The sequence below is a fragment of the Haematobia irritans genome, chromosome 1 (genome assembly GCF_050003625.1).
Source record: "Haematobia irritans isolate KBUSLIRL chromosome 1, ASM5000362v1, whole genome shotgun sequence".
Classification (NCBI taxonomy): Eukaryota; Metazoa; Arthropoda; class Insecta; order Diptera; family Muscidae; genus Haematobia; species Haematobia irritans.
Window position 1 is genome coordinate 62,924,275 of NC_134397.1, and position 72,089 is coordinate 62,996,363.

At 33.9% G+C, this 72,089-nt stretch overlaps 1 protein-coding gene and 1 long non-coding RNA gene across 2 annotated transcripts; one reads left to right on the forward strand and one right to left on the reverse strand.

Annotated features, from left to right (window-relative positions):
• Window positions 1-26,413: 26,413 nt before the first annotated feature.
• On the reverse strand, window positions 26,414-27,203 carry LOC142238808 (uncharacterized). Its single transcript, XR_012722824.1, has 2 exons — window positions 26,675-27,203; window positions 26,414-26,612 (listed from the first exon to the last, which is right to left on the reverse strand). It is a non-coding gene; the product is annotated as an uncharacterized LOC142238808 (long non-coding RNA).
• A 27,865-nt stretch (window positions 27,204-55,068) lies between these two features.
• Window positions 55,069-65,357, forward strand: LOC142221061 (odorant receptor 67d-like). Its single transcript, XM_075290579.1, has 4 exons — window positions 55,069-55,313; window positions 55,391-55,914; window positions 63,459-63,648; window positions 63,743-65,357. Exons 1-4 carry the CDS (start codon window positions 55,116-55,118, stop codon window positions 63,953-63,955), a joined length of 1,125 nt encoding a protein of 374 aa, XP_075146694.1. The 5' UTR covers window positions 55,069-55,115; the 3' UTR covers window positions 63,956-65,357.
• The last annotated feature ends 6,732 nt before the right edge of the window (window positions 65,358-72,089 follow it).

Consider the following 72,089-nt stretch of genomic DNA (forward strand, 5'->3'; position numbering starts at 1 on the left):
TTTTTGGTAGAATTCTACCAACTGTGGCAAACGTGGTCACGTTGCGTTTTTTATGAACCGATCGTCGTCAAATTTAGCACAATGTTATCTTTTCCATCATTCTTCAGTGTGCGAAATTTCATTGAAATCGATTCAGTTTTAGATATAGCTCCCATATATATGTATGGCCCGATTTTCCCAAATTTAGCCATAAAACCCTTATTTATTACTCGATCTTACTCAAAGTTGGTTAGATCTTGTATTCTTTAGTACTTACTACACTGAAAAAAATATTGTCGTGTGGTTAAAGATTTCATGTCTTTAAAATACGAATACAAGTTTTGCTTAGCATTGAAGACGAATTTCTCTAAAATAAAGTTATTTTCCTTGCCAAAAGTCGATAAACTTTTCAATGAAGTCGTATTGTCCTTATAATTAAGTGATTTGACTTAAAAATGGGTATCTTAACATGAAAGAAAAAATTTATAGGCTAAGGTCAACTTGACTTTAATAATTCAGAAAAATTCTTTAAATTTAATGAAATTGTCTTTAAATTTGTTGTCTTTTTGCATCTTGACTACAAAGCAAAAAATCGTTCAAATATAGGACATGTTTTTCAAAACTTTATTTTAAAGAAGTTTTTTACTTCAAATATAGCATAATTTCTACTGGAAATCGAGTCCTCATTTGGAAAATAAAGTTGCCGTTAACTCGTTTTTAAAGGACCTTGATAGCATAAAAAGAAAAAAAGCAGAGAAAGCGAAAAATTAAAATTTGCTTCCTAGAAGCAAGTACACAAAACCTAAATTTAAAAGAGATTTGTGTCTTAAAAGTATCCTTACTTGTATTATCCGCTTCTTTGGCTCGGAATCAATACCAAATTTTTTAAAGTAAAGACAAAATCTTTGGAACCGAGTATGCTTTTTTTTCAGTGTAGATATGCTAAAAATCATGGAAATCGGTTCACATTTAGATATAGCTTCCATCCTCAAGAAAAAGCTTCTGTAACATAAACCCCAAACACATTTTTCTTCAAGCATATATATTTTCAGGATTGGTCCAAACAAAATATTGTTTGTATTGTTCAAACATATTATGTTTCATCTTAGGGCATACACTGATAGTAAAAAATTTTAATAAAAGTTTCTTTGTGTGGATATATTTTTAAGGCGCCAATTGGTTACTTCCATTATTTTACTTGCAGCATACTCTCTAGGTCTCTCTTTCTAAATACATATATGTTTATAGGCTATTTCCAAATTAATATATGTTTGCATCTAAGCATATTGTATGTACAAAGCTACTAATATCAGGAATTTCTGTGCAGATTGAGATAACGGACTCATAAACATGTACTCCTTTATGTTCTTAAATATGGAATTACGGCCCCGCCCGAATTTCTACTTTAATTATTTTTTTGTGTTTATTAAAGATATATATTTTTATACCCACCACCATAGAATGGGGAGGGGGGTATAATAAGTTTGTCATTCCGTTTGTAACACATCGAAATATCGATTTCCGACTATATAAAGTATATATATTCTTGATCAGGGAGAAATTCTAAGACGATATAACCATATCCGTCTGCCTGTCTGTCTGTCTGTTGTAATCACGCTACAGTCTTCAATAATGGCGGTATCGTCCTGAAATGTGACACAGATTCGTCTTTTGTTTGCAGGCAGGTCAAGTTCGAAATTTTGATATAGTCCCCACATAAACCGACCTCCCGATTTGGGGTCTTGGGCTTATACAAACTGTAATTTTTTTTTTGTTCAATTTGCCTGAAATTGGAAATAAAGGGTGATACGGTCAAAATTTGGTCAATATAAACTTGACGTATTTCTTTCAATTTTGCATTTAAAAAACCTGAACACCCCTCATTTTGAAGATGTGTGTGTAGAATGTTGCTCCTATTTTGATTTTGGAATTCACTCTTCAGTTGTCAAAATGCCGTCCAAGCAAGAAGAGCAGCGTATCATCGCGAAAATCCGAGCTACTCGCACGCAAAGCTGGCAAAATCGCTAAAAGTTGCCAAATCAACCGTTACAAATGTAATTAAAGTGTTTGGGGAACGTTTGTCGACAGCCAGGAAGTCTGGATCGTGGGGAAATCGAAAACCGGAAGCCGCTTAGATGACAAAGAGAGTTGCCGGTAGTTTCAAGCGAAACCCTAACCTCTCTTTCCGAGATGCCGCAAATAAGCTGGGTGTATCGTCTACAACCGTGCATCGAGCCAAAAAACGAGCCGGACTATCGACTTACAAGAAGGTAGTGACTCCAAATCTCGATGATAAACAAAATACGACGGCCAAAGCGCGATCCCGGAGGCTGTACACGACGATGCTGACGAAGTTTGACTGCGTGGTAATGGACGACGAAATCTACGTCAAAGCCGACTACAAGCAGCTTCCGTGACAGGAGTTTTATACGGCAAAAGGAAGGGGAAAGGTAGCAGATATTTTCAAGCACATAAAACTGTCAAAGTTCGCAAAGAAATATCTGGTTTGGCAAGCCATCTGTACCTGTGGCTTGAAAAGCAGCATTTACATAGCTTCCGGGACTGTCAACCAAGAAATTTACGTGAAATAGTGTTTGAATAAACGTCTGCTGCCTTTCCTGAAGAAACACGGTTGTTCCGTACTGTTTTGGCCGGATTTGGCATCTTGCCATTACGGTAAAAAGGCCATGGAGTGGTACGCAGCCAACAACGTGCAGTTGGTTCCCAAGGACAAGAACCCTCCCAACACGCCAGAGCTCCGCCCAATTGAGAAATACTGGGCTATTGTCAAGCGGAACCTAAAGAAGACCAAAAAAACTGCTAAGGACGAGCAGCAGTTCAAGGCAAACTGGCTTTCTGCGGCGAAGAAGGTAGACAAGGTGGCTGTACAAAATCTGATGGCAGGTGTCAAGCGTGAGGCCCGGCAATTCGGATTTGGAAAAGCGAAAGCCTAACTGCATATTTTTCCTGAATTTTATACTAATCGAACTTGAAAAAGAAATTTAATTTGATTTTTTAAATAAACGATTTCACCGATTTACACGCGTTTTCCCTTGACCAAATTTTGACCGTATCACCCTTTATAGAGGTATTTTAGGACCATCAAAAAGTGTACCGAAAATGGTGCCTATCGGTCCATGTTTTGGTATAGCCCCCATATGGACCGATTTCCCGATATTGCTTCTTGGGCGTCTAGAAAGTGTATTTTCTATCCGATTTGCCTGAAATTGGAAATCTAGAGGTACTCTAGCAGCTTAAAGACGTGTGCCGAAAATGGTGAGTACCGGTCCATGTTTTGATATAGCCCACATATAGACCGATCTCCCGGTTTTTCTTTTTGGGCTTCTAGAAACCGCAGTTTTTATCCAATTTGCCTGAAATTGGAAATGTAGAGGTATTCTAGGAAAATAAAGAGATGTGCCGAAATGGCGATTATCGGTCTATGTTTTGATATAGCTCCCACATAGGCCGATCTCCCGATTTTATGTTCTTGGGCTTATAGAATCCGTAGCTTTTACCCAATTTGCCTGAAATTGAAAATCTAGAGGTATTCGAGGAAAATAAAGAGATGTGCCGAAAATGGTGATTATCGGACCATATTTCGATATAGCCCCCATATAGACCGATCTCCCGATTTTACTTCTTGGGCTTCTAGAATCCGTAGTTGTCATCCAATTTGCCTGAAATTGGAAATCTAGAGGTATTCTAGGACCATAAACGGGGGTGTCGAATGTATTGAGTATCGGTACAGTTTTTGATATAGCCCCCTTATAAACCGGCCCTCCGATTTGGGGTCTAGATTCTAGAACTACAATTAAATGTGCTGAATACTGTGTGTATTTTTCTTTCGTATAGCCCCCATTACATCGAACTCCCGATTTAACTCCTAGGGTTTCTAGAAATTGTAGTTTTTATCCGATTTGCCACAAATTGAATGTATACTGGCATTTTAGACCCATAGCAAAGTGTATATGATTTAGTTTTATCGGTCCATTTGGTAAGGCCTCCATATAGACAGAGTTTACTTATTGAGGGTATAGAAGGCGCACTGATCATGAAAATGGCTTGAAACTGAATGCAAAATTTCCAGATTTTACTTCTCGTACTCATTTAAATAATTGGGATGAAAATCTACAGATTATAGATTTCAAATCAAGGCGTTATTTCATCATTTTCTGGCACACTTACAAGAGATGTTTATGATTCCTCGAAAACTCAAACAAAAAATGGTTCTTATAAATTCAGAATCTGATCTAGTCTTCATAGGTAAAATCTTTACATTTATCTGTGGGCTGCGTACTGATCTGCTTGGGAAAATATCTGTTATCAAACCTCCCTGAAATTTTCAAAGGGAACTATTATATTTGATTCATGGTGGTGGATATTTAAGATTCGGGCCGGCCGAACTTACAAAAATTCTACTCGGTCTGATCGGAGCGTTGACTAGAATTCTACTACGTAGAAATTCTGATTCAATTCTTGCATGTTTAATATTCATAAAAAAAAAACAAGTAAGAAAAGTCTAAAGTCGGGCGGGGCCGACTATATTATACCCTACACCACTTTGTAGATCTAAATTTTTTGATACCATATCACATCCGTCAAATGTGTTGGGGGATATATATAAAGGTTTGTCCCAAATACATACATTTAAATATCACTCGATCTGTACAGAATTTGATAGACTTCTACAAAATCTATAAACTCAAAATTTAAGTCGGCTAATGCACTAGGGAGGAACACGATGTTAGTAAAAAAAATATACGAAACATTTAAATCTGAAGCAATTTGAAGGAAACTTCGCAAAAGTTTATTTATGATTTATCGCTCGATATATATGTATTAGAAGTTTAGGAAAATTAGAGTCATTTTTACAACTTTTCGACTAAGCAGTGGCGATTTTACAAGGAAAATGTTGGTATTTTGACCATTTTTGTCGAAATCAGAAAAACATATATATGGGAGCTATATCTAAATCTGAACCGATTTCAACCAACTTTGGCACGCATAGCTCCAATGCTAATTCTACTCCCTGTGCAAAATTTCAGCTAAATCGGAGTAACAAATTGGCCTCTGTGGTCATATGAGTGTAAATCGGGCGAAAGCTATATATGGGAGCTATATCTAAATCTGAACCGATTTCAACCAAATTTGGCACGCATAGCTGCAATGCTAATTCTACTCCCTGTGAAAATTTTCAACTAAATCGGAGTTAAAAATTGGCCTCTGTGGTCATATGAGTGTAAATCGGGCGAAAGCTATATATGGGAGATATATCTAAATCTGAACCGATTTCAACCAAATTTGGCACGTATAGCTACAATACTAATTCTAATCCCTGTGCAAAATTTCAACTAAATCGGAGTTAAAAATTGGCCTCTGTGGTCATATGAGTGTAAATCGGGCGAAAGCTATATATGGGAGCTATATCTAAATCTGGTTGAAATCAAATTTGGCACGCATAGCTACAATGCTAATTCTACTCCCTGTGAAAATTTTCAACTAAATCGGAGTTAAAAATTGGCCTCTGTGGTCATATGAGTGTAAATCGGGCGAAAGCTATATATGGGAGATATATCTAAATCTGAACCGATTTCAACCAAATTTGGCACGTATAGCTACAATAGAGGTGTGCGCGTGACACGAAATTTTCGTGACACGCGTGATTCACGCGTGAGTCACGTGATTCGTGAATGAAATTTTGACCAAATCACGTGAATGTGCGTGAATGGGACTGAACAAAAATGTGTCGTGCGTGATCGTGCGTGAACATCAAATTCTGTTCGTGAATGTGCGTGAGTAAATTTTTTTCAAAATCACGCTCACTACAAAATTCACGTTCACGAAAAAATTCACATTCACGAACAATTCACGCTCACGACAAAATTCACGCTCACGAAGAAATTCACGTTCACGAAGAAATTCACATTCACGAAAACTTCACACTCACGATGACATTCACGTTCACGAAAAAATTCACGTTCACGAAAAATTCACGCTCACGAGAAAATTCACGCTCACGAAAAAACTCACATTCACGAAAAATTCACGCTCACGATGAAATTCACGTTCTTCTTGTGCAAAATGTTAAGCAAAGTGGGGTAAAACTCTGGCTTCTGGGGCCATATAAGTTCATATCGGGCGAAAGCTATATATGGGAGCTATATCTAAATCTGAACCGATTTCAACCAAATTTGGCACGCATAGTTACAATGCTAATTCTACTCCCTATGCAAAATTTCAACTAAATCGGAGCAAAAAATTGGCCTCTGTGGGAAAATAAGTGTAAATCGGGCGAAAGCTATATATGGGAGCTATATCTAAATCTGAACCGATTTGGCTGATATTTGGCAAGTTTTTCGAGACTCATAAAATATTCGGATGTACGGAATTTGAGGAAGATCGGTTGATATACACGCCAATTATGACCAGATCGGTGAAAAATATATATGGCAGCTATATCTAAATCTGAACCGATTTTTTCCAAAATCAATAGGGATCGTCTTTGAGCCGAAACAGGACCCTATACCAAATTTTAGGATAATCGGACTGCGAGCTGTACTTTGCACACAAAAATACACCAACAGACAGACAGACAGACGGACATCGCTAAATCGACTCAGAATTTAATTCTAAGACGATCGGTATACTAAACGATGGGTCTCAGACTTTTCCTTCTTGGCGTTACGTACAAATGCACAAACTTATTATACCCTGTACCACAGTAGTGGTGAAGGGTATAATAATGATTGAACATTTTTACATTTTTAAATTGAAAACATACTTCCAAATAAAAAATTAATAATTTTCGGAAATAATTGGTTTCATTGGTTCATTAAATTTTGGCTTAGATGGAAAAAAAAAAATAATTCTATATAGTATAATTATAATATATGTAATTATAATATAATAAAAAATAAAATAAGTAAACAATAACACTATAAATCATTGATTGCCTCAATTAAAAATTAATTAAGTTTTTCGGCCAAAATCAATCCAAATTTTAATTGAATTTATATTTTGATTTGATTAAAATGTTAATTGTATCTGTTAATTTTTTAAATGAGTACGTTTTCAACTTCAGATTTTTAATTAGAAATATTTTGGCGAATTTGTGTGGGTAGCTCATTTGTATCACGAGCGAGAGTGAGTAAGTTTTTAAGTTCGTACTCATTCGTGAATTACATTTTTCGTTTGTTTTGTAAGTATAATAGTCGTGAACGTGCGTGAGTTGCATTTTACATCGTGAGCGTGCGTGAATAGTTTTTTTATGAATCGTGAGTGTGTGGAAGTACGTTTCATTGTACGTGAAAGTGCGTGAGTAGTTTTTTTTCGAATCGTGAGTGTGCGTGAATAAGTTTGTTGTTCGTGAACGTGCGTGAGTTGATATATCCCGTCGTGAGTGTGCGGTAGTCACTATTCTGCAATCGTGAGTGTTTATCTTTGCAGGATTTTGGTTCGTGAACGTGAGTGAGCGTGAATCAATAAAAACCTTCGTGCGTGAATGTTACGAATTCATTCGTGAGCGTGCGTGAGTGTGAGCAATTCCAAAACGGGCGTGCGTGATCGTGCGTGAATGTTACGAATTCATTCGTGAGCGTGCGTGATCGTGCGTGAATGTTACGAATTCATTCGTGAGCGTGCGTGAGTGTGAGCAATTCTAAAACAGGCGTGCGTGATTGTGCGTGAATGACATTTTGAATTTGTGAGCGTGCGTGAGCGTGCGTGAAAACTCCCTCACGCGCACACCTCTAAGCTACAATGCTAATTCTACTCCCTGTGCAAAATTTCAACTAAATCGGAGTTAAAAATTGGCCTCTGTGGGCAAATGAGTGTAAATCGGGCGAAAGCTATATATGGGAGCTATATCTAAATCTGAACCGATTTGGCTGATATTTTGCAAGTTTTTCGAGACTTATAAAATATTCGGATGTACAGAATTTGAGGAAGATCGGTTGATATACACGCCAATTATGACCAGATCGGTGAAAAATATATATGGCAGCTATATCTAAATCTGAACCGATTTTTTCCAAAATCAATAGGGATCGTCTTTGAGCCGAAACAGGACCCTATACCAAATTTTAGGACAATCGGACTAAAACTGCGAGCTGTACTTTGCACACAAAAATACATCAACAGACAGACAGACGGACAGACAGACAGACGGACATCGCTAAATCGACTCAGAATTTAATTCTAAGACGATCGGTATACTAAACGATGGGTCTCAGACTTTTCCTTCTTGGCGTTACATACAAATGCACAAACTTATTATACCCTGTGCCACAGTAGTGGTGAAGGGTATAATTACGTTTAACATAGTAATTTTATAATATTTAGTCTAAATTGCTGTGGTTCCACCCAATTCTGCGAAGACAATATAGAAGGAATTGCTATTGAAAAGATTCAAGCACATTCCTAAAAATGGCATACTAGCGGGCCCAACCTACGGAAGCGTGTTCCAGCTTGGATCTTACTAATGAAGTGTATAAAGTTTTCGCGCCTAAGGCATCAATGAATTCTTTGCCCCACCTTTAGTGATAGTGGCTAACTTAGACTATTGAGACCATTGTTCTCCACCGATTTTTGTTTCATTTTCTTTTACCCAGACACACCTTATGGAAGATATAGCTTAAATCAGATGACGTCAATCCTCTACATAAAAAAATATAATTCTTTCCTCCGAAACGAAATTCTAGACCAAATAATTTAGAATTTTAGAATATATTTTTTTTTTTTATCCCATAAGAACAATAAGAAGGTATTTCCCTTTTAGTGCAATGTATACATCATAAAGAAAGTCATTAATTAGTTTTCTTTTCCTGTTTATCTTTAAGGCAAATAAACTTTAATTTACACAAATCTTTACACAACTTTAATAAAATCCAACGTTGATCTAAAATTTCGTTTCCGATAAAAGAAATTAATTTATTGCTTGCATATTCGATAAGGGTGTACAAATTTTCGAGCTTTGCTAAATTTGTTTGTTTTTACTGCAAAATTTAGTCATTTGAAACTTATTTTTCGTCCCTCCTATAAAACTTCATAGCCATGTGGATTTATCAAGCTTGTTTCCTGGTATTTTAACCCATGGGGAAAAGTGTGTTTTTTGCTCACCACGAACTCACACGTTCACAGTTGCACATAAGCAGCCTATCACATAACCACCAAACTTGCACTATCAGCGCTACCATTTCGCACACGCATTTCGACATGTATGCGTTAAACTGGCTTTACTTTCGCTCTTTAACATATAAATATACGCATATCCATTGAATGATATACTCAGACATACTTACATCGAATGCTTACAGAATTTCAAACACACACACACACAAATTCTTATCCATTTATCAACGTGACTTTGGTAAACTTTGTGGATTTCACAAGTTTTTCGGGTAAGCGTGTGAATGAGTTAACAGAGTGCTAGAGTACACAGAAAAAAAAGGGTTTTCTGTGTCAATCACGTTAATAAACGAAGATAATATGTTTGAACAATACAAACAATATTTTGTTTGGACCTATCCTGAAAATATATATGTTTGAAGCTGAATGTGTTTGGGAGTATATGTTACAAGAAAGATATATAGATATATAGATATCACGAAATTTTTATGAATTTAGCCACATTACCAATTTTATTGCAGACATAAAGGGTGATACGGTCAAAATTTGGTCAAGGGAAAACGCGTGTAAATCGTTGAAATCGTTTATTTAAACAATCAAATTAAATTTCTTTTTGAAGTTCAATTAGTATAAAATTCAGGAAAAATATTCAGTTAGGCTTTCGCTTTTCCAAATCCGAATTGCCGGGCTTCACGCTTGACACCTGCCATCAAATTTTGTACAGCCACCTTGTCCACCTTCTTCGCCGCAGAAAGCCAGTTTGCCTTGAACTGCTGCTCGTCCTTAGTAGTTTTTTTGGTCTTCTTTATGTTCCGCTTGACAATAGCCCAGTATTTCTCAATTGGGCGGTGCTCTGGCGTGTTGGGAGGGTTCTTGTCCTTTCGGAACCACCTGCACGTTGTTGGCGGCGTACCACTCCATGGCCTTTTTACCGTAATGGCAAGATGCCAAATCCGGCCAAAACAGTACGGAACAACCGTGTTTCTTCAAGAAAGGCAGCAAACGTTTATTCAAACACTCTTTCACGTAAATTTCTTGGTTGACAGTCCCGGAAGCTATGTAAATGCTGCTTTTCAAGCCACAGGTACAGATGGCTTGCCAAACCAGATATTTCTTTGCGAACTTTGACAGTTTTATGTGCTTGAAAATATCTGCTACCTTTCCCCTTCCTTTTGCCGTATAAAACTCCTGTCCCGGAAGCTGCTTGTAGTCGGCTTTGACGTAGGTTTCGTCGTCCATTACCATGCAGTCAAACTTCGTCAGCATCGTCGTGTACAGCCTCCGGGATCGCGCTTTGGCCGTCGTATTTTGTTTATCATCGCGATTTGGAGCCACTACCTTCTTGTAAGTCGATAGTCCGGCTCGTTTTTTTGGCTCGATGCATGGTTGTAGACGATACACCCAGCTTATTTGCGGCATCTTGGAGAGAGAGGTTAGGGTTTCGCTTGAAACTACCGGCAACTCTCTTTGTCGTCTCAGCGGCTTCCTGTTTTCGATTTCCCCCCGATCCAGACTTCCTGGCTGTCGACAAACGTTCCCCAAACACTTTAATTACATTTGTAACGGTTGATTTGGCAACTTTTAGCGACTTTGCCAGCTTTGCGTGCGAGTGGCTCGGATTTTCGCGATGCGCGAGCAAAATTTTGATACGCTGCTCTTCTTGCTTGGACGGCATTTTGACAACTGAAGAGTGAATTCCAAAATCAAAATAGGAGCAACATTCTACACACACAAAATGAGGGGTGTTCAGGTTTTTTAAATGCAAAATTGAAAGAAATACGTCAATTTTATATTGACCAAATTTTGACCGTATCACCCTTTATCAATCATACCTGCAAAATATTATACCAATTGGTTCAGATTTAGATATAGGTCCCATATATATGCATCGCTCGATTTTGTCATATTTGGCCATAATACTCTTATTTATTAACCTATGTTATTCAAATTTCAAATTTTGATGTACTAGCCGATCGTATTTAGACTTACATGTAGCTCTTACATACATCTATTGCCCTATTTGCAGAAATTTGGATTTATTACCCACAACTAATTGACCGATTTCCTTTTTTTTTAATAATGGACTTAATATTAGTGGCATACTAACTCTTTTGGTGCAAAATACACTATAGCTCCTAATATTAGACATCTCTGCTCAGATTGTGACAAGACACCCATAAACATGTACCCTCCTTTATGTTCTCCAAAACCTATACCAATGAAACCCCACAAATGCTTATGTTTACTAATTCAGTAGGGGTGGTTTAGGGTATGATATAGTCGGCCCGCCCGACTTTCTACTTTACTCATTTGTTTTGATTTAATATATACCACCTATGGGGGTTTTAAGATACCTTGCCATCGGCAAGCGTTACCGCAACTTAAGTAATTCGATTGTGGATGGCAGTGTTTAGAAGAAGTTTCTACGCAATCCATGATGGAGGGTACATAAGCTTACGGCCGTATATACTTGTTTTTGTCTAATATATACCACGTATGGACTAACTTACAATTTCGAAGACGATGTCAAGAAGAATTAAAATAACTTGACATCGGTAAATATTACCACAACCCAAGTAATTCGATTGTGGATGACAGTCTTTCGTAGAAGGTTCTACGCAATCCATGGTGGAGGGTACATAAGATTCAGCCTGGCCGAAATTACGGCCGTACATAATAATAAAAAAAAATATTTATTGAATAATTGTTTTTTAATTCATTTTGAAGTTTTCAACTTTTTAATTGGAAATATTTTGGTGATATTTTTGTCGGTGTATATGTGGTTATGTGCCTATATAATGGGTATGGAAAACCCCAACAAGTTTCGTGTTTTGTTTTGTATTTTTTTTTTGTTTTGTTTTGACGGGGAGGCTTTTCTTGTGTTACATTCCACACTGAACTGTTCTCTTTTACGTTAAAAGCGAAGAGTTTTTCAAAATATTCACTACACCTATGATTAATGCAATAAAGTTTTGTGCTAAACGAGTTGTATGGAAATCATGTGACGGGAATACATGTATCACTTTTAACATGGCAGCACGTAGTACCTCTTCCAAACCTCCAATGCCTTCATCATCAAGATTTTTACATAAGCTATGTTCAACAACACCTTCAACTTTCCGTTTCCGGCTGAGGAACTTTACGAAACTTGTTATGACAAACCTCTTTAAAGTAGGGCATAGTATTATTTACATGCATCGATTATATTTATGCAAATTATTTTGTATATTACTATAAATTTACGTGATTGAGTTATTGAAAATTTTCTTGTAAATTGCAACAATATATTATGCCAGAATTATGCATACGAAAAATTGAAAATATTTGTTATGAATCCATGTAAAAACATTGCATCAAAGTGAATTTTATTGTAATTATTCAGCAAAAACAAATTGGCAGTACTTCCTAAAGTACATCTAAAAATGCTCTTCTAGAGATGGACTTAATATTCTCTTCACAAAAAATTCATTTGAAGCGATAACAGGTTGGCTGATAAATCCCCGGTCTAACAAAGAAAAACACATTTTGTTGTCAAAATTCGTTTTTATTATTAGTTCCCTTCAAGAGTGATACAACGATTATAACGACCTTCCAATATTTTGATACCATTTTGGTAGCACTCCTTTGGTTTTGCCTCAAAATTGGCCTCAGTTTCGGTGATCACCTCTTCATTGCAGCCAAATTTCTTCCCTGCGAGCAACCTTTTAAGGTCTGAGACCAAGAAAAAGTCGAAGCCCAATTCATGAATTTTTGCCATCGTTCTCAATGACTTGTGGCACGGTGCGTTTTCTTGGTGGAACAACACTTTTTTCTTCTTCATATGGGGACGTTTTGCCGCGATTTCGACCTTCAAACGCTCCAATAACGGCATATAATAGTCACTGTTGATGGTTTTTCCCTTCTCGAGATAATCGATAAAAATTATTCCACGCGCATCCCAAAAAACAGAGGCCATTACTTTGCCAGCGGACTTTTGAGTCTTTCCACGCTTCGGAGACGGTTCACCGGTCGCTGTCCACTCAGCCGACTGTCGATTGGACTCAGAAGTGTAGTGATGGAGCCATGTTTCATCCATTGTCACATATCGACGGAAAAACTCGGGTGTATTACGAGTTAACAGCTGCAAACACCGCTTAGAATCATCAATGTGAGCTCGTGCGGCACCCATTTTGCAGAGAGCTTCCGCCTATCCAAATATTGATGAATGATATGACCAACACGTTCCTTTGATATCTTTAAGGCCTCTGCTATCTCGATCTACTTTATTTTACAGTCATTCAAAATCATTTTGTGGATTTTTTTGATGTTTTCGTCGGTAACCAACTCTTTCGGGCGTTCACTGCGTTCACGGTCCTCCTTGCTCATTTCACCACGCTTGAATTTTGCATACCAATAAGTTATTATTGATTTCCCTGGGGTAGAGTTCGGAAACTCATTATCAAGCCAAGTTTTTGCCCACCCTCCGTATTTTTTTCCTTCAGAAAACAGTATTTTATCAAAACACGAAATTCCTTTTTTTTCCATTTTTGTTTTTCACAATAACAAAAGTTGATTCACAAAAGACGCTCTATCTCACAAACTAAATGACTTACAGACGTCAAATTTTGACACGAATCATTTGAAGGTTGGTACTATATAAAAATAATATGCATTTAATATTAGCGATGCCATCTATGTGTCAGACCGGGGACTTATCGGCCAACCTGTTATGTAAATATCCTTTGTTTCACGCTATTTCACGAATTAATTCAAATTTTCTGGATTTTACTGTGTATAAAACACAGCGAGGACAAATAAAATAATAAAAATTTCCAAAAAAAAAAAAAATTGAAAAGTGTAACGTTACATTAGAATTTGTTATCAAATATTGGCTAGTATTATTAAAAAAAATGTTTTCGTAGCGATAAATGTCGAAAAAGTTAAGAAAAATTTAATTTTTGTAAGGTTTTTCTTAAGTTTTTTTTTGAAATGAAATCTGAAATATCATCACATCGGAAGAAATAATGCAAAATCAATGCAGTAGATGCTTAAAAATATAACTTTCGCCTTATGACAAATCCATATATACCAAGTAAGGAAAGCCTAAAGTCGGTCGGGGCCGACTATATTATACCCTTCACCAAAATGTGTTAGGAACTATATAAAGGTTTATATTCCCATATACAAATATTTAACTATGAACCGATTTGGACAAAATTTATTAAACTTTCACAAAATGTCTAAACTTAAAATTTAAATTGGTTGATGACCGGGACGTACCTCAATGTTAGTAAAAAAATATTGAAAATATTTAAAGTGCATTATATTTGGCAAATCTTCATTTATGATTTATAGGTCGATATATACTAATTAGAGTATAGGTAAATTTGCATAATTTTTGCGAGTTTTCGCCTTAACAGTGACGATTTTACAAGGAACATTTGGGTATTTTGCCCATATTTGCTAAAATCGGAAGAACATGTATATGGGGCTTTGTCTAATTCTGAGCCGACTTTGATAAAATTTGGCACACATTCCTAAAATTTTAATTGAACGCTCAGTGCAAAACTTCAAAATCTCCGAAATGAAACTTTGGCCTCCGTGGTCATATGAATCTAAATCGGGCGAAAGATATATATGGGAGTTATATCTAAATCTGAACAGATTTCAACCAAATTTGGAATGTGTTGCAAGAATGTTAGTCCTACTCTCTGTGCAAAACTTTAAGTAAATCGGAGTGAAAATTTTAACCTCTGGGCCATACAAGTTCGTATCGGACGAAAGATATATATGAGAGCTATATCTAAATCTGCACCAATTTCAACTAAATTTGGCATGCATAGTAAAAATGTTATTTCCATTTCCTGTGTACAATTTTAAGTAAATCGGAGGAAAATTTTGATCTACGGTGGTCATATCTGTAGAGCGGACGACAGATATATGTTATATGGGAGCCATATCTAAATCTGAAACGATTTCAACCAAATTCGGTACGCATATTTATAATGTTAATTCTATTCCTTGTGCAAAATTTCACGTAACTCGGAGTAAACATTTGAGTGTAAATCGGGCGAGAGCTATATATGGCAGCTATATCTAAATCTGAACCGATTTCAACCAAATTCGGTGTGGATATTTATAATGTTAATTCTACTCCCTGTGCAAAATTTCACGTAAATTGGAACAAAAGATTGGCCTCTGAGGCCATAGGAGAGTAAATCGGACGAAAGCTATATATGAGAGCTATATCTGAATCTCAACCGATTTGACTGATATTTTGCAAAATTTACGAGACTCACAAAATATTCGATTATACGAAATTGGAAGAAGATCGGTTGATAAATACGTCATTTCTGACCAGATCGGTTATAAATATATATGCCAGCTATATCTAAATCTCAACCGATTTATCGTATAGGGATCGTCTTTGAGCCGAAAAAGGACCCTATGACAAATTTGAGGACGATCGGACTTAAACTGCGACCTGTACTTTGCACACAAAATTACATATACAGACAGACGGACATCGGTAAATCGACTCAGAAAGATGAGTCTATGACGACACCTACTCAGCGTTACATACAAATTCACAAACTTATTATACCCTGTACCCATTAGCGTAGCTAGACAATTTTCCTAGGGGGGCTATAGCCCCCCTAGCTAAAAATTTATAGACTGAACTTATAGGTTCAATTAATGTTTTATTTCATAAAATTGAATAAAAAATTGGACATCAAAATAACTCGACAATTAATTTATAATAAAGCAACTAAAAGTAGTTACACACTTTTCCCAGCAAGAAAATTGTGAGTTGTCCTCAATTATTTTAACTACTTCATTTTTTTTACATATTTTAATGTGTAATTTTTTGTTTTCTTTTTTTTTCAAATAGTTTAAAAAAAGAGTAAGAATAAATAAATTGGTACAAATTATTCAAATTTTGCCACAAAACTGCTAAATCCATTATAGAAAAATCTATAAGTTTGGAAATTATTCGAGGAAAAACGTTTCAAATAAGCGTCAGAAAGCATTAAAAATCATAAAATCTATATAAAAATTATTTATTTGGGAAAATATCATAAAATTTTTTAATTCACATTCAAAACACTGAATTCGGATCTCACCTTAAGAAGTGATGCAAATTCATTGCAACGGCTGTTGAAACGGTGAACATTTGTCCTATGACAAGCTCATATTACATTCATTGCTTCTCCGCCAATTTTGCACCACTTCTAGACCCAAAAAGAACATTTTCACTACTTTTTAGGCAACGCTTTTTCGCAGCATTATTAAGATATTAATTTATGAAAGAATGTTTTAATATCAATTACTATTTTTTAAATTAAATTGACTAAACTAAATCAATCATAAGTTCAACCACAGCTTTATTTCATAAATATCTGACTTCAAACATTGCCATCGGCAACTGCTACCACAACCCAAGTAATTCGATTGTTCATGAAAGTCATTAGCGGAACTTTGTGCAATTGTATATACTTGTTTTATTTTTCTAAAAATTAAAAAAACTATTGACATTTATTGAAAAATGGAAAATCATAAATAGAGTTTCAAATTCTGGGGGGGGCTAAAATTTTTCTGGGGGGTCTAAGCCCCCTCCCCAGAGGCCTTCCTACGCTTATGCCTGTACCACAGTAGTGGTGAAGGGTATACAAATTCATCGCTTACATTTCTATTCACTGCCATCTTTTTTAATGGCATTTTATTTTTTTTTATTGGAAAAAATTATTTGGTTATAGATAAATAATATAGTATTTTTGGGAAATTTCCAAATAACATAGCCAAATAAAATTTTCCTATCTCCAAGTATGTCACAAAAATTGCGTGTCCTAAACGTGGGTATAAAATTCAACGGCCGTTCATATAAATTCAAAGTAAACCATTGGCATAGCTAGAGGGGTGGGGGGATTTTCAGAGAACGCAAAGGGTGATCATGTGTTAAAAATAGGGTACCTCTATTTGTGATATCTGGTCAGGGAGAGGGGCCTCCCCCTTTTTGAAATTCGCACTTAATATCTCCGATTTGCTTGAAATTTTTCGGGAACGTTGGGGGTGATCTCTCGCCAAAGATCGGCTACTTTATTTTTTGATATTTTGACAGGGAGGTTGGCCTCACACTCTCTCGACTTTTGAAAATTGGGATTAAGTTCTCTGATTTGGTTCAACTCGAAACGGCTGATTTACATGAAATTCTCAGAGAAAGTAGAGAATGATCATGTCTATGTCTAGTCAGGGAGGGGACTTTGTACTTGGCCGATTTTTGGAAAATTGTATTTATGTTCTCCGATTTGCTTGAAATTTTCAGGAAAGTTTGGGTATGGCCTTAAGATAAAGAATTTTGGTCAGTGAGGGGACCTCCCCTTTGGCCGGCGTTTTTTTTAATTTCAGTGAAAAACTACACTACTCCGATTTATTTGAAATTTACAGAGGAAGTGTGGGTAGGTTATGAAATTAATATGGGGTATAAAACGCAGTACATAACAAATATGCGTTCATCCAAAACTCCAAAATCCCTTCGCTGTTATAAAAAAGGGGTTTTTACCAAAAATATACTCCAAAAGTAAAAATATTGTAAAAACATTTCTAAACAAATATGGTTAGGTTAGGTTAGGTTATGGAGGATGACACGAATCCGAACTAGCGGATTTGTATCCACTTAGACCATAGTTGGTCCATTGCGATTCCTCAAACTACTTTCCATCTTCCTCCTCGTGTCCGTCTACTTCCGGCCGGGGTTTTACCAAAAATATACTCCAAAATTAAAAATATTGTAAAAACATTTCTAAACAAATATGGTTAGTTTAGGTTAGGTTATGGAGGATAACACGAATCAAAACTAGCGGATTTGTGTCCACTTAGACCATAGTTGGTCCATTGCGATTCCTCAAACTTCTTTCCATGTTCCTCCTCGTGTCCGTCTATTTTCGGCCGGAATGAGACCATTGTATGACAATGTATCCTTCGGACGCTCCTAGTTCCTCCACCCCGAAGCTTTGATGAAGACGAAAATATTCCTCAGGCTGCATTCTTGCAAATCGGTCATAGTCTGAAAGAAATAAGAGCCCAGTATCTTGTTTCTTCTGAAAAATAGTGCTGGACACTGGCACAGGAAGCGAAAAAAATCTTCCATAGCCTCGGGGTCCAGATACCACCTACAAATATCATCATTCGCTAGGCCTATCCTTACCATGTGTATTCCCAAGGTGTTGTGTCCCGTTATGATGCCTATCATAGACCTCACATCCTCTCTCTGAAATGACATCAAGACTTCAGAGTTCCTAATACTATTGTCGTCCCATATCAGTTTGGTTTGTTCACAGCCAATAGAAGAAGCCCATCGTCTCTTCCATAAGTCTTCATATTTGCTATTGATCTTGTAAATAAACAAGGAGAGCGGAGGAAAAACGTCCGTACCACCTGCGCCTTCCTTAGCCAGTATATCTGCCTCTTCATTCCCAGCTATGCCATAATGTCCAGGTACCCAGCACAGAGTTACATTATGCTGTTCAGTGACAACCGTAAGCTCTCTACGATAGCGGCTGACCACCTTCGACCTTATGTTCGTATTGCACAGGGCCTTTATAGCTGCCTGACTATCGATGAAAATGCTGATATCGCATCTAAATAACGGCCTCATCGATAGAAGTTCTGCAGCTTTTGCAATAGCAAATATCTCGGCCTGAAAAATGCTGCATTGCTCGTCCAACTTAAAGGACTCCTTAAGTTCCAACTCCTTGCAGTATATTCCGCTGCCTACACCAAAATATAGCAGAATTTTATTTTTTATTTAATAATATATACTGCACTGAAAAAAAATATTGTCGTGAGTTCAAAGATTTCATGTCTGAATGCAAATTTTGCTTAGCATAGATGACGCATTCTCTAATATAAAGTTTTTTTTTCGTTGTCCAAAAGTCGATAAACTTTTCAATGAAGTCGTATTGCCCTTATAATTAAGTGATTTTACTGAAAAATGTGTATCATAACATGCCTTTATAATTCAAAAAAATTCTTTAAATTTAAAGAAATTGTCTTTAAATTTGTTGTCTTTTTCATTTTGACTACAAAGCAAAAATTAGTTCAAATATAGGACATGTTTTTCAACACTTTATTTTAAAGACGTTTTTTACTTGAAACATAGCACAATTTCTACTGGAAGTCGAGTCTTAAAAATCTGAAAAAGCGAAAAATTAAAATTTGCTTCCTAGAAACAAGTACACAAAACCCAAATTTAAAAGAGAATTGTGTCTTAAAAGTATCCTTACTTGTATTCTCCGCTTCTTCGACTCGAAATCAATACCAAAATTTTTAAAGTAAAGGTAAAATCTTTGGAACCGGGCATGCCTTTTTTGGTGTATAATCAACACATAGGGGTGAAAACAACATTAAACATTAAATTGTGATGTATGGATTAAAAAATGTCATAACTTTAACAAATTGTAAAAATTTTAATTTGCTGAAATTTATTTATTATGTTTCTCTTCAAGAACCATCACCATTAATACTTAAACCAAACATTTAACTTGGCTACACCCGAAAAAAAGTGAACCCACCATGGAAGAAAATGTAGGTTTATTTTAGAAAAATTTAACTAAAATAGTTTTCTAATTGCAACATGTTACAAATAAGTTTAAAATTTTTGTCAAATTGAAGAAAATTTATTCAAAATATTTTTTTTTCTGGTATGTAAGAAAATTTCATATGTTGAAGGAAAAAATTGGAAAAATGTCTTTAGCGCTGTACGAAGTTCAGGACAGGTACAATTTTAGTAAAATTTACTCATTTGAGAGAATTACGAACTCAATTTAAGCAAACTTCTGCCATTTTAGGACAATATGAACTAATTTATTTTTTAGTAAAATTGTGCACTATATTTGTATACAACTTTTTTTCTTATTTTTAGTTAACATCATTAAAGTTATCAAAAAATTATTCAAATAAGGAACATTTGCTCATATTGTGCAAAATCTAACTAAAATCAACTAATCTTCATGAACTAAAATAAAGTTTAGTTTGCATTAGAGCCCCTTTTTTCTGGGTGTAAGCGCGGACCACTCGTACACCAGCCAAGCAACTTAAAACTTAAAATTCAAATATTAAAAAAAAAAAAACAAGTAAGGAAAGTCTAAAGTCGGACGGGGCCGACTATATTATACCCTGCACCACTCTGCAGATCTAAATTTTCCATACCATATCACATCCGTCAAATGTACATACATTTAAATATCACTCGATCTGGACAGAATTTGATAGACTTCTACAGAATCTATAGACTCAAAATTTAAGTCGGCTAATGCATTAGGGTGGAACACAATGTTAGTAAAAAAATATGGGAAACGTTTAAATCTGAAGCAATTTTAAGGAAACTTCGCAAAAGTTTATTTATGATTTATCGCTCGATATATATGTATTAGACGTTTAGGAAAATTAGAGCCATTTTTACAACTTTTCGACTAAGCAGTGGCGATTTTACAAGGAAAATGTTGGTATTTTGACCATTTTTGTCGAAATCAGAAAAACATATATATGGGAGCTATATCTAAATCTGAACCGATTTCAACCAAATTTGGCACGCATAGCAACAATGCTAATTCTACTCCCTGTGCAAAATTTCAACTAAATCGGAGTTAAAAATTGGCCTCTGTGGTCATATGAGTGTAAATCGGGCGAAAGCTATATATGGGAGCTATATTTAAATCTGAACCGATTTCAACCAAATTTGGCACGCATAGCTACAATGCTAATTCTACTCCCTGTGCAAAATTTCACCCAAATTGGGGTAAAACTCTGGCTTCTGAGACCGTATTAATCCATATCGGGCGAAAGATGTATATGGGAGCTATATCTAAATCTGAACCGATTTCAATAAAATTTTGCACACTTGACTATAGTACTAATTGTTCTTCTTGTGCAAATTTTTAAGTAAATTAGTGTAAAACTCTGGCTTCTGGGGCCATATAAGTCCATATCGGGCGAAATATATATATGGGAGCTATATCTAAATCTGAACCGATTTCTTCCAAAATCAATAGGGATCTATTCTGAGCCAAAACACATACTTGTGCCAAATTTGAAGTCGATTGGACTAAAACTGCGACCTAGACTTTGATTACAAAAATGTGTTTACGGACAGACGGACATCGCTATATCGACTCAAGAGCCCACCCTGAGCATTTTGCCAAAGACACCATGCGTCTATCTCGTCTCCTTCTGGGTGTTGCAAAGATATGCACTAACTTATAATACCCTGTTCCACAGTGTGGAGCAGGGTATAAAATGTTCTAGTCAAAAAATGCAAAATTTTATTTTTGTATTCGAAGCTAAGAATCGTATATAATTAGAATAAAATCGTTAGAATAAAAGGAATAAAAATCGGAGCACATATTTTTTTGTTGTTTTCGAAGGACTGTGCAACGGCGCTTTCAGAGAATAGTCTTCGCTTCATTTCTACCAATCAATGAAATATATAATAAATATAAATAATTAAATATGATAAAGTCGTATATAAACAAATCTATTAAAGGTTTCTACACTGAAAAAAATATTGCCTTGAGGCCAAAGATTTCGTGTCCTTAAAATACAAAAGCGTTTTTTGCTTAGAAAAGAAGACGCATTTCTCTTATATAAAGTTTTTTCCTTGTCCAAAAGACGTTCAACTTTTCAATAAAGTCTTTTTTTTCCTGATTATTAAGTGATTCGACATATAAATTGGTATCTTAAAATGAAAGAAAATTTTATTTGACTACGGCCAAACTGTCTTTAATAATTTTGAAAAATTCTTTAAAATTAATGAAATTGTCTTTAAATTGGTTGACTTTTTGCATCTTGACAACAAAGAAAATTTTTTTTCGAAATCGGGACATGTTTTTCCCAACTTTATTTTAAAGACGATTTTTACTTCAATTATAGCATAATTTCTACTTGAAGTCGAGTCTGAATTTGGAAATTTAATTTTTCGTTAGCATGTTTTTAAAGAATTTTGACAGCAAATGAAGAAAAAAGCTAAACAAATTTATAAATTAAAATTTGTTTCCTAGAATCAAGTACGCAAAACTCTAATTTAAACGAGAATTGTGCCTTAAATTTGCCTTTACTTCAATTCTCCGGTTCTTTGGCTCGGATTCAATACCAAAATCATTAGTGCAAAGACAAAAATGTTTGGAACTGGGCACGCTTTCTTTCAGTGTATTAAAGGTGTCTATATGGCAGGCCGGGAACTTTTAAATTTACCTATTTTTATCACACAGACCTATATGAAGTACACTACATCTTTAGTTTAGGGCAACAGTTTTCAGCGTTAACTTCTCTGTCGATAACAAATGACAGAGCAAACTTCTCTAATTTTAGCCTTATGAAATTAGCAAGAAATGAATTCCAAAAGTAAAACCACACAGAAACTTTAATACCTCACCAAGCATCATCAAGAATGTTTGACCACAAACATACTTTGATACCTAAATTTTTAGTCGTCCCAGCACTAGACCACTTGTGGCCAATTACAGAGATGAAGGTAAAAAATTTTGAAAATATTTGTGAAATAAAAGACCATTTATATTCATGAACTAATTAGATAAATATGTGACAATTCTGATTATATGAGCATACACTCTATTATTCTATGAAAATGCCAAGAAGAGTTTGATTTGGAAGGATTTGTTGATGATTTTTATGAAGAAGTTTGTTATGAATTTAAAGGTATTTTACGAAGTAGTCTATGTTAAAAATACGAAACTTTAATTTTCAAAACAACAACAACAAAAAAACTTAAGAACAAGTGAGGACATTAGAAAGTTGGGATGGGCTGACTATATCATGCCCTAAACCGTACCTACTGAATTAGGAAACCTAAGAATTAAAATAAGAGTGCACCCAGAACCATTAGGAAATTTTAATTAAAATATTTTAGTAATTGCAACATTCTTCATATAACATTGTAATTTTTGTCAAGTTGAAGAAAATTTATTACAAATAATAACTTTTTTGCTCTTATTTAATCAAACTGCATATTTTGAAAGAAAAAATTGGAATTACAAATTGTTAAAATTTCTTTATCTCAATATGAAGTTCTAGACAGACACAATTTAAGAAAAATTACTCATTTCAGAAACTTATGAACACTGAAAAAAAGCATGCACGGTACCAAAGATTTTGTCTTAACTTGATTGATTCCGAGCCAAAGAAGCGGAGAATAAAGGGTGATACGGTCAAAATTTGGTCAAGGGAAAACGCGTGTAAATCGGTGAAATCGTTTATTTAAAAACTCAAATTAAATTTCTTTTTCAAGTTCAATTAGTATAAAATTCAGGAAAAATATTCAGTTAGGCTTTCGCTTTTTCAAATCCGAATTTCCGGGCCTCACGCTTGACACCTGCCATCAGATTTTGTACAGCCACCTTGTCCACCTTCTTCGCCACAGAAAGCCAGTTTGCCTTGAACTGCTGCTCGTCCTTAGCAGGTTCCGCTTGACAATAGCCCAGTATTTCTCAATTGGGTGGAGCTCTGGCGTGTTGGGAGGGTTCTTGTCCTTGGGAACCACGTGCACGTTGTTGGCGGCGTACCACTCCATGGCCTTTTTAGCGTAATGGCAAAATGCCAAATCCGACCAAAACAGTACGGAACAACCGTGTTTCTTCAGGAAAGGCAGCAGACGTTTATTCAAACACTCTTAAAAGGAAAATTTCTTGGTTGACAGTCCCGGAAGCTATGAAAATGCTGCTTTTCAAGCCACAGGTACAGATGGCTTGCCAAACCAGATATTTCTTTGCGAACTTTGACAGTTTTATGTGCTTAAAAATATCTGCTACCTTTCCCCTTCCTTTTGCCGTATAAAACTCCTGTCCCGGAAGCGGCTTGTAGTCGGCTTTGACGTAGGTTTCGTCGTCCATTACCACGCAGTCAAACTTCGTCAGCATCGTCGTGTACAGCCTCCGGGATCGCGCTTTGGCCGTCGTATTTTGTTTATCATCGCGATTTGGAGTCACTATCTTCATGTAAGTCGATAGTCCGGCTTGTTTTTTGGTTCGATGCACGGTTGTAGACGATACACCCAGCTTATTTGCGGCATCTCGGAAAGAGAGGTTAGGGTTTCGCTTGAAACTACCGGCAACTCTCTTTGTCGTCTCAGCGGCTTCCGGTTTTCGATTTCCCCCCGATCCAGACTTCCTGGCTGTCGACAAACGTTCCCCAAACTCGGATTTTCGCGATGCGCGAGCAAAATTTTGATACGCTGCTCTTCTTGCTTGGACGGCATTTTGACAACTGAAGAGTGAATTCCAAAATCAAAATAGGAGCAACATTCTACACACACATCTTCAAAATGAGGGGTGTTCAGGTTTTTTAAATGCAAAATTGAAAGAAATACGTCAAGTTTATATTTGACCGTGTCACCCTTTACAAGTAAGGATACTTTTAAGACACAATGCTCTTTTAAATTTGGGTTTTGTGTACTTGCTTCTAGGAAGCAAATTTTAATTTTTCGCTTTTTCAGCTTTGTTTCTTCATATGCTATCAACGTCCTTTAAAAAACAAGTTAACGACAACTTTATTTTCCAAATTCAGGCTCGACTTCCACTAGAAATTTTGCCATGTTCAATTAAAAAACATCTTTAAAATAAAGTGTTGAAAAACATATCCTATGTTTGAACGATTTTTTGCTTTGTAGTCAAGATGCAAAAAGACAACAAAAATTTAAAGACAATTTCATTAATTTTAAAGAATTTTTCTGAATTATTAAATTCAAGTTGACCTTAGCCCAAACATTTTTTCTTTCATGTTATGATACCCATTTTTAAGTAAAATCACTTATAAGGACAGTACGACTCCATTGAAAAGTTTATCGACTTTTGGACAAGGAAAACAACTTTATATTAGAGAAATACGTCTTCTATGCCAAGCTAAATTTGCATTCGTATTTTAAAGACATGCAATCTTTGGCCTCACGACAATATTTTTTCAGTGAACTCAATTTAAGCAAACTGCACCCATTTTAGGAATATTTCCATATTTAGAAAAATGTTGTACTTCATTTGTATAAAACTTCTTTTCTCATTATACCCACCACCATAGAATGGTGATGGGGGTATAATAAGTTTGTCATTCCGTTTGTAACACATCGAAATATAGATTTCCGACTCTATAAAGTATATATTCTTGATCAGGGAGAAATTCTAAGACGCTATAACCATGTCCGTCTGTCTGTCTGTTGTAATCACGCTACAGCTTTAAATAATGGCGCTATAGTCCTGAAATTTGGCACACATTGGAGTTTTGTTTGCAGGCAGGTCAAGTTCGAAGATGAGCTATATCGGCCCAAGTTTTGATATAGTCCCCATATAAACCGACCTCCCGATTTGGGGTCTTGAGCCTTTAAAAACCGTAGCTTATCCAATTTGCCTGAAATTGGAAATCTAGAGGTGTTTTAGGTCTATGTTTTGGTATAGCCCCCAAAATAGACCGATTTCCGGATTATGTTTCTTGGGCGTCTAAAAACTGTATTTTTTATCCGATTTACCTGAAATTGAAACTCTAGAGGTATTTTAGGACCAAAAATTGGTGTGTCGAAAATGGGGTGTATCAGTCCATATTTTAGTATAGACCCCATATAGACCGATCTCCCGATTTTATTTCTTGAACGTTAAGAAACTGTATTAATAACCCGATTTGCCTGAAATTTGAAATCTAAAGGTATTTTGGGACCACAAAGAGATGTGTCGAAAATGGTACGTATCGGTCCATGTTTTCGTACAGCCCCCATATAGACCGATCTCCAGATTTTATTTCTTGGGCTTCTAGTAACTGTACTTACTATCCGATTTGCCTGGAATTTGAAATCTAGAGGTATTTTATGACCAGAAATATGTGTGCAGAAAATGGGATGTATCCGTCCATGTTTTGATATAGCTCCCATATAAACCGATCCCCCGATTTAGGGCCTGAGCTACACCCAGAAAAAAGTGACCACTTCTTTAAGTTAAAATGAACTCATTGTGAAGAAAGTTGAACTTCGTATAGCGCCACAGACATTTTTAATTGTTTGAACGATGTGATTTTCGTAGAAATTAGGTATAATGCATTCCATATATTAGTTTACATTTTCCTATATTTATGTACCACTATACTACAGAATGAAAAAATTTAACTGATTTGAATTCATATATGGAATGATTTTATTGAAATTTTTTCATTCATTTGGACAAATCTTACATATTTGTGGTAAAACTTTTACTTCATAATTAGAACTGCTTGTCTTCGTTTTTAAATACAATTTTATTTATTTATATAAGCAATTTTATCTTCAATAAAATACATGTTTTATTAATATATTGAATATATTTATTAAGAATCAACAGCATCGACTGTCCTTGAAATATTAGTTTATTATTCCACTATTTCCAATTTCCATGTGATATTATCAACTGTAAAACGCACTTTTTCATCTTCTTCTTGTACTTTTCACTTTTAATAAGCTGCTTCCTAACGATTTTGTCCTCCTTTCACAATTTCAATACCTACAAATATAAAAAATGATAAAACATTTTTGTTACAAAAGGTTAGCGTCACTGAATATTACCTGATATTTGAAGATTCCAAAATGAAGACAAATGAAAGGGTTGTTATTCTGCTGGTGTTTTCTTCCTTTATACACCGTCACGACATTGATAGATTTATTTTCAAAAAACAAAAAATTTTCTCACTAATTTAAAATAACAAATATTGTATATTTTATTTGCTATTTATTATATTATTTTACCATATTATTTTTTAACAATCTCTCCGTATACCACAACAACGCGATTCCAACTAAAAAAACAAACCACGCGCAAACATATCGATTACACCCACGCGCAAACACATCGATTACGATGACAGGTATCGATTACAGGTAGACAATAGAAATATAGGAAAATTTCCTATATTCTAACAAGTTTGTTTCCTTAAGTTTTGAAAGGATTGCATACTCCTTAGTACGAATGAACTAAAATATTTTTCTAAGCCAAGTGTTGTTCGTATATATGAAAAAGTTTCTATTATAAAGGAAGTCGCAATTATCATTTTATAAGAAATTTTACTAATTTTGAGGAAACTTGGTTTTAGTTCGTTTTTTGTTTATTTTTACGAATGCTTTGTTATCGGTGAATAAAACTTTCTTGTTCAGTAGGAAATTCTTATAGCCAGCGAAGAAAACAGTATGAGTAACATTCCATGCCTTATTCTAGTTAGTGAACTATTCCTAACTGCTTACAGTTTAGTATTTTTTTACTGAAACGAGTAAATTTTATTATTTCTCACAAAAATTTACCTTAATGTAAATAAAATGGATAAACTATGTTGATGAAAAATGTTTCCTTTAGTTTCGAAGGCACTTTTTTCTGGGTGTACTAGAAACCGTAGTTTTCATAGGATTTGCCTAAAATTGGAAATCTAGATGTTTTCTAGGACCACAAATAGGTGTGCAGAAAATAGGCTGTATAGGTCCATGTTTTGGTGTAGCCCCATATAGACCGATCTCCCAAATTTATTTCATGGGCTTCTAGAATCCGTAGTTTTTATCCAATTTGCCAGAAATTAGAAATCTAGAGATATTTTAGGACCAAAAATTGGTGTGTCGAAAATGGGGTGTATCGGCCCATGTTTTGGTATAGACCCCATATAGACCGATCTCCCGATATTATTTCTTGAGCGTCTAGAAACTGTATTTATAACCCGATTTGCCTGAAATTGGAAATCTAGATGTATTTTAGGACAACAAATAGGCGTGTCGAAAATGGTCCGTATCGGTCCAAGTTTTGGTATAGCCCCTTTAAATACTGATCGCCCGATTTTACTTCTTGGGCTTCTAGAATTCGTAGTTTTTACCCAATTCGTCTGCAATTGTAAATCTAGAGGTACTTGAGGAACATTAAGAGGTGTATTGAGTATTGGTCCATGTTTTGGTATAGCCCCCATATAGACCTACTTCCTGGATTTATTTCTTGGGCTGCTAGAATCTGTAGTTTTTATCCACTTTGCCTGAAAATGTAAATATATTGGTATTTTAGACCATCAAAAATTTGTATCGCATTCATTTCTACAGGTCCATTATGTAAGACATCGATCGATTTCACTTCTTGAGGATATAACAGGAACACTGATCATAAAAATTGCTTGAAACTAAAAGTTAAATTTCCAGATTTTACTCCTCATTCTCATTTAAATAATGGCAGTAAAAATCTACAGATTTAAGATTTCAAATTATCATTTACACGATATGTTTATCATTACTCTAAAATTCAAAAAATTCTTATAAATCCAAAATCTGATCTAGTCTTCATACACACAAAAAATTATCACCAACATTTTGTCAATTAAACACTTAATTGAATTTGGAAACGGATTCAATTAATATGTTAATTGATTCAATTAATTATTTAATCAAATCCGAATAAAAACCAATTAAAAAATGATTGATATTTGTTACGTTTCCAATTAAAATATTAATTGATTCAATTAATTTGTTAATCAATTCGGAAATAATTTTCAATTACAAACGTGATTGATTGATTTTTCCGTTTCCAATTACACGTGTGATTGATCCAATCACCTTTGTGATTGAAATTGAATAATTTTGAGCGATGGAAAGAGCGAAAGAGAACAAGAGAATGGGTATTTATTCAACAATGTATGATGGAGAAGCCAGTCTGTGGAAGTAACTCGTAACGAACGGTTGGGTTTTTGTTTTTCGCGTAAATTGAAAAACATGATTGGAGACATTCTGTCTGCTGCATTCAAAATGTGTGCATAAATATTTTGAACGCAACAATAAATCATAGCAAAGGGTTGAAATAAATAAAGTGTGCAACAACAAATGGCCACGTGGTAAAGGTTTGAAAAAATATATGAGAGAACTCATTTGAAATTACCTGTGTTTGTATTTCGTGGTATTGTAAAAATGGAAAACAATCTACGTTTATTGAAGGTAGGAAATTGTGAAATGTGAATACCGTTTTCCATATATTTTTTATTTATTCCTTTTAGTGAGCAATTTCATTTCGTGAAATTGGCCCATCAATGTTTTAAAAAAAAATTGAAACTAAGAATTGAACTTGATATTCTATGCAGGTAATGTTTAACAAAATTAACTTTTAATTGAACATAATTAAATTCGAATTATTCTGTTTACTTTCAAAAAAAAAAAAAATAAATAAATAATTTAGCTTACAAGCTGCTGATTTATTGAAAATCTAGGCGCATCTACATATTAGAAGGAACATGCTGACATGGTTCACAGAAAAAAAATTCACGAAAATTTTTCCAATTAAAATTTTAATTGGGTTTTAAAAAATATTCTATTAAAAATTTAATTGATTCAACAAATTTTTTAATTGAAACAAAAATCAATCACAAAAATTAATAGTATCAATTAATTTTTTAATTGACCTTCAATTCAATTAATTGATACTATCATTTCTGTGATTGAAGACATTTCAATTAAAAAACAAGTATATACGGCCGTAAGTTCGGCCAGGCCGAAGCTTATGTACCCTCCATCATGGATTGCGTAGAAACTTCTTCTAAACACTGCCATCCACAATCGAATTACTTAAGTTGCGGTAACGCTTGCCGATGGCAAGGTATCTTAAAACCTCCTAACACCATCTTCTAAATTGTATGTAAGTCCATACGTGGTATATATTAAATCAAAAAAGATCGATCCAATACGTATATAATTCAGTTTGACAAAATAGACATAAAATTTTTACAAAATTTTCTACAGAAATAAAATTTTAACAAAATTTTCTATAGAAATAAAATTTTCACAAAATTTTCTATAGAAATAAAAATTTTGACAAAATTTTCTATAGAAAGAAAATTTTGACAAAATTTTCTATAGAAATAAAATTTTAACAAAATTTTCTATAGAAATAAACTTTTGACAAAATTTTCTATAGAAATAAAATCGTGGTAGATTAGGTTTGGCTCGAGTGGCAACCATGATTATGAACCGAATAAAATTTGAACAAAATTTTCTATAGAAATAAAATTTTGACAAAATTTTCTATAGAAATAAAATTCTGACAATGATGAAAATTTTATTATAAACCGAATAAAATTTTAACAAAATTTTCTCTAGAAATAAAATTTTGACAAAATTTTCTATAGAAATAAAATTTTGGTAGATTATTTTTGGCTCTAGTGGCAACCATGATTATGAACCGATATGGACCAATTTTTGTGTGATTGGACCAATTTTGGTATGGTTGTTAGCGACCATATACTAACACCACGTTCTTAATTTGAACCGGATCGGATGAATTTTGCTCCACCAAGAGGCTCCGGAGGTCAAATCTGGAGAACGTTTTATATGGGGGCTATATATAATTATGGACCGATATGGACCAATTCTGCCACGGTTGTTAAAGATCATATACTAACACCATGTTCCAAATTACAACAGGATTGGATGAAATTTGCTTCTCTTGGAGACTTCGCAAGTCAAATATGGATATCGGTTTATATGGGCGCTATATATAATTATGGACCGATGTGGACCAATTTTTGCACGGTTGTTAAAGATCATATACCAATACCATGTACCAAATTTCAGCCGGATCGGATGCAATTTGCTTCTCTTTGAGGTTTCGCAAGCCAAATCTGGAGATCGGTTTATATGGGGTCTATATATAATTATGGACCGATGTGGACCAATTTTTGCATGGTTGTTAGAGACCATATACCAACATCATGTACCAAATTTCAGCCGGATCGGATGAAATTTGCTTCTCTTTGAGGCTCCGCAAGCCAAATCTGGGGATCGGTTTATATGGGGGCTATATATAATTATGGACCGATGTGGACCAATTTTTGCATGGTTGTTAGAGACCATATACCAACACCATGTACCAAATTTCAGCCGGATCCGATGAAATATGCTTCTCTTAGAGGCTCCACAAGCCAAATCTGGGGATCGGTTTATATGGGGACTATATATAATAAGGACCGATATGGACCAATTTTTGCATGGTTGTTAGAGACCATATACCAACATCATGTACCAAATTTCAGCCGGATCGGATGAAATTTTCTTCTCTTTGAGGCTCGGCAAGCCAAATCTGGGGATCGGTTTATATGGGGGCTATATATAATTATGGACCGATGTGAACCAATTTTTGCACGGTTGTTAGAGACCATATACTAACACCATGAATCAAATTTCAGCCGGATCGGATGAAATTTGCTTCTCTTTAAGGCTCCGCAAGCCAAATCTGGGGATCGGTTTATATGGGGGCTATATATAAGTATGGACCGATGTGGACCAATTTTTGCATGGTTGTTAGAGACCATATACCAACACCACATACCAAATTTCAGCCGGATCGGATGAAATATGCTTCTGTTAGAGGCTCCACAAGCCAAATCTGAGGGTCCCTTTATATGGGGGCTATACGTAAAAGTGGACCGATATGGCCCATTTTCAATACCATCCGACCTACATCGATAACAACTACTTGTGCCAAGTTTCAAGTCGATAGCTTGTTTCGTTCGGAAGTTAGCGTGATTTCAACAGACGGACGGACGGACATGCTTAGATCGACTCAGAATTTCACCACGACCCAGAATATATATACTTTATGGGGTCTTAGAGCAATATTTCGATGTGTTACAAACGGAATGACAAAGTTAATATACCCCCATCCTATGATGGAGGGTATAATAATTGGATCAATTAATTTCGTGAATGAACCAGAAAAAAAATTTTTTGTGTGTTATTATTATAAGGAAGATAATGATTTATATAGTTTATTTTTATACCCTTCATCACTACTGTGGTATAGGGTATAATAACTTTGTGCATTTGCATGTAACGCCAAGAAATATTGGTCATAAACCCATCTTTTAGTATACCGATCGGCTTAGAATTAAATTCTGACAGACGTCCGTCTGTCTGTATATGTAATTTTGTGCACAAAGTACAGCTCGCAATTTACGTCCGATCGTCCTCAAATTTGGCATAGGGCCGTTTCTTGGGACAGAGACAATCGCTATTGGTTTTGGAAAAAATCGGTTCAGATTTAGATATAGCTGTCATATATATTTATCGCCGATTTGGTCATAGCTAGCGTGTTTATCAACCGATTGTCTTGAAATATCGTATATCCAAATATTTTATGAGTCTCCAAAATCTTGCAAAATATCAGCCAAATCGGTTCAGATTTAGATATAGCTCCCATATATATCTTTCGTCCGATTTAGACTCATATGACCACAGAGGCCAAAGTTTACTACCGATCTTCGTGAAATTTTGCACAGAGGGTAGAATTGATATTTTACCAATGCTTGGTAAATTTGATTGAAATCGGTTCAAATTTAGATATAGCTCCCATATATATCTTTCGTCCGATTTTAACTTATTTGGCCACAAAAGCCAGAGTTTTGCCGTGATTTGCTTCAAATTTTGCACATGGGGTACGTTTAATACTATCGTTAAGTGTGTCAAATTTTGTTAAAATCGGTTCAGATTTAGATATAGCCCACATATATATCTTTCGCCCGATTTGGACTTATATGGTCTCAAAAGCCAGAGTTTTGCCCTGACTTCCTTCAAATTTTGCACAAGCGGTACTTTTAACGATACTATTGTATGTGCTAAATATGGTCAAAATCGATTCAGATTTAGATATAGCTCTCTTATATATCTTTCGTCCGATTTTAACTTATATGGCCTCAATATCCAGGGTTTTGTCGTGATTTGCTTCAAATTTCGCACAAGGAGTACGTTTAGTAGTATTGTTAATTGTGCCAAATTTGGTTGAAATCGGTTAGATATGGCTCCCATATATATCTTCCGTCCGATTTAAATTTTAATTCTAGAGATTTTGTAGAAGTAAAAAAATTGTCTCCTTTATATAGCTTCCAACAAATGTGAAGTAGTTGAGATGGTAACACAAATTTTGGCCTACATAGGGGTGAATGGTATAATACAGTCGGCCCCGCCCGACTTTAGACTTTACTTACTTGTTTCACCCTATAGTTGTTATTGATAGTAATTGTATGTGTAAGTTATGTTAGAACAAAACACATATGACAAGAACCAAATTTATTTGTCTATTGCATAATTCAAAGAATAATAACATATTAAATATGTTTTATAAGAAACGCATATTTTCTTTTATTTCAAATAAAACTAAATGCGATTTTGGGGGCGCAATATATAAATTTTTTGATTGAAATTTATAGCCAATTTTAATTTATTATTTAATTGAATGAATCAAATAGTTGATTGATTTTTATCGCGAAATTAATTAAAATTTTAATTGATTCAATAAAAACTGTGATTGAATTTTATGTTAAAAATCCATCACATTTTTAATTGATACAATCACACAATTAATTGATTCCGTGACAAAAGTCAATTACATTTTTAATTGAAAATCGTGTTGGTTTTCAATCAAAATGGGTGATTTATACTATCATTTTCGTGATTGAAGATATTTCAATTAAAAAAAAATGATTGAATCCGCGTGCTTGAAATCAAAAAAATATTTTTTGTGTGTAGGTAGAATCTCTAAATTTATCTGCGGGAAGTGTACTGGTTGAACTGATCTGCTTGGAAGAATATCTGTCATCAAACCCCCTGAAATCCTACATATGTTATCAAGATACCCGCACCGACGAAGAGTTTTCAAAGGAAACTATTATATTTGATTCCTGGTGGTGGGTATTTCAGATTCGGCCCAGGCCGAACTTACTACTGTATATACTTGTTTTTAATTCACGTCATTACACTCAAAAAAAAAATTTACTTGTATTCAAATTTTGAGTCCAAATTTTGACCTTCCCTTAAGGATTTTGGTATTGATTCCGAACCAAATGCGTCTTTTTTAAAATAAATCTAGGATCAATAAAATTCAAATTACGATAGAGATTCCATTTATCCAATCTTCATTCTCTTTTCGCGGTATATTCATAAAGCTATTCACGTACAAACAAATGACGCTTTAAAAATCCGATACATACTAACTCTGTAGGTGTAAAATCGAGTATAGCACTTACATTTTTATGTAGCTCCGTTAGGCTTTAACTGCCAGCTAACAGAAAATAAAGTATCAATATCTTCTCTCCGGTTAACTTTAACTGAGAAAATGTAAGCAGTTAAGTTCTTAACTGACATAGGGAATATATCCAAGGTGACAGATATGCCCATGAAAATGGGGGTTAATATCAGGAATTTCTGTTCAGATTGAGCTTCAATTTTTCAATTAGACCCCACAAATGCTTATGTTTACTAATTCAGTTGTGGTGGTTTAGGGTATGATATAGTCGACTTTCTCATAATGGACTGAATTTTACACACAGATAAAGAGCATCTCAAATATGTTCTCCGTCCAAAAATAACATTTTGCTCTTGAAACATCTCTGGGAGTATAGGCTTACTAAGTATGGTATCTTCTACTTGTACATATGAATATATCACCAGGTTTTTAGCAATATTGCTATATTACCGATCTTATTTCTGACATACACGAACAGGGCATACAAATTTATATTTTTATATTGAATCGCTCATATTTTTGTGTTTTATTATAGTAAGCAGATGACATTCTTAAAACCACATTTAAATTTAAATTTTCTGGTATGTTCTGGTATTACCTTATTCTCCCATCGAAGTTGTACCAAAAAGATTATATTTTTAAGAGAATCCATTAGACCCTCTAAAGACAATAGGTTTCGCATCTAAAGCTCTTTACTGAACGAATGTTCAAAAGAAAATGACTGACATTTTTCGTGGTTTGACTTTCATTTTTCATGCTTGACCCATTTTATGGTCATTTTCCAAAATACATTAACGTAAAATTTAATCTCTTAAATGTTGACCGCAAAAGCGAAAACAAAAGGTAATAATCTTTTTGGGTAGATAACAATAACATTATAAACCACATAAAAATGAATTTCTTTGAAAATTTCATACTATTCTCACCAATTTTTTTAACGAAATTTTTACACCCAGAAAAAAGTGGCATCGAAACTTAAGGTAAAACTGTAGCATAAAAGGCGCATTTCTCTGATATAACGATTTTTTCCTTGTCCAATTTGATAAACGATTCAACGAAGTCGCTTTGTCCTTATGCACAAAAACGTTTATATCGCTTACAACACTTTAGTTTAAAGACGTTTTTTACTTGAAATATAGCAAAAATTCTACTAGAGGTCTAGTCCGAGTTCGGAAATTTAAATTGTCGTTAATATGATTTTAGAGACTCCGATAGCACATGAAAAATAAAGCCAAAATAAACGAATAAATTAAACTTCGTTTCCTAGAATCAAGAACGCAAACTTAAATTTAAAAGAGAATTATGTCTTAAATTTTTTTTTACTTCAATTCTCCACTTCCTTGGCTGGGAATCAACACCAAAAACAATAGTGTAAACACAAAGTCTTTGAAATCGGGCATGCTTTTGTTTCAATGTAATAACAATTTAATATAGTAGTATGTACTGCAAAGCAACTATTCGAAATCTTGCAGACAAATGAAAACATTTCATAAAGGGTTTGTTTGTGTTATATAAAGTTTCTTTACATCGGTACGTGGGCGCCCGAAACTATGTTATATAAATATAACTGTGTACGTTATATGGGTATAGCGATAATTGTCTGTTGATTACGCGTAGTCCAGTGGATATTGTGTTGGCATCATGGTTGCACTCGAGCCAAAAAAAAATCTACCAAAATTTGGACAAGATGTTACCACAAAACTACTAAACAAAAAAAAAAAATATTTTGCAAAATTGTATTTCTATAGAAAATTTTGTCAAAATTTTATTACTATAGAAAATTTTGTAAAAATTTTATTTCTACAGAAAATGTTATCAAAATTTTATTTCTATTGAAAAGGTTTTCAAAATTTTACTTCTATAGAAAATTTTGTCAAAATTTTATTTCTACACAAAATTTTGCTAAAATTTTATTTCTGTAGAAAATCTTGTCAAAATTTTATTTCTGAAAATGTAAAAATTTTATTTCTATAGAAAATTTTCTCAAAATTTTATTCCTATAGAAAATTTTGTCAAAATTTTATTTCTATAGAAAATTTTGCTAAAATTCCATTACTTAGAAAATTTTTGTCAAAATTTTATTTCTATATATGTTTCTATATTGTGAAAATTTCATTACTTAGAAAATTTGACAAAATCTTATTTCTACAGAAAATGTTGTCAAAATTTTATTGCTATAGAAAATTTTATCAACACTTTATTTCTATAGAAAAATATGTCAAAATCTAAGTTCTATAGAAAATTTTGTCAACATTTTATTTCTATAGAAAAATTTGACAACATTTTATTTCTATAGAAAATATTGTTAAAATTTTTTTCTATAGAAAATTTTGTCAAAAAATTTTTTTTATAGAAAATGTTGTCAAAATTTTATTTCTATAGAAAATTTTGTCAAAATTTTATTTCTGAAGAAAATTTTGTTTAAATTTTATTTCTATAGAAAATTTTGTAAAAATTTTATTTCTATAGAAAATTTTGTCAACATTTTATTTCTAAAGAAAATTTTGTCAAAATGTTATTTCTATAGAAAATGTTATCAAAATTTTATTGCTATAGAAAATTTTATCAACACTTTATTTCCATAGAAAAATATGTCAAAATCTAAGTTCTACAGAAAATTTTGTCAACATATTATTGTCAAAATTTTTTTCTATAGAAAATTTTGTCAAAATTTTTTTTTATAGAAAATGTTGTCAAAATTTTATTTCTATAGAAAATTTTGTCAAAATTTTATTTCTGAAGAAAATTTTGTTTAAATTTTATTTCTATAGAAAATTTTGTAAAAATTTTATTTCTATAGAAAATTTTGTCAACATTTTATTTCTAAAGAAAATTTTGTCAAAATCTTATTTCTATAGAAAATTTTGTCAAAATTTTATTTCTATACAACATTTTGTCAACACTTTATTTCTATAGAAAAATTTGTCAACATTTTATTTTTGTTAATTTTTTTTTTTTTTTGTAGAAATTTTTGCCCAAGTATTATTTCTATAGAATTTTTTGTGAAAATTTTATATCTATAAAAATTTGTAAAGTATCTCTTAGTGGAGGAGGAATATTTTGCAAAATCTACCAAAATATCAAGAATTCTACCAATGTACACACAAAAAAATTTCTGATTCTGATTCAATCACGAAATTAATTGATCCAATTAATTTTTTAATTGAAATGTCTTCAATCACAGAAATGATAGTATCAATTAAAAAATTAATTGAAGGTCAATTAAGAAATTAATTGATCCAATTAAAAAATTAATTGATACTATTAATTTTTGTGATTGATTTTTGTTTCAATTAAAAAATTTGTTGATTCAATTAAATTTTTAATTGAATATTTTTTAAAACTCAATTAAAATTTTAATTGGAAAATTTTTCGTGAAATTTTTTTCTGTGTACCAAACAATAAAAAATCTATCTATTTTTGGTAGAATTCTACCAATTGTGGCAACCGTGTTTGGCATACAAACTAGAGGTGTGCACGTGACACGAAATTGTCGTGACTCACGAAAATTTTCGTGACTCACACTGATGGTAACGGTGTGAGTGTGCATGAGCGTGATTAACTAAACAAATGTCGTGCGTTAGCGTAAGTCACGAAAATAATATCTTCGTGAGTGTGCGTGAGTAACGAATTTCGGAAAAACACGCTCACGAAAATAATCCCGCTTACGAACATAAAGTGCTTACGAGTTCAATTCATATATAATTTTAGTGACATCCTAAGTGTTAAAAGTTTTATAACGCTCTCGATTTTAATCATACTCATGTTTTCAGTCAGGTTCTAAAGGTAAATTTCTAAAATTATTCGTGAGTCACAACATTTGTCGTGAGTCACGATAAAAAATAAAAAATTTTCGTGCGTGAGTACAAATTTTCTTTTCGTGAGCGTGAGTCTTACCAAAAATATCGCGCGTGAATAAGATTTCTCCGTCGTGAGTGTGCGTGAGCGTGAGTAAAATATTACTCACGTGCACCTCTAATACAAACTGTATGATCCGTGGTTCGAATCTCCGTCCAGGCGAAAAGATGCTACGGACTAAATAAACTTCGTCGAAGTGAGAGAGATGCAAGAGAAACGTTTGCAATAAGCCAGGAAATAATACAAAAATGTGTTTGCGTTTTACATCCTGTAAAAGAATCATTGTTTACCACAAAAAGTATATACTTTTCTTCCAAACAAACGTTCTTACAGTGAAAAGCAAATGGGAAACGATAATTTTTTTCTACAATTGCATTTGGGAGGAAAAATTGTCTTTTATTGTGTGTATACTGAAAGCATTTAAGCTTGCTAATTGTCTGAATTGTCAATTAATTTATATAACACGCAACAATTAGCGTAATTGAGTTGTAATTTAATTCTATTTCCATAATATCAATATATCTTATCGAGCTCGACCAAAGAATTGCCTTCGGCATTCGGGCGAAAATCTATAATCGGTCATGAATCGGCGTTCGCCATCAAGTGGCCGGTTAACCGAAGCCGAAGCTTTTTGAATAATTTATTTCAAATCGAATTGTCCCAGTGTTGAATTTGTCTCAGTCAAAACACAAAAGCAATTTCTTTGGCTTGTATCCCCTGCGCCACACTGTGGAACAGGGTATTATAAGTTAGTGCATATGTTTGCAACACCCAGAAGGAGATGAGATGGACACAGGGTGTCTTTGGCAATAATGCTCAGGTTGGGCCCTGAGTCGATCTAGCCGTGTCAGCCTGTCTGTCCGTCTGTGAACACATTTTTGTAATCAAAGTCTAGGTCGCAATTCTAGTCTAATCTACTTTAAATTTGGCACAAATATGGGTTTTGGGTCAGAATAGAACCCCATTGATTTTGGAATAATTCAGTCCAGATTTAAATATAGTTCCCATATACATACCTTTCGCCCGATATCCACTTATATGCACGCAAAAAAAAAAAAAGTTTGGAAAACGTGTACCGAAAACATTTTTCTTTTGTTAGAGTTTTTTGAATGAAGGAAGAATAACATAGAATACTAAATTTGCCATAATATATTTGAAGCAAACTGGGTTGGGAAGCTCTGTAGTAGTATGTCATTTTGAACACCTTTTCTGGAAAATATGTAAAAAAAAAACAAAAACAACTTTTTGGTTTTGGTCGAAGCAGGGATCGAACCCAGGACCCTTGGTATGCAAGGCGGACGTACCAATCACTGCTCCATGGTGCCCAACTAAATGTATATTTTTGTTAAATAAAGTTTACATTAAATACAATTTTAAATTCGAGCTAATTGGACATGGAGATTAAGGAAATGGTATTATTATGCTATTGAAAAGAAAATGCCAGATACCCATCTTACAAGCCTGACTATACATATGTTTCAGTGTTGGCTAATCCACATTTCCATAGTATCTAGTAAAATCTGGCTGGGTGAGATGATTCAATTTGGGTCTTATATGCTAATTTCTTATGGAAATTACATACGAGAATCATTTCTCCCAAGTTGAATCATTTTGTTGTTGTTTCCTTGAAACATGGTCCCCGGTTCGATTCTTCGTCTAGGCGAAAGGTAAAATTTAAACAAGTATATACGGCCGTAAGTTCGGCCAGGCCGAAGCTTATGTACCCTCCATCATGGATTGCGTAGAAACTTCTTTTAAACACTGCCATCCACAATCGAATTACTTAAGTTGCGGTAACGCTTGCCGATGGCAAGATATCTCAAAACCTCCTAACACCATCTTCTAAATTGTATGTAAGTCCATACGTGGTATATATTAAATCAAAAAGATCGATCCAATACGTATATAATTCAGTTTGACAAAGTAGACATAAAATTTTGACAAAATTTTCTACAGAAATAAAATTTTAACAAAATTTTCTATAGAAATAAAATTTTCACAAAATTTTCTATAGAAATACAAATTTTGACAAAATTTTCTATAGAAAGAAAATTTTGACAAAAATTTCTACAGAAATAAAATTTTAACAAAATTTTCTATAGAAATAAACTTTTGACAAAATTTTCTATAGAATTAAAATCTTGGTAGATTATTTTTGGCTCGAGTGGCAACCATGATTATGAACCGAATAAAATTTGAACAAAATTTTTTATATAAAAATAACATTTTGACAAAATTTTCTATAGAAATAAAATTTTGACAAAATTTTCTATAGAAATAAAATTTTGACTATGATGAAAACTTTATTATGAACCGAATAAAATTTTAACAAAATTTTCTCTAGAAATAAAATTTTGACAAAATGTTCTATAGAAAAAAAATTTTAACAAAATTTTCTATAGAAATAAAATTTGGTAGATTATTTTTGGCTCTAGTGGCAACCATGATTATGAACCGAAATGTTTGTTAGCGACCATATACTAACGCCACGTTCCTACTTTGAACCGGATCGAATGAATTTTGCTCCTCCAAGAGGCTCCGGAGGTCAAATCTGGAGAACGTTTTATATGGGGGCTATATATAATTATGGACCGATATGGACCAATTCTGGCACGGTTGTTAAAGATCATATACTAACACCATGTTCCAAATTACAACCGGATTGGATGAAATTTGCTTCTCTTGGAGACTTTGCAAGCCAAATCTGGGGATCTGTTTATATGGGGGCTATATAGAATTATGAACCGATGTGGACCAATTTTTGCATGGTTGTTAGAGACCATATACCAACATCATGTACGAAATTTCAGGCGGATCGGATGAAATTTGTTTCTCGTTGAGGCTCCGCAACCCAAATCTGGGGATCGGTTTATATGGGCGCTATATATAATTATGGACCGATGTGGACAAATTTTTGCACGGTTGTTAGAGACCATATACCAATACCATGTACCAAATTTCAGCCGGATCGGATGCAGTTTGCTTCTCTTTGAGGCTTCGCAAGCCAAATCTGGAGATCGGTTTATATGGGGTCTATATATAATTATGGACCGATGTGGACCAATTTTTGCATGGTTGTTAGAGACCATATACCAACATCATGTACCAAATTTCAGATGGATCGGATGAAATTTGCTTCTCTTTGAGGCTCCGCAAGCCAAATCTGGGGGTCGGTTTATATGGGGGCTATATATAATTACGGACCGATGTGGACCAAATTTTGCATGATTGTTAGAGACCATATACCAACACCATGTACCAAATTTCAGGCGGATCGGATGAAATTTGCTTCTCTTTTAGGCTCCTCAAGCCAAATCTGGGGATCAGTTTATATGGGGGCTATATATAATTATGGACCGATGTGGACCAAATTTTGCATGGTTGTTAGAGACCATATACAAACACCATATACCAAATTTCAGCCGGATCGGATGAAATATGCTTCCGTTAGAGGCTCCACAAGCTAAATCTGAGGGTCCCTTTATATTGGGGCTATACGTAAAAGTGGACCGATATGGCCCATTTTCAATACCATCCGACCTACATCGGTAACAACTACTTGTGCCAAGTTTCAAGTCGATAGCTTGTTTCGTTCGGAAGTTAGCGTGATTTCAACAGACGGACGGACGGACGGACATGCTTAGATCGACTCAGAATTTCACCACGACCCAGAATATATATACTTTATGGGGTCTTAGCGCAATATTTCGATGTGTTACAAACGGAATGACAAAGTTAATATACCCCCAGCCTATGATGGAGGGTATAAACATTTATAAAATCGAATAATTTCTTCTACACTATACAAACAATGTACAGAAAAAGGTGCTAAGAACTAAAATAACTTAGTGGAAGTAAGAAATATGTGAGAGAAAATGCAATTAGCCAGAAAATATTGTTTTTTTTTTTTTTGAGTTAGTCTTTATGAAATTTAAATACTGGAAAAGAATAAATGTTTATCATATATTGTATCGAAAATGTATATCTACAAAATGGTGCAGGGTATAATATGGTCGGCCCCGTCCGAGTTAATCTTTCCTTGCTTGTTTTTCACATCTAATATGCGATAATTTCTGTTTGTCAACTTAAAACAACACATTAGATAAACAATTCGATTTAATTACTCTCTTAACATGGGATATTTGTCAGGTGAAAATTATTTGCTGCAAAATTCATGTTGACATTGAAAAATTGTCTTAATTGCGAAAAATGTCTCAATAATTTCTTAACACAGGACAACGATATTATTTTCAAAAAAAAAAATGAAAATGAAAACAAACCAAACCAAAGAAGAGAAGAGAATCACACATCCTATGTAGAACTTGGTATATAAAATCATATCCAATAACACCAAACGCTAAATATTTTTATCTCTTTAGATAATGGTCCATATGCAATACGAATAGAAAAGAATAAGAATGTACCGTCAGGCTGAATCTTATGTACCTTCCGTCATGGATTTCGTAAACTGAAAGCCCGTAGTTAAACTAACGCTGAATTTGACTTATTTTTATTGCAAAAAAATTATTTTTTTGTAGTTACATTTTATTACGTTTTTCTAAATTTTACTCAGCCTAATGAAGTGTTTCTTTTTTAAAGTTTCAAAATTTTTATGAACTATAAGTTCAATGACCGTATACATAAGTTCAATATGAACTAAAGCAGAAGAAAATTTTCGTACGATTTTTAAAAAATAGTAAGAATGAATTACCGTGTGATTAAAATGGCCATGATTTGGAGCCAATGATTTTTCTTTACTTTTCGTTCATTTCTTTCTATAAGAGGGTGTAATTTCGTAAATTGGTGCTAAAAAGTACACCAGACCATTAAATGTTCCATGTTTTAGCAACGATTTGTGGTAACCCCAAAATGTGGATTACAAGTTCAAGTTTCCAACAAGGTAGTTCATTCCTCCTATAAAACACTTCAAATTTTATTCTGTGTACAAAGTTTTACTAAATTCATAGGTTGTGGTAATAGTTACCGATGGCAAGGTTACAAAAAAATGACTTAAAACTTCATTATCATAGAAATAATCATGAACGACGTTCAAGTGTTAAAGCAATCCGCTTATAAAAGTGAAACAACATCTATAAGATGTCAAACGGAAAATAGACGGTGTCAATCTGACAACGAAAAAATGACACCATGCGTTGTCAAAAGAACAACCTGCGTTCACGATCTCAAAACATAATTGTTACGAATTTATAATCAGGCATGTACGATTTAACTTCAAATTGCAATAGGGACCAAGGTTCGAATCCTATTCTAGACAATTTTTTATACCCTTCACCGCTACTTTGGTACAGAGCATAATAAGTTTGTGCTTTTGTATGTAAAAGGAGTAGTCACAAATCCATCTTTTAGTATACCGATCGGCTTAGAATTCTAACAGGTTGGCTGATAAGTCCCCGGTCTGACACATAGATGGCGTCGCTAGTATTAAATGCATATTATTTTTATATAGTACCAACCTTCAAATGATCCGTGTCAAAATTTGACGTCTGTATGTCAATTAGTTTGTGAGATAGAGCGTCTTTTGTGAAGCAACTTTTGTTATTGTGAAAAAAAATGGAAAAAAAGGAATTTCGTGTTTTGATAAAATACTGTTTTCTGAAGGGAAAAAACCGTCTCCGAAGCGTGGAAAGACTCAAAAGTCCGCTGTCAAAGTAATGGCCTCTGTTTTTTGGAATGCGCATGGAATAATTTTTATCGATTTTCTTGAGAAGGGAAAAACCATCAACAGTGACTATTATATGGCGTTATTGGAGCGTTTGAACGTCAAAATGGCGGCAAAACGGCCCCATGTGAAGAAGAAAACAGTGTTGTTCCACCAAGACAACGCATCGTGCCACAAGTCATTGAGAACTATGGCAAAAATTCATGAATTGGGCTTCGAATTGCTTCCCCACCCACCGTATTATCCAGATCTGGCCCCGAGCAACGTTTTCTTGTTCTCAGACCTCAAAAGGATGTTCGTAGGGAAAAAATTCGGCTGCAATGAAGAGGTGATCGTCGAAACTGAGGCCTATTTTGAGGCAAAACCGAAACTATGTTGAATAATAAAAACGAATTTTGACAAAAAAAATGTGTTTTTCTTTGTTAGACCGGGGACTTATCAGCCAACCTGTTAAGCCGATGATTTAGCGGACATCGCTAAATCGATTAGCGATGTCCGCCTGCTGTCTGTCCGTATATGTACTTTTGTGTGCAAAGTACAGCTCGCAATTTAAGTCCGATCGTCGTCGAATTTATCATGGGGTCTTTCTTTGGGTCAAATACAATCGCTTTTTGAAAATCGGTTCAGATTTAGATATAGCTGCCATATATATTTATCACAGATTTGATCATAATTGACGTATTTATGAACCGATCTTCTTCAAATTTCGTAAATCTGAATGTTTTGCAAGTCCCGTAGAAATTGCTAAGTATATAATTGTTAAATCGGTTTAGATTAAGATATAGTTCCCATATATATCTTTCGCCCGATATGCATTTATTTGTCTCAAAAGGTCAGAATTTTTTATTGATTTGCTTTAAATTTTGAATTAACATTTCAACAACGCATGACAAATTGGTTTAGATTTAGTTATAGCTTCCATATATATCTTTCGCCCGATATGCATTTATTTGGTCCCAGAGGCCAGAATTTTATATTGATTTGCTTCAAATTTCGCACAGAGAGTACAACTGATGATATCATCAAGTATGAAAATATAGTTGAAATCGGTTCAGATTTAGATACAGCTCCCCTTATATATGTTATGCCCGATATAAATTCATATGATCACCGGAGACCAAAGTTTCATTCCGATTTACATGAAATTTTGCACTGCTTTCAGTGCAATATGTGCCAAATTTGGTTAAAATCGGTTAATATTTAGATGTAGCTCCCATAAATATGTACGCCTGATTTGGTGAAATATTGTAGAATTTTCCATATTTTATACCCATTTCCAATTGACTTAATATTTTACACAGAGAATGATTTTGTTTGTATGTATATATTTTTAAGGCGTCAATTGGTTACTCCTATTTTCTTACTGGCAATATACTCTCTTTTCTCTCTTTCTAAACACATATATGTTTATAGGCAATTTCTAAAGATATGTGAGACATAAATGTTGTAGATGAAATTTCCTGGTTTCACTTTCTATGTTATTAAATATTATTAAAGTATTAAATGTTATTAAATTATGGCTAAGTAGGTGCTTTCTATTAGTGGTGTTGGAAGGGAACATGATTGCGTGGTTCTGAAGTAATGCTTTTTTAATATCATGGACACTTTTAGAGTTTAGTGCAAATCGCTGTCCTTGGAGATAGGGAACCAGTGTCGTTTTAAATGTCTTGGATATGATTGTTGGATGTTGTAAACCTTAGAATGGAAGCCACCGTGGTGCAATGGTTAGCATACCCTCCTTGAATACACAAGGTCGTGGGTTCGATTTCTGCTTCGACCGAACACGGACACATTTTTCAGCGGTTTCTGTGTGTTTCAAAGCTTCTCTAAGTGGTTTCACTGCAATGTGGAACGCCGTTCGGCTATAAAAATGAGGTCCCTTGTCATTGAGCTTAACATGGAATCGGGCAGCACTCAGTGATAAGAGAGAAGTACACCACTGTGGTATCACTATGGACTGAATAGTCTAAGTGAGCCTGATACATTGGGCTGCCACATAACCTAACCTAAATCTTTGGTAAAGGGAGGGCTAGTTCAACCAGGGTCAGCAACAGACTGACTTACGGAGTTATTTTAATGACTTTGTAATATGTGTGGGGAAGAGGGTGGACTATAAGTTATTGAGTTTCTGTTTCTTTTTATTATATAGACATGAAGACTTTATGATGTAAGGAAGATGATTAAGCTCTTGGTTTTTGGTAACTACAACCCCAAAGCCGTCGAGCAAAGCCGAGTAAATACGAAATTATCCCTTTTCATCTCACAACAGAAATTTACTCCTAGGGCGGCTATGTATTATTTTGGATCGATTTGGTCCAATTAGATGGCATATACATACGAATATATTTACTAACTTCCCAAATTTCAACCAGATAGGAATAAATTTAATCCTCCAATATTTCCATGTGTTACAAACGGAATTACAATGTTAGTATATGCCCCATCCTATGGTGAAGGGTATAATAATAAAAGCAAAAACGAATAAAAAATCTCTAATTGTCCTCAGAAAAAAGTCAACGAAATTTTTTATACCTGATTTATGTTTATTTTAGTTCATCAAAATTAGTTGAATTTAGTAAATTGTGCCAAATATTACAAACATTTTCTTATCTAAATTATTGTTTGCTATTGTAATGATGTGAACTAAAAACGTTTTTATACAAATGGAGTACACAATTTTACTAAATCAGAAAACAGTTAATATTTTTCACAAATAGGAGAAATTTACTTAATTTACGTACATACGTTTTTCAAATGAGTAAATTTACCTTAAATTTTTCTGTCTTGAACTTCATATAGCACTAGAAACATTTTTAAAATTTTTACCTCATATTTCTTCAAAATATGACATTTTCTTAAACAACAGAAATAAATTATTTTTGAAGATAATTTATTATTTTTAATATTCAATTTAACAAAAGTTATGAACTTATTTCCATCACGTTGCAATTAGTAAATATTTTAATTAAAATTTTTCTAAAATAAAGTCATATTTTCTTTCGTGGTGGGTTCACTTTTTTCTGGGTGTGTTAATTGTGTGTGTTAAATTAATTGATTCAATTGATTTGTTAATTGAAATGTCTTCAGTCACGAAAATGATAGTATCAATCACAGTTTTAAATGGGCATAAAAAAATACTTTATTAATATAATTTATTAGTCAAGTATTTTTTATGATCTACTGAAATCAATTCAATCAATTTCAATTAATTTTAAATAGATTCAATTAAAAATTTAATTGATGTTGATGGTAAAACTCAAATATTTTTTTAATTGAAAAAGTAACTATTTTCATTTACTTTCTTGATGGAAATAATGTTTATAGTTTGATTAAAAATTAATTGTTTGAAATAAATGTTTAATTAAAAATTAAAAAAAAAACAACAACATTTTTTAACTGGCTTAGTCTTCCGAGTTTGATTAAAAAATTAATTGTATCAATTAAGTTGTTAATTAGAAATGTAATTAAAAATTTTTAATCATTGACTTAATTAACTTAATGCTTCTATTTTGATTAAACAGTTAAATGTATCAATTAATTTTATTAAATGAAAATTTTTTCAACCTCAATCAACTTTTTAATTGGAAATATTTTGATGATATTTTTTTCTGTGTACTTGTGCGATAATTCTATGATGTGTTCCGGTGAAGCCGATGGTTCCTTAGTTAATGTGTACTGGCGTGGAATAAGTCCAAGGCATGACGTAGAGAGTAAATTTACCCTGTCAATTGAAACCCCATATTAAAATAACTGGTCCTTTTCATATCATTTTGATCAGAACTGGGACTGGTCGATAAACACCAATGACTAGTCCCGTAACAGTCCTGGGTTTGAAATTTTGTGAAAATTTTATTGCCATAGAAAATTTTGTAAAACTTTATTTCTATAGAAAATTTTGTAAAATTTTATTTCTATAGAAAATTTTGTAAAATTTTATTTCTATAGAACATTTTTTCAAAATTTTATTTCCATAGACATTTTTTTCAAAATTTTATTTCTATAGAAAATATTGCTAAAATTTCATTTCTATGGAAAATTTTACCAAAATTTTTTATTTCTATAGAAAATTTTGTCAAAATTTTATTTCATTCGTTTTGTTTTTATACCCTCCACCATAGGATGGGGGGTATATTAACTTTGTCATTCCGTTTGTAACACATCGAAATATTGCTCTAAGACCCCATAAAGTATATATATTCTGGGTCGTGGTGAAATTCTGAGTCGATCTGAGCATGTCCGTCCGTCCGTCTGTTGAAATCACGCTAACTTCCGAACGAAACAAGCTATCGACTTGAAACTTGGCACAAGTAGTTGTTATTGATGTAGGTCGGATGGTATTGCAAATGGGCCATATCGGTCCACTTTTACGTATAGCCCCCATATAAACGGACCCCCAAATTTGGCTTGCGAGGCCTCTAAGAGAAGCAAATTTCATCCGATCCGGCTGAAATTTTGTACATGGTGTTAGTATATGGTCTCTAACAACCATACAAAAATTGGTCCACATCGGTCCATAATCATATATAGCCCCCATATAAACCGATCCCCCGATTTGGCTTGCGAGGCCTCTAAGACAAGCAAATTTCATCCGATCCGGCTGAAATTTGGTACATGGTGTTAGTATATGGTCTCTAACAACCATACCAAAATTGGTCCACATCGGTCCATAATCATATATAGCCCCCATAGAAACCGATCCCCCGATTTGGCTTGCGAGGCCTCTAAGAGAAGCAAATTTCATCCGATCCGGCTGAAATTTTGTACATGGTGTTAGTATATGGTCTCTAACAACCATGCAAAAATTGGTCCACATCGGTCCATAATCATATATAGCCCCCATATAAACCGATCCCCCGATTTGGCTTGCGAGGCCTCTAAGACAAGCAAATTTCATCCGATCCGGCTGAAATTTAGTACATGGTGGTAGTATATAGCCTCAATCTCCCATGCAAAAATTGGTCGAAATCGGTCCATAATTATATATGAAAATGAAATTGTGCTAGTATATGGCCGTTAACAACCATGTCTAACTAGGCCCATATCGGTCTATAGTTATATATAGCCCTCAGATAAATCGATCCTCAATCACACAAAAATTGGTCCATATCAATAATTGTATATAGCCCCCATATAAGCGACCCCCATATTTCAATTCTGGCTCCCTACGTACCGTGCAAAAGTCCATATCGATTCGTAATTATTTGTAGACTTACTTACACATATTTTTTTTGTCTAATGTATGGACTAACTCACAATTTAGAAAACGATTTAAGATACCACAACCCAAGTAATTCGATTGTGGATGACAGTCTTTCGTAGAAGTTTCTACGCAATCCATGGTGGAGGGTACATAAGATTCGGCCTGGCCGAACTTACGGCCGTTTATACTTGTTTTTTGTTAAGAATAAACCAATAATAACAAAACAAAAGAATGAAGTAAGAGGAAGCACGCTCAAAAGAATCCCAGCCAACTGCACTCAAATTGATTATTTGACAGTGGCAAAGGAAAAGAGATGTGCAAAGGCCGGCTGTCATAAACCTTTTTTTCGGAAGGTTCAAGTGTGGTTCACTTTGGGTTTGGGCTTTGCCCAAATAAATTTGACAAACTTTCTTTTCCTCTGTTGGTTAAGCTACACTTGTAGTTTGGTCAATGCATGGTTTTAAGTTGAAATAAAAAAAAAATATTTCTATAAAAAATTTAGTCAAAATTTTGCTTCTATAGAAAATTTTGTCAAAGTTTTATTTCTATAGAGAATTGATTGATTGACATTTTATTTCACGTTAGGTGCCGATCAATTGGCCAATCAATTTTATGGAACTATGTTAAAACTCTTGTCTTGTTGATGTTTTTCATCCACACTCTCGGCCTTTGAATAACATATCGCAACCAGTGCGACCTAAATAATTTGCAGCTAATGCTAAAATCAATTTTAAATTTCCAAAAGAATAATGCTAAATTTAAAAAGGTGCTGTAGTTGTTGACAACTGCAAAGCAAGTATTTATTAAAACTTCTTATTCATGTTGTCTTAAAAATATATTTCATTGGAATTAAAGAATGTCATATAATAATTCAACCATGTATTTTGAGGCATGGCAATCGACAACGACAATATTTATTGAATTGATGAAAGCCTATAGCAGCCTACTATATTATACCACACTCCAAGGCATTATCTGTTGGAAATGTTTCCCAATAATAAACTGGCTATACATACCTATTTAAAATCTATATAAATAAACTGAAGCGATTATGTTGATAGTTGGAGAATTGAAAAGCCTTAACAGAAGAGAATCTTTCACAAGAATGCAATACTACACGGACGAAAAATACTCCCTACGGGAAATTAGTGCAAATTGCCACTAATGGACCCATTACAGGACTGGTACTAGTGCTCCATTGATTTTTATACTCACTTGATATTAAAATCTATTTGAATCCACACTTTTACTACAATGCAACTATCAGAATTATTTATTGTTCTACATATTCCCATCTGGTGCGATACGGACGGTAGCTCCCTTGAATGAATACACAGTTTGGGGGTCAAATACCCCACTGTGCGATGCATTTGGTGGGTGAAGTATTCCATTCTTTTACCCTCAACCATAGGATGGCATTTGTAACAGATTGAAATATTGGTCTCAGATCCCATAATATATACCCTACGGGAAATTGGTGCAAACAACAAACAGATTCCAAATAGTTTGTCCTAGACTGGTTCATGAGTACCTGTCTATGAGGTGCTCCTACTAAATTGTCCCAGGACGTGTCCTTTTGAATGAATCCAAGACGTGTCCTAAAGTGTAAATTTACCCCATCAATGACAAACCCATGTTAAAGTGACCGGTCCCTCCATATGTTTTGACCAGAACTGGGACGGTTGCATACACACCAGGGACTAGTCCCTGAAGTAAACAATATAAATTGTGTATGTCATTTGTGTTTTTATACCTTGCGCCACACTGTGGAATAGGGTGTTATAAGTTAGTGCATATGTTTGCAACAGCCAGAAGGAGACGACATAGACGCATGGTGTCTGTCATGGCAATAATGCTCAGGCCCGTTCCCTAATCATGTCCGTCTGTCTATGAACAAATTTTTGTGATCAAAGTCTAGGTCGCAGTTTTATTCCAATCGACCCGATATGTACCTATATATGGCTCCAGAAGTGAGGGTTTTTTTCACTGATGTGCTTTAAATTTTGCAGCAAGAGTACACCTGATAGTGTTGTAAAGTGTGTTAAATTTGATTGCAATCGGATTAGATTTCGATATAGCTCCCATATATAATTTTCGCCCGATATGCACTTATACAATTACTGAAGCCAACGTGTTACTCCGATTTACTTGAAACTTTGCACAAGGAGTAGAACTAACGTAACTAACGTGAACATACCCCCGTAAAAAATTATATGTGCAACATGTAAATTTATTTTTATACGCTCCACCATAGGATGGGGGAAATATTAACTTTGTCATTCCGTTTGTAACACATCGAAATATTGCTCTAAGACCCCATAAAGTATATATATTCTGGGTCGTGGTGAAATTCTGAGTCGATCTAAGTCCGTCCGTCCGTCTGTTGAAATCACGCTAACTTCCGAACGAAAGAAGCTATGAACTTGAAACTTGGCACAAGTAGTTGTTATTGGTCGGATGGTATTGCAAATGGGCCATATCGGACCGCTTTTACGTATAGCCCCACTATAAACCGACCGATTTGGCTTGCAGAGCCTCTTGGAGGAGCAAAATTCATCCGATCCGGTTGAAATTTGGTACATGGTGTTAGTATATAGACTCTAACAACCATGTCGGTCCATAATTATATATAGCCCTCATATAAACCGATCCCCAGATTTGGCTTGCGGAGCCTCTAAGAGAAGCAAATTTCATCTGATCCGGCTGAAATTTGACATGATTGGCATTTACTTAGTATATGGTCTCTAACAACCATGCAAAAATTAGATCACATCGGTTCATAACTATATATAGCTCCCACCATAAGCGTAGTAAGGTTTCTGGGAGGAGGACTTAGCCCCCTCCGGAAAAAAATTTTCCCTTATATATTGTTACTGTAATACAAGGTTAAAAATGTCTAGATACGGAAATGGCCCCCATATAAACCGATCCCCAGATTTGGCTTGCGAATCCTCTAAGAGAAGCAAATTTCATCCGATCCGGCTGAAATTTGGTACATGGTATCTAACAACCATGCCAAAATTGATCCACATCGGTCCATAATTATATATAGCCCCCATATAAACCGATCCCCAGATTTGACCTCCGGAGCCTCATGGATGAGCAAAATTCATTTGATCTCTAACAGCCATGCAGGAATTGGTCCATATCGGTAAATAATAATATGTAGCCCCCATACAAACCGATCCCCAGATTTTACATACGGAGCCCCTTGGAAGAGCAAAATTCATCCGATCCCTTCGAAATTTGGTACATTGCGCAAGTATATGGCCGCTATCAACCATGCCAAAATTGGTCCGTATCGGTCTATAGTTTTATATAGCCGATCCCCAAAAATAATCTACCAAAAAAATCTACTGTAATGATCCTGTGCAATCTTCAGCGAAAACATGAATATATGGCCGTAAGTTCGGCCAGGCCGAATCTTAGGTTGTGGTATCTTAAATCGTTTTCTAAATTGTGAGTTAGTCCATACGTGGTATATATTAGACAAAAAAAGTATGTGTAGGTAAGTCTACAAATAATTACGAATCGATATGGACTTTTGCACGGTACGTAGGGGGCCAGAATTGAAATATGGGGGTCGCTTATACACAAAAAAAAAATTTTTTCTGATTCAATCACGAAATTAATTGATCCAATTAATTTTTTAATTGAAATGTCTTCAATCACCAAAATTATAGTATCAATCACCGTTTTAATTGAAAATTAAAGAATATTTGATTACAAAATTAATTGATTTAATTTGAAAATTTTATTTATTTTTTTGATCGATTCAATTAAAAATTTAATTGATGTTGATTGAAACCTCAATTAATTTTTTGAATTAAAATGGTAACTATTTGAAATTACTTTTTAATCTGACTTTGTGTTTTTAGTTTGATTTAAAAAAATGTATTTAAAAATTTTAAAAATCCATCACTTTTTTTACTGTCTTAGTCTTCCGAGTTTGATTAAAGTGTTAATTGAATCAATTAACTTTTTAATTAAACATTTAAAAATGTTCAATCATTGACTTAATTAACTTAAGGTTTGTATCTTGATTAAAAAGTTAATTGTATCAATTAAATTATTAATTGAAAAAATTTCAACTTCAATCAACTTTTTAATTGGAAATATTTTTGTGATATTTTTTTCTGTGTATGGGGGCTATATAAAATTATGAACTTGATATGGACCAATTTGTGTGTGATTGGGGATCGATTTATCTGAGGGCTATATATAACTATAGACCGATATGGGCCTAGTTAGGCATGGTTGTTAACGGCCATATACTAGCACAATGTACCAAATTTCAACTGACTCAGATGAAATTTGCTCCTCCAAGAGGCTCCAAAACCAAATCTCGGGATCGGTTTATATGGGGCCTATATATGATTATGGATTGATATGGACCACTTTTGGTATGGTTGTTAAATATCATATACTGCCACCACGTACCAAATTTCAACCAGATCAAATGAATTTTGCTTCTCCAAAAGGCACCGGAGGTCAAATCTGGGGATCGGTTTATATGGGGGTTATATAATTATATGGGGATATATAATTATAGACTGATATGAACCAATTCCTGCATGGTTGTTGGATACCATATACTAACATCACTTACCAAATTTCAACCGAATCAGATGAATTTTGCGCTTCCAAGAGGCTCCGGAAGTCAAATTTGGGGATCGGTTTATATGGGGGCTATATATAATTATGGACCGATTTCGACCAATTTTTGCATGGGTGTTTGAGGCCATATATTAACACCACGTACCATATATCAACTGAATCAGATGAATTTTGGTCTTCCAAGAGGCTCCGGAGTTCAAATCTGGTGATCGGTTTATATGGGGGCTATATATAATTATGGACCGATGTGGACCAATTTTTGCATGGTCATTACAGACCATATACAAACACCATGTACCAAATTTCAGCTGGATCGGATGAAATTTGCTTCTTTTAGATGCTCCGCAAGCCAATCGGCTCATTAGAGACCATATACTAACACCATGTACTAAATTTCAGCCGGATCGTATAAAATTTGCTTCTCTTAGAGGCTCCGAAAGCCAAATCGGGGGATCGGTTTATATGGGGGCTATATATAATTATGGGGCGATTTGGACCAATTTTTGCATGGTTGTTAAAGACCATATACTAACACCATGTACCAAATTTCAGCCGGATCGGATGAAATTTGCTTCTCTTAGAGGCTCCGCAAGCCAAATCGGGGGATCGGTTTATATGGGGGCTATATATACTTATGGACCGATGTGGACCAATTTTTGCATGGTTGTTGGAGATCATATGCTGACACTATGTACCTAATTTCAACCGGATGGGATGAAATTTGCTTCTCTTAGAGGATAGGCAAGCTAAATTTGGGGGTCCGTTTATATGGGAGCTATACGTAAAAGTGGACCTATATGGCCCATTTGCAATACCATCCGACCTACATCAATAGCAAATACTTGTGCCAAGTTTCAAGTCGATAGCTTGTTTCGTTCGGAAGTTAGCGTGACATGACATGCTCAGATCGACTCAGAATTTCACCACGACCCAGAATATATATACTTTATGGGGTCTTAGAGCAATATTTCGATGTGTTACAAACGGAATGACAAAGTTAATATAATCCCCCAATCCTATGGTGGAGGGTATAAAAATGCAAAAGATGTATAATGCACATATAACTATATGCTATTGAACTTCTAGCTTTCATCACAAATTTCATAAAACGGTACATCGAATTGGTGTCTAGCGACAAAATTGCTAATGATAGAGTCACCTAAACATCGTTAAAAAGAAAAATTTTAAATACCGTTATTTTCGTCCAAAAGAGAAATGAAACAATTTTTGCAAATATATTTTTTTTTACTGAGGTATATTGGAAATGGCTTCAGATTTAGATATAGCTCCCATATATATCTTTCGCTCGATTTACACTCATATGACCACAAAGACAACATTTTAATTTCGATTTACATGAGATTTTGCATTTGAGTAAATTAAACAGATTTTGTACCGCCACAATTTTTGTAATCTAGTGTATTTATAATGGCAATATCCTTCATTTTGTATTTGAGTAAATTAAACAGATTTTCTACCGCCACAATTTTTGTAATCTAGTGTATTTATAATGGCAATATCCTTCAGAAGATGGACAAAAATAGGCAACATTAGATTATTGCAATTGTATCCTTGAACAATGGTGGTTACAAGTACGGCGGAACGATATGAGCGACTTATTCGAGGTATGCGCATATGCGCATACATTTGTGGAACTGATATAATGAATCCCAAATTTCGCATACATGCTCTCACCCGAATGGTTTTTTTTGTCGTCAATTTAATTCTATTCTGTACCTTCTATACCCTTTATGTTGGTATTTGGGTAGAGCGTGACTGGACAAAACCTCTACAGACTCTATGTATGATAGGCAGTGTAGCTCAGGTGCGTATGTGTGTATGTCTTCTGTTTAGTTCAAGCTGCACTTAAAAAAAGCTTTGCAAATTTTCTCTCAATTGTAGGGATATTGCAAAATGGTAAATGCTGTTTGGTATATAAAAGAGCATCGTTTCTTGGTTATGGAAGTTCGCGAAATCTATGAAGAATATGAAAAGAAGCATGCAGAATACCGTTTCTATCTGAAGAAGAGCATAACAAGAGTCATAAGAGGTATAAAATCAATGGCGGCCGTATATATCATCGCAGTTGCTGAATTAGTTCTATTGGTGCCCTGGTATTTTTTTATATACAACAAACGTATTTTCGTAATGCAATTCATTTTGCCCGGAATAGATCCAGAAACCGATTTTGGATATTATATAACGAATTGCGTGCATTGCTTATGCATGACATTTGGAGCTTTTGGAAATTTTGCAGCCGATTCACTTTTCGTAGCACATGTTAGTCATATTCCTCTGCTGAAAGATATATTGAGATGCAAATTTCACGATCTTAATAAAGTTCTGGAGGACGATAATTTGGAAAATCAAAATGAAGTTAGAGATATGCTGAGGAATATATTTCAATGGCATCAAAAGTATATAAGGTGTGTATTAAATGATTACCCAAAAAAAAACAACAACAAAAAAAAAATACCCAACAAAAATCGCTTACCACAGCCGAAAGTAGTCGATGAGAGGAGAAAAGTAATTTCTAAATTTTTTCTAGACCGCTTGCGGTATCGCCAAATTCGATTTTGAGCACATTTTTTCTTCTTATTTTTCGGATGGCCATAGCTCGAAAAATGCTGCAATTTTTTGTAGTCTTCAGCAAAATTGTAGCTCTTGACTCGGTAAACAAAAGTGCTGAATCTATTGATTCATCTTCAAACTTAAACCCCAAAAAATATCAAAAAATTACAACTTTTTCAGCGATTTTTTTTTTGGTTTTCCAACTACAGCTCTTGAAATATCGAAAAGTTTACCAAACACTCAAGTGTCTTCCTTTGAGTGTTTGGTAAACTTATAAAATTATGAAGAATTCTAATACATACCAAATTCATACGACCACTCTTTGATTTTGGCATACATACAAAAAGTTTGATCTTCCCTTAAGGATTTTGGTATTGATTCCTAGCCAAAGATGCGGCTTCTTTAAAATAAAGAATATTTTTAGTGACCTATCTGGCTTTAAATCTAGGACCAATAAAATTAAAATTAGGATACAGATCTCATTTATCAAAAGTTCATTTTCTTTTCGCGCTTTATTAAACAAATGACAGTTTAGAAATCCAAATTATAACGGATACTTCCATGTAAAAAACGTTTTCTTAATTCCAAAAAAAAAAAAAAATTTAATCGAAGACGCTAAATCCTAAAAATAAGTCTTAGCCTATATTTGAAGCGTTTTTATCCTAAATCTAAAGTTTCAATATTTCAATTAATTTAAGGACAATTTCTTCAAATCAAAAATGTGTTTCTTTACCTTAAGAAAAATTAGCCTTAGTTCAAAGACATGCAACTTTAACGGAGGGTCGCAAATTTACAAAATTTGTTTCCTAAATTTAATGAAAAAAAAAAATTAAATCAAAGATAATAAACTTTATTTTAATTAAAATTTCAATATTTAAAAAAAAAATTGTCCTTAGTATTTTGTAAATTTCGCATCCTAAAATTTAGGTTGCGCAATCTTTAATATCACGTCATATTTTTTTCAGTGTATGTGATTAATTATCATTTCATTCAAAAAAAAAATAATAACAACAACGATTTAGACAAATACTCATTTATTTTGTTGTTTCGTATATTAAAAAAAAAAAAACGAAAAAAATAATATCTCATACACATTACACTTGCAAAATCCACTCCAACTAGATTTCAACTTCCACTGCAACTAGATTCAACTCATTTTGCTTATAAAAATGGGTTTCACGTCCATTTTTAGTAGAGTTCGAGACTAATGTGAATGAGCTCTAAAATTGCCAAGGGTACACACAAAAAAATTTCCGTAGTTAAACTAACGCGAAATTTAACTTATTTTTAGTGGAAAAAAATTATTTGCTTGTAGTTAAGTTTTATTATTATTATCGAAATTTTCCACAGCTTAATGAAATCTTAATTTTTTTAAGCATGTCTCAAAAAATTTATGAACTAAACGCGAGTATAAAGTTCAATGACCATACATATAAGTTCAATATCAACTAAAATAAATGAAAATTTTCGTACGATTCCCAAAAATAGTAAGAATGAACAACTATATGGTTAAAATGGTCATGATTTGGCTCCAATGATTTTCTTCTTTACTTTTAGTTAATTTTTTCTTCTATGAGATGATATGATTTCGTGAACTGCAATTAAAAAGTACAACAGGGCATTAAAAATTCCTGGTTTTAACAACGCATTGTGGAAATCTCAAAATGAGGAGTAAAATTTATTTCAATTTTCGTGCGTGGTAGTTCATTCTTCCTATAAAACAGTTCACATTTTTTCGGTGTACTACACTCAAAACAAGTTTACTTGGATCCCGAGATGTTGACCTTCCCTTAAAGATTTCGGTATTAATTCCGCACCAAAGATGTGGTTTCTTTAAAGTAAAAAAAAAAAATTAGCGACTTTTAAATCTAGAATCAATAAAATTAAAATTAGGATACAGATCTCATTTATAGAATTTTCAAAAGACAGTTTAAAAGTCCAATTTATATCTGATAAAATAAAAAAATGTTTTCTTAATTCCAAAAAAAAACTTTAAACCAATGATGCTAATTCCTCAAAATAAGACTTAGCCTATATTTAAACCGTTTTTATCTTAAAAGCCACCGGTTGGTTGGTGCAATGGTTAGCATGCCCGCAAGGTCGTGGGTTCCATTCCTGCTTCGACCGAACACCAAAAAGTTTTTCAGCGGTGGATTATCCCACCTCAGTAATGCTGGTGACATTTCTGAGTGTTTCAAAGCTTCTCTAAGTGATTTCACTGCAATGTGGAACGCCGTTTGGACTCGGCTATAAAAAGGAGGTCCCTTGTGATCACGGTTGGCAGATTTTTTCGAGAGAGATCCCCAAATTTCGATATTATATCTCCAAGAAATCCCCATCCGATATATTTTTCTCTATGAAAAATCTCCAAAGAAAAGTGCATATGATATGGGCGCATTATTGGTAAAATTTACAAATTTTAAGAAATTTTGAACTATTTTGAGAGAAACACGAATTTAGTAAATATTTGTACTACAATTGTGTTCATTTACTCACGTGCACAAAAAATTATTGAAGTCAACAATTCCATACACTCAAATAGAATTAAATTGCCTTTCTTGCCATATACACTGAAAAAATATTGTAGTGAGGTCAAAGATTTCATGTCTTTAAAATACGAATGCAAATTTGGCTTAGCATAGAAGACGTATTTCCCTCATATAAAGTTTTTTCCTTGTGCAAAAGTCGATAAACTTTTCAATGAAGTCGTACTGTCCATATAATTAAGTGATTTGACTTAAAAATTGGTATCATAACATGAAAGCAAAAAAGTTTAGGCTTGACTTTAATAATTCAGAAAAATTCTTTACATTTAATGAAATTGTCTTTAAATTTGTTGTCTTTTTGCATCTTGACTACAAAGCAAAAAATCGTTTTTCAAAACTTTATTTTAAAGATAATTTCTACTGGAAGTAGAGTCTTAATTTGGAAAATAAAGTTGTTGTTTACTCGTTTTTAAAAGACTTTGATAGCAAATGAAGAAAAAAGCTGAAAAATCGAAAATTTAAAATTTGCTTCCTAGAAGCAAGTACACAAAACCCAAATTTAAAAGAGAATTGTGTCTTAAATGTATCCTTACTTTTATTCTCCGCTCGGAATCAATACCAAAATGTTTAAAGTAGAGACAAAATCTTTGGAACCGGGCATGCTGTTTTTTTTTCAGTGTAGGGTCCACTTTTTAAAAAGGACTGTGTTAAAGACAACGGGACAGATATGTAAATGAAAGTAAAAATGGAAATGGGCGCTTTTAATATTTGTTACATAAATTTGAAGCTGTGATGATATACAGGAACGCGGTTCAGCCCAACTTAAATGAATTTGTAAAGATTGACTTCGTTTTTACACGCTCTAAAACAAATTTATTTATTTAAATTATACTAAACTTATAGTAAATATAAGATGAGTATGGGAAAATAGGAGAAGCTTTAGCAACTGAGGCCATCAGCTATAAAACAAATTTAATACTATCTGATTGATGATCTCCAGAAAAATCCCCAAACCACGGCTTTATCCCCAGCCAAATCCCCTAATCTGACAACACTGCTTGTGATTGAGCTTAACATGGAATCGGGCAGCACTCAGTGATATGAGAGTGCTGCCCTGTGGTATCACAATGGACTGAATAGTCTAAGTGAGCCTGATAAATCGGACTGTCGCCTTACCTAACCTCCTAACCTATCTTAAATCTAAAGATTCAATATTTCAGTTAATTTAAGGATTTCTTTAAATCAAATTTTCCTTAAAGTAAAGAAGACACCTTAAGGAAATTTTGCCTTATTTCAAAGACTATAATTTTAACGAAGGGTCGGAAATTTTAAAAAATTGTATCCTAAATTTTATATTTTAATGAACTTTATTTTAATGAAAATGTAATTATTTTAAAGATATTTGTCCTTAATATTTTGTAAATTGTTCATCCTAAAATTTAGGTTGCCTTATCTTTAATATCACCTAAATATTTTTTCAGTGCAGAAAGTTGTTCATAATTTTATAGGCTACATTACCTTGATTGTTTGGTAAAATTTTCAAAACTTCAAAAGCTGTAGTCGAAAAACGGAAAAGTTGGTGTTTTTTGGGTTTTGAGCATTTGAGTTTTGCATACTTGATTCTAGGAAAAAAAATTAATTCCTTGATTTTTTCAGCTTTTTTTTCCATGTACTATCAAAGTCCATCAAAACCGTGTTAACAATTACTTAAATTTCCAAATTCCGACTCGCCTACAAGTAAAAATTATGTTTTCAGTAAAAAAATGTTTTTGCTTTGTAGCCAAGATGTAAAAATTCAACAAATTTAAATTAATTTTGAATATTTTTCGGAAACATTTAAACCAAGTTGACCTTAGTAAAAATAAATTTTCTTTTAAGTTAGGATACCCAATTTTAAGTCGAATCACTTAACTATAAGGACAAAACGACTTGATTGACTTTTGGACAAGTAAAAACCCTTTATATCAGAGATATGCGTCTTTTATGCTAAGCAAAATCCGCATTCGTATTTTATGGACATGAAATCTTTGGCCTCACAACAATATTTTTTTCAGTGTGAAGATGAAATTTGTCCAGCTTAATATATTCAGCATATTTGGTGACCAGGTCAAGAGCTATAACTTGCAACTCAAGACTGCAAAAAAATGTACAGCGGAAAATAGAAGAAAATTGCAAAAAAGTTCTTTAAATCGAATTTGGCGAAAAAAACTAAAAACGAACGGCAACCGATCTAGAAATTAGTTTTCTCTCTCATCGAGAGTTGGATATTGCGTCACTGTGTTATTATGCGACAGCAACATCCACACAAAAAAATTCTGATTCAATAACGAAATTAATTGATCCAATTCATTTTTTAATTGAAATGTCTTCAATCACAGAAATGATGGTATCAAATGAATGTCAATAAATTTTTTAATTGATTGATTTGATTTGATTTTTGTTTCGATTTAAAATGATTTTTGAATCAATTAAATTTTTTATTGAATATTTTTTAAACTCAATTAAGAATTTAATTAGAAAAATGTTCGTGAAAATTTTTTCTGTGCATAGGACAAAAAAATCAAATTTGAGGTGAATTTTGCTGGCATAGAAGACGCATTTCTTTGATATAAATTGGCTAAATTTTTAAGTGAAGCCGTTTTTATACCCTGCGCCACACTGTGGAACAGGGTATTATAAGTTAGTGCATATGTTTGCAACACCCAGAAGGAGACGAGATAGACACATGGTGTCTTTGGCAAAAATGCTCAGGGTGGGCTGCTGAGTCGATATAGCCATGTCCGTCTGTCCGTGAACAAATTTTTGTAATCAAAGTTTAGGTCGCAGTTTTAGTCCAATCGACTTCAAATTTAGCACAAATATGTGTTTTGGCTCAGAATAGAACCCTATTGATTTTGGAAGAAATCGGTTCAGATTTAGATATAGCTCCCACATATATATTTCGCCCGATATGGACTTATATGGCCCCAGAAGCCAGAGTTTTACCTCAATTTGGTTGAAATTTTGCACAGGGAGTAGAATTAGCATTGTAGCTATGCGTGCCAAATTTAGACGAAATCGGTTCAGTTTTAGATATAGCTCCAATATATAGCTTTCGGCCGATTTACACTCATATGACCACAGAGGCCAATTTTTATCATCGATTTAGTTGAAATTTTGCACAGGGAGTAGAATTAGCATTGTTGCTATGCGTGCCAAATTTAGACGAAATCGGTTCAGATTTAGATATAGCTCCAATATATAGCTTTCGGCCGATTTACATTCATATGACCATAGAGGCCAATTTTTTGCTCCGATTTAGTTGAAATTTTGCACAGGGAGTAGAATTAGCATTGTTGCTATACGTGCCAAATTTGGTTGAAATCGGTTCAGATTTAGATATAGCTCCCATATATATTTTTTTCTGATTTCGACAAAAATGGGCAAAATACCAACATTTTCCTTGTAACTAAATCGCCACTGCTTAGTCGAAAAGTTGTAAAATTTTTTTAATTTTCCTAAACTTCTAATACATATATATCGAGCGATAAATCATAAATAAACTTTTTCGAAGTTTCCTTCAAATTGCTTCAGATTTAAATGTTTCCCATATTTGTATACCCTCCACCATAGGATGGAGGTATATTAACTTTGTCATTCCGTTTGTAACACATGGAAATATTGCTCTAAGACCCCATAAAGTATATATATTCTGGGTCGTGGTGAAATTCTGAGTCGATCTGAGCATGTCCGTCCGTCTGTTGAAATCACGCTAACTTCCGAACGAAACAAGCTATCGACTTGAAACTTAGCACAAGTAGTTGTTATTGATGTAGGTCGGATGGTATTGCAAATGGGTCATATCGGTCCACTTTTACGTATAGCCCCCATATAAACGGACCCCCAAATTTGGCTTGCGATTGCTCTAAAAAAAGCAAATTTCATCCGATCGGGCTAAAATTTGGTACATGGTGTTAGTATATGGTCCTAACAACCATGCAAAAATTGGTCCATATCGTTCCATAATTGTATATAGCCCCCATATAAACCGATCCCCCGATTTGGCTTGCAGAGCCTCTAAGAGAAACAATTTTCATCCGATCCGGCTGAAATTTGGTACATGGTGTTAGTATATGTTCTCTAACAACCATGCAAAAATTGGTCCATATCGGTCCATAATTATACATAGCCCCCATATAAACCGATCCCCCGATTTGGCTTGCGGAGCCTCAAAGGGAAGCAAATTTCATCCGATCCGGCTGGAATTTGGTACATGGTGTTAGTATATGGTCTCTAACAACCATGCAAAAATTGGTCCATATCGGTCCATAATTATATATAGCCCCGGCTGAAATGGTTGGTATATGTTTTCTAATGACCATGCAAAAATTGGTCCACATCGACCCATAATTATATATAGCCCCCATATAAGCCGATCCCCAGATTTGACCTCCGGAGCCTCTTAGATTAGCAAAATTCATCCGATCTGGTTGAAATTTGGTACGTGGTGTTAGTATATGGTCTCTAACAACCATGCAAAAATTGGTCCATATCGGCCCATAATTATATATAGCCCCCATATAAACTGATCACCAGATTTGACCTCTGGAACCTCTTGGAAGACCAAAATTTATCTGATTTATCTGAAGTTTCTATGCAATCCATGGTGGAGGGTACATAAGATTCGGCCTGGCCGAACTTAAGGCCGTATATACTTGTTTAGTTTAATATATACCACGTATGGACTATGTGGTCTATATTACGGTGTTAGGAAGTTTTAAGATACCTTACCATCGGTTTCAGTGGAAGTTTCTACGCAATCCATGGTGGAGGGTACATAAGCTTCGGCCTGGCCGAACTTACGGCCGTCTATACTTGTTTTTATTACTATTGCCCTATTATAGGAATCACTAAAGTTCTTTTCACATTTCCAGTAAGATTGAGATAATTAAAGCTACCTATTTTTGGATGGTTTTCGTCCAAGTATCTACCGGAGGAGTGAGCATTTTATGTACTTTATTTTGTTTGCTATTGGGAAGCTGGATTGGAGGTGATTGTTATTTGATGTATTGCTTAGCTATTTTGTATCTGTATTGTGGTCTTGGTACGCTTGTTGAAATTGCGGTAAGTATTTCTAATCAAATCACAATATAATCTGTATGAGACTAATGCTGGTTTTCTATTCCCTCCCGCTGTTTGACTCATTGTTCCACCCAAGAATGACGATGTCGTTACTGCGTGTTACAATGATGTCAATTGGTATATGTTACCTGTTGCAGAGCGAAAAATGTTGCTAAATATGTTAATGGCAGCTCAAAGTACTACAGGAATTACGGTGGGCTCCATACTACCATTGAGTATGAATACCGGTTTGCAGTTGACAAAGGCCATTTATACTTCGACCATGATGTTGGTTAATTTCATCGAGTAATTTAATATTGTTTCTTTTCTCCAGAGATTTTTAATAGCAACAAAAATTTTTGCCACAAAATGGCATTTTCTAATAATAACACAGTGCAACACAAAAAATCCAAATAAAAAAATCACTTATACCAGCCGAAACTACTCGATGAGAAAAGAAATGTAATGTCTGGATTATGATAGATTTTGTCGCCAAATTCGATTTTGAGCACTTTTTGCAATTTTCGTATGACCATAGCTCGAAAACTGCTGTGAATTCATTTTTGAATTGCTAAGCAAAGTTTTAGCTCTTAGCTCGGCCAACAAAAATGCTGAATATATAAAGTTGGAAAATTTCCATCTTCATGCCCAAAAACCGCAAAAATGTCGATAAAATGACAATTTTTTCACCGATTGTTTTGGTTTTTCGACTACAGTTCCTGAACTATTGAAAATTTTAGAAAACAGTGTAGCCTATAAAATTATGAACAACTTTGTAGTACATGCCAAATTCATATGACCACTCCTTGATACGGATTTTGCCATACAAATGTGTTTAATTTTCATTTTTAACAACAACGATTTTACAAATACGCATTTGTTTTGTTGTTTCGTATACAAAAGACGACAAAAAAAATGCAATTGCAAAAGGAGTATCAAGGAGTGGTTACATGAATTTGGCTTGTACTACAAAGTTGTTCATAATTTTATAGGCTACATTTCTTGCCTCCACTGTTTGATAAAATTTTCAACAGTTCAGGAGCTGTAGTCGAAAAACCAAAAAAATCGGGGATAAAAGTCGTAGTTTTATCGACATTTTTGCGATTTTGAGCATGAAGATGGAAATTTTCCGACTTAATATATTCGGCATTTTTATTGGTCGAGTCAATATCTACAACTTTGCTTAATACTTCAAAAACGAATTCACAGCATTTTTTGATCTATGGTCATCCGAAAATTGCAAAAAAGTACTCAAAATCCAATTTTGCGACAAAACTTTAGAGACTCATAAAAGACAAACGGCAACCAACCTGGCCAAATCCAGAAATTACATTTCTCCTCTCATCGACTACTTTTAGCTGGGATAAGTGATTTTTTGTTTGGAGACAAAAAGTTGAATTTTGCGTCATAGTGTAACAAAACAATTGATATACTGCATTAGCGATTGCACATAGTTAATAGAACTAGCACAAATATTTTATTTAGATGTATTTTTATACCTACCACCATAGATTGGTGATGGAGGTATAATAAGTTTGCTATTCCGTGTGTAAAACATCAAAATATCGATTTCCGAGTAGGAGTACTATAAAACAATTATGTCGTGGGTATATGAAAGTCAGAAAAAACACAATTTTTTCTTATATGCGTTTTTTTTTGTTTTAAGCATACATATGGATATAAGAAAATTATTTCTTGTAGAAGAATATTTTATAAAAAATCGGGTTTGGAAAGATAATGAAAAATGTCATTTAAAAGTTTTATTTACGTTAATGTAATGAAAATTTAATAAGAGCACTCTGCCACAAATTAATAAAAAATAATAATTAAAAATCAAAATGTAGTTTCGTTTATAACACATCAAAATATCGATTTCAGAGCACTCCTAAAAAAATATTGTCGTGAGTATAAGAGAGCCGGAAAAAACACAACACAAATTATTTTCCTCTATGCGTTTTTTCCTTATGGGGAATTACTGTTTATAAGGAAATGTCTGTTTTATACGTAGATATATGGATATAAGAAAATTATTTCTTGTAGAAGAATATTTTATAAAAAATTCGGGTTTGGAAAGACAATGATAAATGTCATTTTAAAGTTTTATTTATATTAATGTAATGAAAATTTAAAAATAGCACTCTGCCACAAATAAAAAAAAAACAATACTTATAAATCAAAATACAGTTTCGTTTATAACATATCAAAATATTGATTTCAGAGCACTCTAAAAAAATATTGTCGCCAGAACAAAAACACAACACAAATTATTTTCTTGTATGCGTTTTTTTACTTATAGGAAATTATTGTTTATAAGAAAAAGTTTGTTTTAAGCATACATATGGATGTAAGAAAAATATTTCTTATAGACGAGTATTTTACAAAAATTAAGTTTTGGAAAGAAAATGGAAATTTTCATTTTAAAGATTTATTTATGTTAATGTAATGAAAATTTAATAATAGCACTCTGTCACAAATAAACAAAATTATAAATCAAAATGTAGTTTCGTTTATAACATATCAAAATATCGATTTTAGAGCACTCTAAAAAAATATTGTCGTGAGTATAAGAGAGCCGGAAAAAACACAAATTATTTTGCTATATGCGTTTTTTTCTTTATAGGGAATTAGAGTTTATAAGGAAATGTTTGTTGTAAGCGTAGATATGTGGATATAAGAAAATTATTTCTTGTAGAAGAATATTTTATAAAAATTCGGGTTTGGAAAGATAATGAAAAATGTCATTTTAAAGTTTTATTTATATTAATGTAATGAAAATTTAAAAATAGCACTCTGTCACAAATTAAAAAAAAAAAACACAATAATTATAAATCAAAATGTAGTTTCGTTTATAACCCATAAAATTATCGATTTCAGAGCACTCTAAACACAAAATTGTCGTGAGTATAAGATAGCCAGAACAAAAACACAACATAAATTATTTTCCTATATGCGTTTTTTTTTACTTATAGGGAATTATTGTTTATAAGAAAAAAGTTTGTTTTAAGCATACATATGGGTGTAAGAATAATATTTCTTATAGACGAGTATTTTACAAAAAATCGGTTTTGGAAAGAAAATGGAAATTTTCATTCTAAACATTTATTTATGTTAATGTAATTAAAATTTAATATTTTCAGCCTGGCACTAAATAAAAAAAATAATAAAAAATCAATATGTAGTTTCGTTTTCTATTCTGTGGTTCATGACTAAAATTTGCTATGTAATTAGCAGTAATTGAAATATATTTTTCTTTCAACAAATTATTTATGTTTCTGATATATAACAACAAAAAGGTTTTAATGTTGCAGATTTAATCATCATTAGATGCTGTTTTAAAACATCGTTACAACTTGTTATCTGCTTGAATCGCTTGTCTAATATCTCTACTTCCACTTCTTCCCATTCCTGTTCTTGTGTTTCACTTATTACCAACAAAAATAATAAATATGAATTTTTAGTGTAGTCGTTAAAGGAATAATGAATACCTGTTATACACCCAAAGAAAAAATTGTTTGCTCAGGAACGAAAATAAGATAAAATAAATCCGAAATTGTAACAAGAGTTGTAACAATTGTCTCTAATCTGTATACCCTTCACCACTACTGTGGTACAGATTGTAATCCATTTGTGCATTTGTATGTAACGCCCATCTTTAGTATACCGATCGTCTTAGAATTAAATTCTTTACCGATGTCTGTAGGGCCGTCTTTAACCTTTTAGAGCCCCTGGGCATATTAGTATAAAGAAGCCCTTATAACTTTGACAGAACACTATTTTGTTATAAAAAAAAATAAAAAACAAGTATATACGGCCGTTAGCTTCGGCCAGGCCGAAGCCTATTTACCCTCCACCAGAGAACGGCTGCGATCTACCGCAACCGACCAGTGTATTTAGTAAACACCAATACTTGCAATCTTAAAACGCCAATTGGTAAAAAAATTTCAACCACCAATATCCAATGCAACCGACGACTGTCGGTGTTTGTTAGTATGAGTGTTGATCTCTCGAAAACACCGTAGAAAATTACACAAATTGGTTACCCGTATCTCAGCAGTTTGGTATTCTCTCATTTGGTACTCTCTCAATTCTCTTGAGCTAATGTCAACTGCTGGTAATTTTGTTGTTGAGTGCAATCACACTTAAGTGCACTCGTTTTTTGTTTACCGAGCGTTGTTACGATGTGGATTGGTTTAAGATTGCAAAATACTGCATACGAACATTGTTATATACTAGAGGTGCTTTTATTCTCGCTTTTGTATCAATGTAAAAGATCGCATGGTAATTGGTGTCTCACTCACTGCCACCGACATTTTGTGGGTAAGATTGCAATACGAAAAAAGCTACGGGTTGCAGTTCTCTGCCCTCCACCATGGATTGCGTAGAAACTTCTACTAAAGGTTGTCATCCACAATCGAATTACGTATCTTAAAACTTCCTACCACCGTCTTCCAAATTGTAAGTTAGTCCATACGTATATATTAAACTAAAAAAATGCCGGTTAAATACGTATATAATTCACGGCCATTTTCATGTAGCTCCGTTAGGCTTTAACTGCCAGTTAACAGAAAGTAAATTGCAAATATCTTCTCTCCAGTTAACTTTAACTGGAAAATTTTCGTCAGTTAAGTTCCTAACTGGCATATGGAATATATATGCAAGATGACAGCTTCTTCTATAATACAGTTTAAAAGTTGGTTAGTTAACGGAACACTAACGGAGCTTTATGAAAATGGGGGTCAGTTTGACAAAATTTTCTATAGAAATAAAATTTTGACAACATTTTCTATAGAAATAACATTTTGACAAAATTTTCTATAGAAATAATATTTTGACAAAAATTTCTATAGAAATAAAATCTTGACAAACTTTTCTATAGAAATAAAATTTTGGTAGATTATTTTTGGCTCGAGTGGCAACCATGATTATGAACCGATATGGACCAACTTTTGGCATCGGCTATATATAACTATAGACCGATATGGACCAATTTTTGCATGGTTGTTAGAGACCATATACTAACACAACATTCCAAATCTCAACCGAATCGGATGAACTTTGCTCCTCCAAGAGGCTCCGGAGGTCAAATCTGGGGATCAGTTTATATGGGGGGTATATATAATTATGGACCGATGTGGACCACTTTTTGCATGGTTATTAGAGACCATATACTAACACAACATTCCAAATCTCAACCGAATCGGATGAACTTTGCTCCTCCAAGAGGCTCCGGAGGTCAAATCTGGGGATCAGTTTATATGGGGGGTATATATAATTATGGACCGATGTGGACCAAATTTCAACCAGATCGGATGAATTTTGCTCTTCCAAGATGTTTCGGAGTTCAAATCTGGGGATCGGTTTATATGGGGGCTATATACAAGGGCAGTTCGAAAACTTCTTAGCCCAGCACAAAAAGCGCGATATAAACAGAAAAAAGTGAAGTGTTTTGGAAAATTTCATCCCTGTTATGAACACAAGATAAATTTTGTTCCGATCTGGCAATTCCTTCATATAGACAAAAAAGAAGCATCTGCAATTTTTTTACAATGGAAAAATTAGAAATGCGTGCTGTCATTAAATATTTACATAAAAAAGGTTTATCGGGACAAGAAATTCATAATGATATTGTGAATCTGTTAGGTGAAAGTGCTCCTTCATATGTAACAGTAAAAAATTGGGTTGCTGAATTTAGACGTGGTCGTAGAAGCATTGAAGATTAACCACGTAGTGGACGTCCAAAAACAGCAACAACAACAGAAATTGTAGCCAAAGTGTATGATATGGTATTAAATGATCGACGAATAAAAGTGCGTGAAATTGCTAATATCGTGGGCATCTCAAATGATCGAGTCCATTTAATTTTGCATGAAGAACTTTAGATGAAAAAGCTTTCTGCAAGATGGGTGCCACATTTGTTAACAGTCGGTCAAAAACGCATAAGAATGAACATTTCTCAACCGTGTTTGGATCGTTTTAAACGAAATAAAATGGATTTTAAGCGTCGTTTCATAACTGTTGATGAGACATGGATCCACCATTATACTCCAGAGACAAAAGAACAATCCAAATAATGGACTGAAGCTGGAGGAAGTGCTCCAAAGAAGGCAAAAACAATTCAATCGGCTGGTAAGGTTATGGCAACGGGTTTTTTGGGACTTCAAAGGTATTTTATTGATTGACTATCTGCAAAAGGGTAAAACAATACATGCGAAGTACTATTGCAACCTTTCGGATCAATTAAATGTACAAATTCGAGAAAAACGTCCTGGCTTACAACACAAAAACATAATTTTTCATCAAGACAGGAGTTATTTAACTATGGCTAAAATCAACGAATTAAAGTACGAGTTGCTTGACCACCCACCTTATTCTCCCGATTTAGTTCTAAGTGACTTTTACTTGTTCCCAACTCTAAAAAAATTCCTTGCTGGCAAGCGTTTTACCACGAATGAAGATGCAATTACAGTTGCAAACCACTATTTTGATGACCTTGAGGAAAACTACTTTAATCGAGGGTTGAATTGCTAGAAAAGCGTTGGACTACGTGTATTGAAGTTTCAGGAGATTATTTTGAAAAATAAAAATATTTTTGAGAAACTAACTATTCTCTTTCATTGATAGGTTTCCGAACCGCCCACGTATAATTATGGACCGATATCGACCAATTTCTGCATGGCTATTAGAGATATATACTTACTACACCTTGTACCAAATTTCAACCAGATCGGATGAATTTTGCTCCTCCAAGAGGCTCCGAAGATCAAATCTGGGGATCGGTTTATATGGGAGCTATATATAATTATGGACCGATATGAACCAATTTTTTCATGGTTATTAGAGACCATATACTTACACCTTGTACCAAATTTCCACCAGATCGGATGAATTTTGCTCCTCCAAGAGGCTCCGGAGGTCAAATCTGGTGATCGGTTTATATGGGGGATATATATAATTATGGACCGATGTGGACCAATTTTTGCATGGTCATTAGAAACCATATATTAACACCATGTACCAAATTTCAGCCGGATGGGATGAAATTTGCTTCTCTTAGAGGCTCCGCAAGCCAAATCTGAGCGTCGGTTTATATGGGGGCTATACGTAAAAGTGGTACAAGATGGCCCATTTGCAATACCATCCGACCTCCATCAATAACAACTACTTATGGCAAGTTTCAAGTCGATAGCTTGTTTCGTTCTTTAGTTAGTGTGATTTCAACAGACGGACGGACATGCTTAGATCGACTCAGAATTTCATCACGACCCAAAATATATATACTTTATATGGTCTTGGACAAATATTTCGATGTGTTACAAGCGGAATGACAAAGTTAATATACCCCCTATCCTATGGTGGAGGGCATAAAAATAGATAAACAAGGTTCTTATTGATACTCGCATTAAGCGAATAGATAAATGTAATGTTCGTCACAAATGTAACTCCTTTAGCATTTACAGGTTAGTCATTAAAAATCTATGTAAGAATTCAATTATATTAGAATTCAAGAAATTTCAAGTTATTAATTATTTTGTAAAAAATACGAAAAATTAGGAGCAAAGTTAGAATTAAAAATTTAAAATAATCGATCGATTGTTGATGGTACTTCTTTTACAACTTTTTACAACTCAATCATCTCTTCTCCTGGACATCAGAAGTTGGCATTAGAGAGACTGGCATCAGGGTAGTCACCTAATTTATGTCATTTGAAGAGAAACCCTCCTAGGTTTGAGACAAGCAAAATCGTTAATTTATTCTTCAAATTCTATACTTTTCAGCACATCACATTCTATGGACATCATATCTCCCTAATCTTAAACTCTCTTGAAGCATGGTACTTTGCAATTCTTTTTAGTTTGGATAAGAAACGTTCCCCACTGCAGTTAGAAACCATCATGCTTAAAAAGATTCTCATTGCGATTTATACATTTGGAAATGTGTCCTCAATGTTGTTTTCTTTCAAAAATTGATATATTTTTAACGTAGAATTAGTTCCATCATTTTCACTGTCCACAATTTTCAAGTATTCTGTTAAATGGATACATTCCATTTCTAACTCTTTCTCATTAACATCTTCATAATAAAATTCTGCAATCTGGCAGGAACTAGGGGGCCCTTATCTATCGCGGGGCCCTGAGCACATGCCCAGAGTGTCCATTGGGAATGAGGGTTCTGGATGTCCGTCTGTCTGTATATGCAATTTTGTGTGCAAAGTACAGCTTGTATTTTAAGTCCGATCGACCTCCAATTTGGCATAGGATCTTTCTTCGGGCCAAAGACATCGCTATTGATTTTATCATTGATTTGATAATAATTCATATATTTTTGAACCGATCCTTTTAAAATTCAGTAAATATGAATGTTTTACAAGCCCCTTAAAACTTTCAAAATAACAGGTTGGCTGATAAGTCCCCGGTCTGACACATAGATGGCATCGCTAGTATTAA

Coding starts and splice junctions, on each gene's coding strand:
- LOC142221061 (XM_075290579.1), top strand. CDS start 55,116: ATGCGCATATGCGCATACATTTGTGGAACTGATATAATGAATCCCAAA. Junction 55,314..55,390: donor TGATAGGCAGTGTAGCTCAG/GTGCGTATGTGT, acceptor TCTCAATTGTAG/GGATATTGCAAAATGGTAAA. Junction 55,915..63,458: donor TGGCATCAAAAGTATATAAG/GTGTGTATTAAA, acceptor TCACATTTCCAG/TAAGATTGAGATAATTAAAG.